At 54.5% G+C, this 65,901-nt stretch overlaps 6 protein-coding genes, 3 long non-coding RNA genes and 3 other non-coding genes across 26 annotated transcripts in view; 5 read left to right on the top strand and 7 right to left on the bottom strand.

Annotated features, from left to right (window-relative positions):
* Positions 1-1,037: 1,037 nt before the first annotated feature.
* LOC110346077 (uncharacterized) lies at positions 1,038-13,361 on the bottom strand. Of its 8 annotated transcripts, none has more exons than XR_015447161.1 (7): positions 12,622-13,358; positions 11,774-11,817; positions 10,056-10,091; positions 2,317-9,854; positions 2,050-2,215; positions 1,386-1,521; positions 1,098-1,227 (listed from the first exon to the last, which is right to left on the bottom strand). It is a non-coding gene; the product is annotated as an uncharacterized LOC110346077 (long non-coding RNA). The 8 variants fall into 8 exon arrangements; XR_002389865.2 differs by lacking the exons at positions 1,098-1,227; positions 1,386-1,521 and having other exon boundaries at positions 2,317-3,133; positions 7,055-7,177; positions 8,175-9,854; positions 12,622-13,176; XR_015447160.1 differs by lacking the exon at positions 1,386-1,521 and having other exon boundaries at positions 1,038-1,227; positions 12,622-13,357.
* Positions 4,632-9,184, top strand: Acp4 (acid phosphatase 4). Of its 4 annotated transcripts, none has more exons than XM_087200649.1 (11): positions 4,632-4,749; positions 4,818-4,922; positions 5,000-5,086; positions 5,674-5,820; positions 6,099-6,197; positions 6,265-6,360; positions 6,622-7,018; positions 7,097-7,179; positions 7,507-7,637; positions 7,747-7,925; positions 8,763-9,184. In XM_087200649.1, exons 1-11 carry the CDS (start codon positions 4,648-4,650, stop codon positions 9,110-9,112), a joined length of 1,776 nt encoding a protein of 591 aa, XP_087056775.1. In that variant the 5' UTR covers positions 4,632-4,647; the 3' UTR covers positions 9,113-9,184. The 4 variants fall into 4 exon arrangements, with proteins under 4 accessions (XP_087056775.1, XP_021101586.2, XP_087056776.1 ...); XM_021245927.2 differs by having other exon boundaries at positions 6,886-7,018; XM_087200650.1 differs by lacking the exon at positions 8,763-9,184 and having other exon boundaries at positions 7,747-8,119.
* On the bottom strand, positions 9,931-9,996 carry LOC147821385 (small nucleolar RNA SNORD88). The gene has a single exon (XR_015447234.1). It is a non-coding gene; the product is annotated as a small nucleolar RNA SNORD88 (small nucleolar RNA).
* On the bottom strand, positions 10,180-10,268 carry LOC147821386 (small nucleolar RNA SNORD88). Its single transcript, XR_015447233.1, has one exon. It is a non-coding gene; the product is annotated as a small nucleolar RNA SNORD88 (small nucleolar RNA).
* LOC147821387 (small nucleolar RNA SNORD88) lies at positions 11,889-11,979 on the bottom strand. Its single transcript, XR_015447232.1, has one exon. It is a non-coding gene; the product is annotated as a small nucleolar RNA SNORD88 (small nucleolar RNA).
* Positions 13,362-17,239: 3,878 nt separating the features above from the next.
* LOC110346069 (uncharacterized) lies at positions 17,240-22,398 on the bottom strand. Its single transcript, XM_021245866.2, has 5 exons — positions 21,263-22,398; positions 20,714-20,988; positions 20,204-20,350; positions 17,762-17,893; positions 17,240-17,444 (listed from the first exon to the last, which is right to left on the bottom strand). The coding sequence occupies exons 1-5, from the start codon at positions 22,396-22,398 to the stop codon at positions 17,377-17,379; spliced, it is 1,758 nt and encodes a 585-aa protein (XP_021101525.2). The 3' UTR covers positions 17,240-17,376.
* A 149-nt stretch (positions 22,399-22,547) lies between these two features.
* LOC106007870 (uncharacterized) lies at positions 22,548-32,234 on the top strand. 5 transcript variants are annotated; one of them, XR_015447098.1, is made up of 6 exons: positions 22,548-22,693; positions 23,031-23,209; positions 30,159-30,359; positions 30,578-30,724; positions 31,213-31,346; positions 31,585-31,601. XR_015447098.1 is itself a non-coding variant. In XM_021245867.2 (6 exons), the coding sequence occupies exons 2-6, from the start codon at positions 23,035-23,037 to the stop codon at positions 31,666-31,668; spliced, it is 846 nt and encodes a 281-aa protein (XP_021101526.2). In that variant the 5' UTR covers positions 22,548-22,693; positions 23,031-23,034; the 3' UTR covers positions 31,669-32,234. The 5 variants fall into 5 exon arrangements, 3 of the variants coding, with proteins under 3 accessions (XP_021101526.2, XP_087056559.1, XP_021101528.2); XR_015447097.1 differs by lacking the exon at positions 31,585-31,601 and adding an exon at positions 31,475-31,491; XM_021245867.2 differs by having other exon boundaries at positions 31,218-31,346; positions 31,475-32,234.
* Positions 32,235-32,488: 254 nt separating this feature from the next.
* Klk1 (kallikrein 1) lies at positions 32,489-36,566 on the bottom strand. Its single transcript, XM_004866786.4, has 5 exons — positions 36,455-36,566; positions 34,666-34,825; positions 33,339-33,631; positions 33,094-33,230; positions 32,489-32,704 (listed from the first exon to the last, which is right to left on the bottom strand). Exons 1-5 carry the CDS (start codon positions 36,498-36,500, stop codon positions 32,549-32,551), a joined length of 792 nt encoding a protein of 263 aa, XP_004866843.1. The 5' UTR covers positions 36,501-36,566; the 3' UTR covers positions 32,489-32,548.
* On the top strand, positions 33,708-37,241 carry LOC147821388 (uncharacterized). The gene is made up of 2 exons (XR_015447099.1): positions 33,708-34,248; positions 34,576-37,241. It is a non-coding gene; the product is annotated as an uncharacterized LOC147821388 (long non-coding RNA).
* A 939-nt stretch (positions 37,242-38,180) lies between these two features.
* Positions 38,181-41,979, bottom strand: Klk15 (kallikrein related peptidase 15). Its single transcript, XM_087200595.1, has 5 exons — positions 41,883-41,979; positions 40,518-40,656; positions 39,637-39,920; positions 39,389-39,525; positions 38,181-38,808 (listed from the first exon to the last, which is right to left on the bottom strand). The coding sequence occupies exons 1-5, from the start codon at positions 41,977-41,979 to the stop codon at positions 38,656-38,658; spliced, it is 810 nt and encodes a 269-aa protein (XP_087056721.1). The 3' UTR covers positions 38,181-38,655.
* Positions 41,980-42,751: 772 nt separating this feature from the next.
* On the top strand, positions 42,752-49,070 carry LOC147821389 (uncharacterized). Its single transcript, XR_015447193.1, has 3 exons — positions 42,752-43,026; positions 44,204-44,310; positions 46,149-49,070. It is a non-coding gene; the product is annotated as an uncharacterized LOC147821389 (long non-coding RNA).
* A 10,726-nt stretch (positions 49,071-59,796) lies between these two features.
* Positions 59,797-65,901, top strand: part of LOC110346052 (uncharacterized) — a 6,107-nt gene continuing 2 nt past the window's right edge. The window contains exons 1-4 of the mRNA XM_021245724.2: positions 59,797-59,807; positions 62,116-62,234; positions 62,291-63,596; positions 65,226-65,901. The exon at positions 65,226-65,901 is cut by the window's right edge and continues 2 nt beyond it. Coding sequence (XP_021101383.2) covers positions 59,797-59,807; positions 62,116-62,234; positions 62,291-63,447 — 1,287 coding nt within the window. The 3' untranslated portion in view covers positions 63,448-63,596; positions 65,226-65,901. The remainder of the gene's footprint in view (positions 59,808-62,115; positions 62,235-62,290; positions 63,597-65,225) is intronic.

Consider the following 65,901-nt stretch of genomic DNA (forward strand, 5'->3'; position numbering starts at 1 on the left):
CACATGGGACTGGCCCGGTTGGGGCTGGGGGGACAGAGCCCCGTGGGCAGCAGTGGCCCCCACGTGTCCTGGACCCAGTAGGTGCCAACCCCACCTCGTTTCTTGCTCACAGTGAAAATCCGAAGGTTCTTTCTGTGCCTCCCCTGACTGGCCCTGGGAAGCCACCTTATTTTCCTTCTTTTACTTTAAAACTTCCAAATATTCCCCAGCTACCGGTGACCTGTGCTTCACATTTTTTTCTTTTTGTGGTACAGTGGGTAAACTGAGGGCCTGCCGGCTGGGCGACATCCTCAGCCCTTGTTATTATTTTGAGACAGGGTCTCCATGAATCGCCCAGTCTGGGCTTGTGATTTGTTTGCCTCAGCCCGCGCTAGCGCCGGCGTCAGGGCGGGAGCTGTCGGCGCGAGATGGAGATGGAGATCGAGACTGAGAGGCCCGCCAGGCCGGGCATTGCGGTCTGAGCGGCCCGGCTGGAGCTGGGCCCCCCAGGGTCCCCCCCTCCCGCTCCCGTGCGGACCCATCCAGCTGTGCGCCCGACTGCGGCTTACCCAAGGGAGAGGGGGTGCGCAGGCTGGGGGGGGCGACCTTCCAGGCAGGGGGTGTGGCTGATCCTTTTCGAGTTTCTTGTGGAGCGGTGAGGGGCCATGGGAAGCGGGTAGGATTAGAAAAACAAACCAGACTCATGCCTGAAATCCCAATACTCTGGGAGGCTGAGGCAGGAGGATCACAAGTCTGAGCCTAGCCTGAGCCATTTAGCGATTTGAGGAGACCCTGTCTCAAAATTTTATTTTTATTATTTATTTATTTGTGGTACCAGGGAGCGAACTCTGGTCCTTGCGCTTGCGAGGCAGGCAGCCGGACCACTTAGCTAAATCCCCAGCCCCTAAAATTTTAAAAATATATAAAAGGGCTGGGGATGTAGCTCCATTTGAAGGCCCTGGGTTCAACCCCCAAAACCGCAAAATAAAACAAAACAAAGGGCTGGGGCTGCAGGCCTGGGGCCCAGGGGTCCTTGTCCAGGGGGAGCGGGAGTGCGGCCTGCACGGTGGAGAAAGGGCCTTGAGGCCTGCGGGAGACGCATGGCCCCCCAGATCTTGCTGAGGTTTTGCAGAACCAGACTTCGGTTTCCAGAGCGCGACGCTGGCGCGGACGGACCTTGGTGGGGAAACAGTGCGACACCGCCCCCGTGTGCTGGCTCGTGGTTTTGCAACCAAGGACCCGTCAAATCTGGACATTTTGGAGAATTAAACAGGGCGCCGTTATCAAATCACTAGCTGGAAGTGTTTGTAATGCAAAAAATTATGTTCATCTGAGGGAAAATCATGCTTTCGCTATGAGTGTGCTCCTAATTGGAATTCCCAGGCCTCTTTTTCCTGGAAACTCACCTGGGTGTTCTGGGATGCAGATAGGGAGGGGAAGGGGGCAGCAATCGGGCTGCGGACGCACTGCCTATCTGGGGTTCTGGACGCTTCTCTAAGAAGGGGCATGGACAGCAGGTATTGAAGGTTGAATAAGAGTTTGCTAAGAGGAGAAAGGGGAAGCTGTGTTGCTAAATAAGATGAGGATGGGGTTAGGGATGTAGCTCAGTGGCACCGTGCTTGCCTGGCAAGCACAAGGTCCTGAGTTCCAGCCCCTGTACCAAAAAAAAAATAGTGATGGACGAGACATGATAATGACAGACTCAGCCACCCACAAAGCCCATTCACAATTCTGAAGTTACTTCATCCTTTGTGCTGTGGCCTTTGGGGGCCAAAAGGTCTGTCACTTCTGCCTGACAGAGAAGAAAACTAGGGGTTGGAGAGAAGCAGGGAGTGTGAAGTACAAAAGTGGGCTGCTTCAGTGCCAGGCAGTAACTTTGCTCCACCTTCTCCCCTTTCTATTCATGCAGTCAGGGCAGGAATGGTCTTCAGAGCCTGTGTGTTCCGGGGACTTCTGCTCAGCCCCACACTCGCTCATGGCCGGCCCTGGCTCCAACCTGAGGAGCTGAGTCTTTATCCTCCTCCCCCCTCAGTCCCGGGGTGCAGGCCCGGCCTCCTCCCTCAGACTCACAGCCTAGCCCTCAGTGGGCAGCAGGCTCAGTGACCCTGCTCAAGAGGGCACAAGGCGCGGTCTGTGCTGGTGCTGTTCCATTTATTTGGTCGCAGGGGGCCATGGTCATGGTGCCGGTGGCAGCGGCGGGCTCTGACAGGCGAGCTGGTGTCTGTCACTGCCGAGCCTGGGGGAGCACAGGAGGCCAAATCAGAGGTGCAGAGACCAGGCCGAAACCAGGGAGCAGGGGGCCAGGCTGGGTCCCCTCTGTGCCGGTCTTGCCCTCACCTTGTTGAAGAAGTAGATGGAGGCAATGATGGTGAAGGCGGCTATGGCCAGGGTCACATTCTGGGGGGGAGGTCAGAAGTCAGGCCCCGCCCCACCCCCGCCCTCCTCACTTCCTGGAAGTTCATGGCCATGGGTCCTCAGCTCTGGGCTCCCGGGACCTCGAGCTTTTCCCTGGCCTGTGAGCCAGGAAAGCCACCAGAACTGAGAGGGGTTGTCAGGGAGACCAGAATGGTGGCCGTGGTGACTGGGGCAAGGCATTCTGGGTAGGGGCCATTCCTGGGGGGGGGGGGTTGGGCCGAGGGAGACGCAGATGCAGAATGTTACACGGAGCTTCTGAGTTGTGCAGTTCTGGAGAGTTTGCCCAGGAGCTGGGCGCACAGGAATCAGCTCTGGGTGTCAGAAACGCCAGGACACAGCCCATCATGGCGGACTTTCTCGGAGCCCAGTGGACGGTGGTCCCGAGTGGGGTTCTGGATTGGACAGACAGCTGTGAAGGGTATTTGGAGGCAGTGCGGGTCAAGTGAACAGAGAGTGGGTGTCTTGAAAAAGAGGAGGGGAGGTGCTCCCTGAGCCAGGCAGGTTAGGGAAGTGCAGGGCTGGTCTGATGTCACGGGTAAGGAGTACTTGTATGAGCAGACGTGTTTGTGCCTCATGTGAACTGAGGTGGCGTCCGTGACCACATGACAGCAGGAAGCAGCAAGTGCAGCATCTAATGGAGCTGGGCGTGGTGGCATACGCCTGTGATCCCAGCACTCAGGAGGCTGAGGCAGGAGGATCGCTGAGTTTTTGAGGCCAGCCTGGACAGCATAGCGAGACCCTGCTTACAAAAACAGACAAAAACAAAAAAATGAAAGTAAAAGAGAGACAGAGATTGGATTGTAGAAACCAAAAGCCATGTGACAGTGGAGGGAAGGAGCCGCCCTGTAGGCAGTGGAAGGGCCAGGAAACACTTTCCTCAGAGCTGGTGGTGGGAGGGGGACCCAGGGACAACTTCGTTTCCACCCGTCGAGGCTGGTTTCAGACCCCTACCCTCAGGAGTCCCTAGGGTGCTGGAGATGCTCAGCAGCGGCTGGAAGTGGACACCCAGGCCTGACAGTGCTGAAGCTTCTCCGGCATCAGTGGAATCTGGTGTCTATTTAATTTTCCTCTGGTGGCTTTTTCTAACCTTCGGTAACTTCATGTTTCTCTTTGGCATTACTGTGGTTTTTTTTCTTTCATTTTTTGAGATGGTCTCGCCATATAGCCCAGGCTGGGCTTGAACTCGAGACAATTCTCCTTCCTCAGCCTCCAGAGTGCGGGGAATACAGGTGTGTGGAGCAACGCCCAGGTAATGTCACTCAAGCTCTCTCTGCGCACTGGAAATAGGGCCAGAGCTTCGGCAGCAGAGCAGCCAGAAGAAGCTGGCGTTTTGACAGAGAGGAGGGGTCGGGGTTTGACGGCAGAGGGAGGAGGCAGTGGCCTCTCAAAATTAAAAATAAAAAGGGCTAGGGATGTAGCTCAGTGAGAAGGCCCTGGCTTCTGTGCACAGCTCCAAATCAACAACAAAACGGTGCCACCCAAGACCACAGGTACGGGGGACTCTTGCCAGCTGAGTTGTCCAGGCAGAACTGGTCCTTCCAGCCCAGCCAGACCCCCAAGGCCTGCACCCTGTGAGGGACCTGACCCGACCCCCGGCACCTGCCAAGCCCTCGTGAGTGAAACACGAGTTTTAAGCCGGCAGGTTTAGGGCTCTTTGTCACACAGCAGTAAGTCGCTCGCCTTCTTAGTAATCATTCTCCACAGACCTCTGTGCTCGCGCTGTATGTGCTCATCTGATGCATTCTGGAAACCTGAGGCACAGGGAGGTGCTATAACTTGCTCAGTCACAAAGCTTGTCACTGTGAAGCTGGGAATTGAACCATCAGGCCCTGCTGGCTTTGACCAGTTGTGGGGTTGGGGGCACTGGAAGAAGGTAAAATCTCCAAGGAGCCCCAGTACTTCAGTGATGAGGAAGCAAGGTCAGAGGAGAGTGGGGAGCAGAGGGTGTAGACCGTGGGGCTGGGCAGGGGTCTCTCCCTGTGTCTGGTCCACGTTACATTGCCACTCACTGGGCCTCCCGTGCCTCAGTTTCCCCATCAGTACAGTGAGGATGGCAGTAACGGGTCCGCACCTCGATCGCTCGGCTGCAGTGAAGCCTAAAGGGGTTAACGGGCTGGTGGAGCGGCGAGGGGGGCGTGCCGGGGCCTGCGCTCGCTCGCTCCGGTGAGGGGCCGGGCCTGGCAGGGCTAATGAGCAGGTGAGGCCGTGCACAGCGCGCAGACGGGGCTGAGCTCAGCGTCTAGGCCGGTGGCGATGGCCGGGCCGGGGTGTGGGGCCCGCAGCGCTGCTCCTCTCCTGCTCCTGCTGCTCCTGCCCCGGGCCCTGCCGGACGGACCCCTGCTGTTTGTGGCTCTGGTGAGCGGCCCCCGCCCCGCCTGCCCCTGGTCCCGGCGGCCCGCCGCGCTGACCCGGTCCGTCCCCAGGTGTTCCGCCACGGCGACCGGGCCCCGCTGGCCTCCTACCCCACAGACCCGCACAAGGACGCCGCCCCCACCCTGTGGCCTCGAGGCCTGGGCCAGCTGACCGAGGTGAGGGGCGGGCGGCGGGCGGCAGGAGCGGGCGGCGGGCGGCGGGCGGGCGGCCCCTGAGCCGGCTCTGTCTCCAGGAGGGGGTCCAACAGCAGCTGGAGCTGGGCCGCTTCCTGCGGAGGCGCTACAAGGCCTACCTGAGCCCGGAGTACCGGCGCGAGGAGGTACCGACCCGGCTCTCCCGGCCTCCCGCCGCCCGCCCGTGCACCCCAACGATCCCGCGCTGCCCTCTCCCGACCCCTGACCTCAAGCCATTGGCGACCTTCCCCGCGGCCCCCCTTCGCCTCGGCTCCCGGCCCCGACCTCTGACCCCTAAGCGCCGCCCACTCGGCCCCTCCTTGCGCCGGCTCCCGGTCCTCAACCCCGACCTCCCCTCCGCTCTTTTCTGCGCCTGTCTTCCTGGCTAGGATCAGTTCTCCTGACCGCTGAGCCCAGATGCCTTCAGTGAACTTCCGCCCCTTTCCTTCCGCGGACCTCCATCCCCTGACTCTGGCCTTCCCCTCTAACCCTCGAGGACTCAGCTGACCCCCTCTGTCCAACTTCTGACTTCCAAATGCCCATTCCTGACGCTGACCTCTGCGCCACCCCCGCCTCCCACCCGGAGGAGCCGGCCACTGAACCCACCTCGAGTTTGACGCCCAGTGCCTGACCTCTGAGCCCCTCCATGACCTCTAACCTGCCCCACACGGCACCGCATCTGAAGCCTCTGCCCTACCGATCCCGCCCACCTGTCCCTGCCCTCCCCGCCCAGGTGTACATCCGCAGCACCGACTTCGACCGCACACTGGAGAGCGCTCAGGCCATCCTGGCCGGGCTCTTCCCGGAGGCGTCCCCGAGGAGCTCCGAGGCCGACTGGAGGCCGATCCCGGTGCACACGGTGCCCGTGGCTGAGGACAAGGTCAGGGGCTACCCGGGGTGAGAGAGGGACAGCGGCAGACGAGAAAGGGCACAGACAGAGGGGCACGCAGCGCCAGGCAGGGGGACTGAGCCTCAGGGAGCCCAGGGAGGCCCCGGCACTGCGACTGTCCCCGGGCTCAGCTGCCTGCTCAGGGAGCTCTGGCCCACACGGCTGTAGGGCCAGGAGGCTGGGACAGACAAGGGCCCCAGAACCCTGACTCCCCACCCAGCCGTGAGCCCTAGCACGCTGCTGTCCTCGCTGAGCCTCAGTTTCCCCAGCTGCTGAGGTTCCCCATGCGAAGCTGTCCCCGGTACCAGGAGCTGCTGCGGGAGTCCACGGAGGCGGCCGAGTACCAGGAAGCCCTGGAGGGCTGGACGGTGAGCAGACTGTGGGCTGGGGGTGGGCATCCCCCAGGCTCTGGGCTCACCCTGCCTGTGCCCCCAGGACTTCCTGAGTCGCCTGAGCAACTTCACAGGGCTGACGCTGGTGGGGGAGCCGCTCCGCAAGGCCTGGAAAGTTCTGGACACGCTGATCTGCCAGGTGAGCCCTGCACCTCCACAAGGGGCTCAAGTCCCCACCCTGCCACTTGCTGGCTGTTTCCTCAGGCAGCTGACCTAGCCCCTGTGCCTCAGTTTCCCCACTCTGGGGGTGTGGTGAATATTAAAACAGGCTGATCCCTGTGACAGGCTCCTGAGGGCCGGGGGGCAGCGAGGCGTCCTGTGCTGGACCCCCATTAGAGGCTCCTGGAACCAGAGCTCGCAGCAGGAAGGGATGCTTCTGCCTGCTTACTTCGCCCCTCAGGAGGGCTCCCTGTTAGAGAGGCTGGCTTGGCTCGCGCTGCCACTGCTGCCATCCAACTCTTCTAAAACCGAGCGTCTGAGACCTGAGGATCTCTGCTTTCAGGCCGGGCTTCTGGAGGGCATGGCAAGGTCACTTGTATCTTGGATTAATCATCACTATTTCAGCACTATGATTTCTGATGGGAACCAGCCAATGAGGGGCTCAGGTGCCAGGTGGGGGGACAGTGGGAGGGCGGCTGGGGACGTCCTGTCTCTGTCTCCCCAGCGAGCCCACGGCCTTGCCCTCCCACCCTGGGCCTCCCCAGATGTCCTGAGGACACTCGGCCAGATCTCGGCTTTGGATATCAGGGCCCATGTGGGCCCGCCCCGGGCGGCAGAGAAGGCCCAGCTGACTGGGGGTGAGGTGGGGTTCTGGGGGCTGGGGGGCCGGGTACCTTCCTCCAGGGGGTCCTGAGCCTCTGCTCCCATCCTCTCAGGGATTCTGCTGGATGCCATCCTTGCCAACTTCTCCCGGGTCCAGAGCCTGGGGCTGCCCCTCAAGATGGTCATGTACTCTGCTGTGAGTCGTTGGGAAAGAGGTGGTCCCGCATGCACAGGGGGCGGGGTGATGGCAATTCGGGTGCCAGTCAGTGGCCCCAGCCCACTGCCTTGCGTGACCCTGATCTCTAAAGCCCTGCTTGGACCCTCTCACTAGAGATCAACGCTGGAAGCAGGGAGGTGAGAGCATGAGGAAAGCACTTAGCTCCTCTGGAAGCATAGGTGTTTAACCCAGCACCTATGCAGTGGCTCTGGGTAACTGCCTCCAGGCGAGGGGGGAGCAGGAGCTTTGGCTCTCAGGGTCTGGGGGACGTCAGGAGAGGAACCGTCTGCTTGTGTCTGCCCCTAGCACGATAGCACCCTTCTGGCCTTGTACGGGGCCCTGGGCCTCTATGACGGGCACACCCCACCCTATGCTGCCTGCCTTGGCTTTGAGTTCCGGAGCTGCGCTGGGGACCCGGAGGAAGACGGAGCCAGAGGGTGAGGACCAGGCGAGCAGGAGTGGGACGGACTCCCACATGCCCCAGGCGAAGCTGCCCCCGTGTGGCTGGTCAGCGCCAGGACATGGCAGTCTCCTCTCTCCCTCCAGGAACATCACCGTCTCCCTCTTCTACCGCAACGACACCAACCGCCCGCCCCTGTCCCTCAGCGTCCCCGGGTGCCCAGCCCCCTGCCCGCTAGGGCGCTTCCGCCAGCTGACTGCTCCGGCCCGGCCTCCCGCCCGTGGGGCCGCCTGCCATGGCTCCCATAGGCCTGCCGCTGCCCCAGGTGACAGCCCTCTGCACTGGGGTGGGAACAAGGGGGCCCCCGGACCTGGGAGTCACGACCCCCGTGTTCTCACCGCAGCCACCACAGTGCCCCTGCTGGCCGGAGCTGTGGCCGTGCTGGCGGTGCTGAGCCTGGGCCTGGGCCTCCTGGCCTGGAGACCCGGCTGCCTGCGAGCCCTGGGGGGTGCAGTGTGAGCGGGAATGGGGCAGCCCCTCCCCCGCAGACGCTGGCCCCAACACGCGTGCTCACCTTCTGTGCTGGCTTGTCACTGTCTGTGCGCGTGCGGGGAGGGAGCTGGGCGGGAGCCCCGGCCGGTGCGCATGCGTGGGCCTTCGCAGATGTTTGCGTTCACAACTCTGGAGCCAGTATGTACACGTGTGTGTGATGTGCATTTCTGTACTACTGTGGGAGCCATGTCCCTAACGCAGCACCTTTAGCAGAGCTAAGCCTGTAACCCAGCAGGGAGCCAGGCAGGGACCAGGTGGTTGCTCAGGGGTGCCCGTGGGAGGAGCTGCCATTATGGGGTGGGGGGGAGAGCATGCACCTCCCCTTCGCTGGGCAGTCACTGACCAGTGACCATGCCTGCTGACAGACTGAAAGCCATGCAAGCTCAGGTCCCCTTGACAATGCTGGTGAGGACAGTATTGCAGTAGCTGCTTGTAAGCCAGGTCCTGCACTGAGCCTGCACCTGAGGGTGCAGGCAGTGGGGGCCGGGGCAGGCAGGCGGCCTAGCAGGATGCAGACTGGCCCCACAGGTGGCTGGGCTGGTCCCTGTGGCAGGCCCAGGGCTTGGCCTCTTGCCCGACTGGCTACCACAGGCCCACCCTTCCTCATCAGACTGCTGGAGAGCCGGGCCCCAAGGTGGGCCAGCCCGTGCACCCCGCCCTGGACCAGCGTCCCACCCGGACCACGCCACCCACCTCGGCTCAGGAAGGGCGCTGCACCTGCCACTTAATGGCGCCTGTGGCGGCAGAGTCCTCGGAACCCTGCCCATACGGATGCCCCTCAACCCAGACCCCAGGCGCTGGCCTGTGGCCATGGGGGCAGCCAAAGCCACCGGAGTACTTGGGAGGGATCAGTGGGCGCCCCCAGGCCAGCACACCGAAAAGCACACTCTGAGAGGGAGGGCAACTGCCCACAGGAAAAAGCCAGCCAGAAAGCCAGTCAGGGCCACGAGGGGGACATGACTGCTAAAACCAAAGTGTCACACACGCCTAAAACATTAAGTAAAAAGAATGCATTAAAAAACTTTTACAGTGAAAACTGAAGATGCCTTTGCCTTGTGGGCCATGGGGTCCCTGGCTTGGCCTGCTTTGGGGCCCATGTGGCAGAGGCAGGGACGTGGCTGACCCCCCCCCCCCGCCCCATAGACCCACAGCAAGCGGCCACTTTCATGGCTTACTCCCTCTCGGGCTTGGGGGAGTGCTGTACATGAAGTGGCCGGGATAAGGACGTACAGGCAAGGCCCCTGCCTCTCCTGCCATAGCCCAGGCCCTCCAAGGGCTAGCAGTGTCCTGCTGGGGGCTGCTCATCCACCCTCCCGGGGCACGCTGTGGCGAGCAGCCAGTCCATAAGGTCCATGTGCATGGGGCAGGGCCCAGCTTGAGCAGGCAGGCTGGTGTCCTGGGTATGCAGGAAGGGCTCCTAGCGCTGGTGCCAGGCCTTCAGCAGCCAGCAAAGCAGTGTCACGCAGCTGTGCTGCAGGCTCTTGCAGTGGTGGTTGAAGATGGCACTGTGGGTCAGGTCGCCCAGTAGTGCCAGCTCCCTAGAATCCAAGGGCAGGACCTGGCCCCCATTGTACATCCGTAGGACCCAGGTGACCATGGGCTCAGTGGATGTGCAGCACTGGTCTCTCCGGGCCGCCTGGGTTGCAGTCAAGCCTGCCCAGAGGCAAGGACCTCAAGAGGGTGGGAAGCGCTGCTGCAGGCGCTGTGGGGATGAGAGGTGACACTGGGAGGCAGAAAGGGCGATCCCCACCCAACAGCGCCCTAGAGCGGGGGCCGTCAGACCCCCGGGGGGCACCATGTCCTCACAGATGGGCAGAGCCCAGTGCTGGGCATCACAGGGGTCTCCCAAGTGCACTGCCCACCCTGGTGCCATCATCACAGCCCTCAGAGCCCCTGTTCTTACCTGGAGAGGTGGGGCCCACGGCTTCAAGGGGAACAGCTGTGGGGAAGGAGCAGCAGGGCGCGGGGAAGAGGTTAGTGGGGTGCAGGGAAACCGCGCCATCCCATCTGTCCCCTCCTCAGAGCCAGGGCCCCTCAGACCCCCGGGTGTCAAAGGGCCCGGGGGGCACCATGTCCTCAGATGGTCAGAGCCCAGTGCTGGGCATCATGGGGTCCCTGCTGCTCATCCGTCCCCTGGGTCCCAGGGCCACCTGCAGTCCCAAGGGCATAGCACAAGCAATGCTCGGAGATCAAGAAGAAAGTGACTGACACCCAGCCTGAGGGCACCAGGGCCCCGTCCAGGTCCACCCAGGGTGTTGGCTGTATGACCTTCAGCACTGGGAGGGCCTGGTGAGGCAGAAGCTGTTTCCAACTTCCTTTCTGCTCAGGCCTAGAGTTTGGATCTCCCTGGTCCTAGGGAACTCACCCCCCAAACTGCTGCCCACAGCCTAGGTCTGCTTTTCCTCACCCCACCATTTCACTGTGTCAGGGCCTCCTGTGACAACTGGGAAAGGGCACCTGCCTTTCACCAGAGCCCCGGGAGGACTTGGTGAGTCTGTGCTCAGCAAGTGCTTGCTACTCGTGAGCAACCATGAACACCTGAATCTATTTTGTGTAGAAACGTGCTGCTTGAAGAGGCAGCCGCTATTTATAAGTATAACAAAAACCCACGGCTCACACAACCCAACTGCACCTTCTCCAGAGGATCCTGGGTAACCCCCAAAGGGCCCAGAGCAAACACTTCCAAGTCTACTTCCTGGAGGCCACTGTCCTCTCCGGACACCCAAGCAACAGAGGAAACTCCGCCCAGAGCTGAGAACCCTCTTTTCTTTTTTTCTTGGTTCAAGGGATGGATCTCAGGACCTTGTGCTTGCAAGGCACTCAGTGGTGCCACTGAGCTACATCCCTGGCCCAAGGCTCCTTTCTTTCTGCTAACATAAGTAACTATCTTCTAATCTAACTCTTTGAAACACTAGCAAAACCCTATTATTTTAATAATAGTCATTAGGTTTCCTTTAACGAGTTTATGTTCAAATGATTCACAAGAACCCAACTAAGCCTCACTTTAGGTACGCTGTGTATTCAGTGCACAAAAGCCACCAAGTGCCAGGTGACAGCGCTGAAAGCAACTGTTTCCTTCTGTTATTGCCCCCATGCAGCTCTGAGTTTGAAAACTGGGTTCTGATGACACCTTTTCCCTAAGACCCAGGTACTTTTTCCTCCCCCACCCCACATCTTATTCAATTCTTCCCGCCCCCCCTTTTTGGTACTGGGGCTCAAACTCGGGACCTTGCAATTGCGAGGCAGGCGCTGGAACCACTGAGCTAATCCCTGGCCCTCAATCCTTCCCTTTGGAGGGGAGGAAACGTCACTGTCCGCACCCAACTATCTCAGAAGGATCTGGGCATGTGCTCCTGAAGCACTGCTCTACAGAGACAGCCACTGGGGCTTAGGAGATCACCTCCCAATACCTCCAAGCCTCCACAAGGCAGAGCTGGGATCTGGATCCAGGTCTAGCTGACTGGGTGTCCACAGCCTTGGGATGGTTTTTATATGCAAATACCAAGTCCATTATTGGCACATAAAACCAGGATCCGGAGACATCTGACATTAATTCTCCCCAGATGGGGGTGAAGTATTTTTAGATGTGGGTGGGCCAGGAATGGAAGCAAGGGTTCTTACCACAATGGGGTGATGGCAGGTGGCCCCTGGGCTTCAAGATACACCTGTAACACAGAAGTACTTGGTCAGGGTGTGTGTAGGTGCAGTCCATGGGCTCAGGAGGACACCAATACTGGGGCCCCTCAGACCCCCAGGTGTCAAAGGTCCTGGGGCGCACTGTATCCTCATGGATGATCAGAGCCCAGTGCTGAACATCACGGCGGCCTCAGCCCCTCCTGAAACCAGACGCACTTACCTTCAAGGACAGATGCCAAGCTAACAGAGAATATGGACAAACCCCCAGAAGACCCCCAACTTCTCCGGCGTCAAAGGGGAGTCCCCATGGGTTGGGGCTCCACACCCATTACAGGAAGAGGACCCTGAAACAGTGAAGGCTAACTCCCTCCAAAGAACCTAGCAGGAGGAATGAGGAGAAACGGGGCTGTTCTAGGAAGGTGATAAAAGCGCTGACTGCACACACTTGTTTGAGCCAGGCTTGAAGTCTGCTGTGAAGGACACCTGGAGACTTAGGAACAAACTACCAAGATGGGAGTAGAAGCAGGATGAAGGAATCATTCTCAGTAAGAGCGACAATGCCACTGTTACAAGGAGAAAGTCTGTTTTAGAGGCAGAGGTGTTACTATACAGGACGAAACGTGGTTGCAAAGGGAGAAAACTCAAATGGAGACTCTTGCTGGAGGAAGAAAATCAGCTAGCTCTTTCCAGGCTGGGCCTCCTAGGCAGGGGAATGGCGTCCTTAATGATTTTAAGCCCCAAAACTCGATAAAAAACTCTGATACTAAATAATCACTGTCAGGATTCTTACATAAAAGACTCTTTTAAAAGTTTTCTCGTAAGTCTGCTCCTACCTGGTTCGCAGAAACAATCCCATAAATTCACTTGGAGACTCGCTTCTTCCTTAGCTTTGTATTTTCTCGGTCCCTACAGGAAAACGCCCACACCCGCTCCTTTCCATCCCTTACGGTGTTTGTTCCAGCAAGGACAAGAAAGCTACTTCCCACAGTCAGAGGGGAAAAAAAGAGCGATTTTCCTAAAGATCTGAGAACCGGTGGCTAACACAGGAACGGAAATCTTCTAGGAGAATTCACGACCAATCACGGCCCTGCCTTCACCCTCGCCCCAAAGCGGACAAGATGGCGGAGGCCCGAGACGTGGGCAGCAGACGGAAGAGAGGACCCCGTTTACCACGGCGCGGGCGGGGAGCCTCGGCCGCACCCTCCCGCGAGGGACCGCGTCCACACAACATGGCTGCTCCCGCCGAAGCCCCAGCTCCTCACACGTGCGTCCCAGGCCGCAAAGCCTCGCCGCAACCACTGAGAAGCCCTAACACTGCTAAGATGCTCCGAGACCTCCGCAAAGACTGAACACCCGGCAGGGAATCCCAATTTATACCACACGCTGCTGGCGGGTTCGGCCCCAGGCCCCAGACTCCAGTGTAGTCTCCGCCCTTAGACATCCAATAGTAGCGCCTGCTAAAGGAGCCACGTTTTGGTATTGGAGAAAGTAATAAGACCTGTTCCCGCCAGAATATCCCTCAATAAGGGAGAATATATTATCTCTGGAGATGGAAAGAAAGGAATAAGGATGTATTTGGGACAGCTGCATGTCCCGTGTGTCAGGCAATTTTGAAGTCAGCATAAAAGAAAGAGCCATGGAAGAAAGACCCCAAGGGGGCGGGGCCAGAGGCGGAAACCACTGGAACGGGTGGTGCGGCTTCAGAGGCGGGGCAGCGCTGAAAGGCTAGACCTACCCTAAATCCGACCCTTGGGCGGGAGGCGGGACTAGAGAGCGACCGGAGAGGGAGCGCGAGGTGGTGGGAGATCGCCAGCCCCGAGCAGAGTTAGGGGCGGAGCCGTAGGAGGCAGAGTCGAGGCCGTGACTCGGGGCCGGAAACCAGGATTCTGGGTTTGAGGGACGCGCTGGGGCCCGGACCCCCGGGTCTGAGGGGAGACTGGGTTTGTGGCTCACCCCTGGTTTTGTTGGCCTGAGGCCTGGAGTCCTGGATTCTTGCTGCGATGTGACATCTGAGGGGTGTCAACTGACAGGATTGTAAAAACATTTTTTTTTTTTTTTTTGTAAAAACATTTTTTGAAAATGAAAAGTGAAACATTTCTATTCCCAGTCATTCACCAGAGGTGGCCGCTCTGAGCAGTTTGATGTGGACATTATACTTCACGGACACGCACACTCACGCACGGGGAAAATGGTCTTCACGTCAGTATGTCGTCGCAGGAGTAGTCTCCCCGCATCAGCACATGTGGTATTGTCACCCTTACGTGAGCAGAGCATAGTTTACTTTGCTGGTCCCTGGTCATTTGGGTAGTTTTCTTCTAATGAGTGAGGAAATTCCATGTATGAACCTGAAAACCTGAATTCCTACCTTAAGAAAGTAGCAGACATTTCTACCCCGGGCTCCTGCGTCCAGAGGAAGAGCAAAACTCACCGTGGCCCACGGGATGCTGGTCATCTCCCCTCTGTTTCCTCTCTGGTTTCATCTCTGCTTCTCCCTCGGCCTCTCTGGTGTTCCTGGTACTGGAGACCCCTGCAGTTAGGTTCCAGTCCCCTGCCCAGTATATGATGCAGGCCTGAGAAATCAAACTAAAAGACAGAACCAGGAGAGAAAGCGGGGCGCCAGGACGACCAATGCCGGTGCAACTGACAAAGGCGCTGGCCAGTCCCGGGCCCTGACATTTGTTGGCCATCCATTGGGGTAGAGGTGAGCTATGTGCAGTTTCTATGGAAATTAATGTAAACAGGACTCATAAAGGACAAGAGTTCTCTGCTAGATAAAATGGCCCCGACACCCCTGCGTCCTAAAATGGCCCCTGCCTACAGGCAAAGAGTCATTCCAGAGAGAACAAAGACCTGCTTTTTCCCACCTCGCCCCCAGTTGTAGCCAATCGTCTTCCTCCACCACACTCCCCCAGCCCCTATAAACCTCACCCAGCCAGCCCCTGGTTGCTGCTCTCGCCATTGTTCGAGACAGCCTGGCAGCTCTGTCCTTTAATAAATCCCTCGCCATGGGTGTTCGTGTTTCGGCTCATTTTATTTCTCTCATTCTCCAATTAGGAACAGAATAGACAAAATACAGGGTGGTAATTAGAGCATTGTTCTTCTAGTCAGAAGGTCTTAATTGTGGGAATGGAATTTGGGTGCAAGTTACTCTGACCTGGGCATGTAGGCTTCAGCCAGTCTCACTTCTCAAAACAAGCCAATTGTGAGGTTAACTCTTCACAGATTATGCTTTGGGCATAATCAGTATTACAGTCCTCTGCACCTGGGACCCTCAGGACCTTTGCATCTAGTGTCCTTCTGCCTGGAACTCTCCCCTGATCCATGTGGCTCTCTCCTTTTCAGTCCTGTCTCGGTTCAGATGTTATTTTAGCCTATAGATTCCCACCCTCACCTGCACTCCAGGCAGGCTCCCTCCTTCCCAGCGCTATCTCTGTTGCCCTCTTACTTTTCCTCATAGAACTTATCCCATAATACAGTATCTATCTGTTTGCTTATGGCATATTTTTGTTTGTTTGTTTGTTTTTTGGTTTTTTTGGGTATTTTTTTGGTACTGCGGATCGAACTCAGATCCTTGTGCTTGCGCAGCAGGTGGCGAAACCACTGAGCTAAATCCCCAGCCCTACTTATGGCATAATTTTTGCCTCTCTGTTGAAATATCAGTTCCACAAGGATAAGGATCTGCATCTAGCTTGGCCACTCCTCTTAACTCAGTGTTTGGCACAATTGCAGCTTCGTCTGTTTTAAAACAAATTTGGAGCTGTTTTATAGGAGACAAGAGGGAAGGTTATTGTGATAACGCTGAAGAGTACATACTGAGGTGCAGGCATTTATGTTAAATTCTGCATTAAAATATGATCATTACTCCCACTTTAAAGACAAGCAAACTGAGACTAGATGCGGTCAACACCATAGGCCTAAGAGCTAGCAAATGGCAGAAACTAGACCCCAAATCTGACAGCTTAACCACTGTGTGAGAATTTAATAGAGGAGACTTGACAGATTAAAAAAAAAGACAAAAAACTTTTTTTAAATTTTACTTTTTTTTTTTGGTAACGGGGCTCAAACTTGGATCCTTCCACTTGCATGGCAGGCGGCGGAACCACTGAGCTAAATCCCTGGCCCCTTAAATTTTACTTTTAAAAAAAGCCTACAGGGCCGGGGATTTAGCTCAGTGGTTCCATCACCTGCCTTGAAAGCACAAGGTCCTGAGTTCGATCCCCAGTACCTCCCCCTCCCCTCCAAAAAGCCTACAACTTCAAAACAAAAGCTACTCAAAAGTTCCCTCTAGGAAACTAAAAAACATTTCTAAAGGTCCTTTTACAATACACTTGTAAATCCAGGCTTTACCCTGTCCCTGTCACCTGTAAATTGTGCTTCCTCCATCCTCAAAAAGCAACAATAATGTGGACAACATATTTCAACTTCAAACACAAGTAGATGCCTTATATTTTAACCTGACTGTAAAAATACACATCCTAGATCAAGCATCTTGAAGACATTCCCTTAAATGTACCCAGCTCCAGCTCAACCTGTCTCATCTCTCTGACCACCTGCATTCCTCTCTTGAATGCATCCTCATATACCCTTCTCCTGTCTCTTTTACTGATATGTCCTGAAAATTCTTTTTCTGCAGTGGGAGTCAGCAGCCTGAAAACTTTTTTTTGGTACCAGGGATCAAACTTGGGACCTTGTACTTTCGAGGCAGGCAGTAGCACCACTGAGCTAAGTCTCTGGCCCTTGAAAACTTATTTTTAAAAGGTGGGATAGATTCCTTATTTCAACCTTGGGGACCTCTTAGGCCCAGCCTGGTGACAAACCTACAAACCAAGGCCCGGTAGGGATGCCTGGGAATGACATTATTTTCCAGTGTTTTTTTTTTTTTGAGTACCGGTAATGGAACTCAGGCCCTTGTGCTTGTGAGGCAGGTGTGGCACCACTGAGCTAAATCCCAGGCCCATCTAGTGGGGTTTTGACTCTATGCTGCTTAATGGATGATGGTCTGTTAGCCCCAAACCTTCCTTAAAAGGCTGCTACACAGAATAGCCTTCTGTTGAGAGCCTTTGGGGAGAGGAAAGATGCCGTGGTAAAGGGGGAGGTGAAATGTGGGTGGAGGTAAGATTTTCCTCAGGAAGGATAAAGTATTGGTGTTTGTAAAAGGAAGGACTGAAAGCAAGGGAAATGGGAGAGAACCAGCTCTTCAACAAACATTGAACGCTATCTGTATGCCAGGGACCTATGTTCTTGTACCTTGGTTCTTTACCTCAGAGTCCCTTGCTGACTTCGTACCTCACACGGTGGCCCCTCACCTCAGGATTCCTTGCCTCCCCTTCCCGTCCCTCTTTCCTAGATGGCCCAAAGATAGCCAGAAGAGAGGGGTGGCCTTTTCACAAAATGCTTCCAAGGCGCAAAGCTAAATAAAGGAATATTCTAGGCAGAAAATACAGATTATTTAAAAAATCATTTATTATCTGGAATGAGGGGTATCAAGGGGGCTGAAAAAGTACAAGACTCTTGGAGGGGATGGCTCTGGAGTGGGTGCTTGACGAGGAGCCATGCCTGTAGGTCACTGGTGAGACCATTCCTGCGTCCTAAGTCCAGACAGCCTGGAGTGCCAGGATAGACCAGAAATTCATGTAATTCAGATAGGAGAAGAAGCCTGTTTGAGGAAGAGCGCACAGTTGGCGAGACAGAGTTCACTAGCCCAACCCCACCACACCCTGTGCTGCCTAACCCCATCCCCAAACCCGCCTCCCTCACCTAGCCCCAAACCCAAACTCACCTCCATTGCTTACATCACCTCCAGTCTGCTTTCAAATTCAAGCCCAACCCCATCCCCACATCCAGCCCCAACCCTGTCTCCCACCGCACACCTTATCCCTGTCTGCAACCCCACCCCACCCCAAATTCTAGTCCACATAATTCCTAGCTGCATCCCTGAAGCTGTGCCCAAATCCAACCCCTTCCGGCCCAGACCAGTCATCAGGAACAGGAAGATGCCGATCCATGCCAGGTAGAAGCTGATCCCGAGCCTGTAGGTCATGCCTTCTTGCAGGTACCTGTCAGCCTGCCACAGGTAGAACAGGACACCCAGTGCGATGCTAGTCCCTGTGTGAGCACAGATGTTAGGCAGCCAGGAATCAGGTGTCTGAGGAACCCTGCTTGTAGTTGTGTGGCTGGCTGGTTTTTGCTCCTTATTTCCCCACTCTCTTTAACCTTCCCAATCCCATACGTCTGCTACAGGCAGAAAAATGGGCTCCTGACAACGCCATGCTAGAACACACTGGAAGTGCAAGCCTTGGTCTAAAATGGGGTAACGACAGTGTCTAAAAGCATAGGCTTTGGGACTCACAGACCAGGCCTCATCTTGTCTCTGCCCCTCCCCTTAGGAAGCCACGTCATCTCTCTGAACCTCAGTCTCCTCGTCTGTAGAGTGGACATACTCCTAGGACTGTCTCAGGGGGCCGTCATGTAGAGGTATTGAAATCAGTGCACTTCCTGCACATGGCCCTCAATAATTGAGATAGATTATCATTATATTGGGTCCTTAATATTTGGCTTCTGAAGCAATGGACAAAGAGCCCAATTATTCCAGATATTTTGAAATTACATGAATTAAAGACGACTTAGGTAAAGGAAAATCCTTTTTTTTTTCTTTTTCAGACTGTGGAGTTCTTTGTCTTGTGTTATTGAAAAATAACACAGGTGATTTCTGTTTACATAAAACAAGGAATGGACATAAATGGATTCTTAGAGAAGAATGACCTGGTTTAAATGGTGCTTTCTATCCTTTGCACATTATATTTAAACAAATAGGAACACCTGTTAGACCAATTAGATAAATACCAGGAAACAGGAATTTGACTGTTCTTTATTCTAGGCCACACTATCACTCTCCAAAATTGTTTTACTGATGCAACTGAAAGTTGTTATCAATTACTACAAGAGATAGAAAATCCCTCCTTTCTAAATTAAAGCCTCCCTCTCCTTTTGGAGTGTTGGCAGGGAAGTGCAAAACTAGATTATTCTAATCAACACATTGATTTTGTGTTAGGTGGAGTTAAGAGGGTTATCATGGTAAAGATTTGTGCAAGATTTAGTAGCTAACCTCAAGTACTGACATCTTTCTCTTTTTTGAAAGGCAGTCTGGCACCTGCAGTGCCTCATTTGATATGTCTTCAGTCTTGGAAGTTTGGCTAACTCATGTTGTCCTACACATGCTGCCTGAGAGTTCTACCAGGGGAGTGCATTACTCATACACTTTTTTTTCCTCATACACTTTTGACTGGAGAACGATTCTTAGAACAGAGTGTGCAGCTTTAGGAGGGACATACATGGATCAGTGAGGGAGGCAGGGGACATTCACCTAACTGGCAAGATTAGCCAAATCAACCCTGGTGATCAATGGGGTGCTAGGTGTTGTAGCCACATCACCCTCATGTCCAAGTACTGGCATTTTCTTTCCTCCTTTTCAGTAAGAAGGAAAGATTGAATACAGGGCCTCACTCATGGTAGGCAAGTGTTCTGACCCTGAGCTACACTCCACCCCTTTTTATATTTTATTTTATGGCCAAGTCTAGCAAAATCACCCAGGCTGGCCTTGAACTTTTGATCCTCCTGTCTCACCCTCCTGAGTAGTTGGGATTAAAGACATGTTTTACCACATGCAGCCCAAGTACTGACATTTTCTAATTCAATCTTCATTACACCTCCACCTGGTAGGAAATTTTATCTGCATCCCATAGATGGGAGCACTGGCTCAGAAAGATGAAGTAGCTTACACAAAATAACACACCAGCTGTGGTGGTGGGACAGGATCGGGGAGGTTACTGAGTAGAGGCTGGGAATGGGGATGGGTGAGGGTGCCAATGGGTTGTGTAAGGGAAGAGGATGGATTGGATATGGGTAAGAGGAAGGAGATGGGAATGGGTTGGGTTGATTTCAAGAACGAGGTTCACAGGTGATGGGTTGGAGATTGGGATCAAGGTGAAGATGAGGCCAGGGATGGACTGGGGTTGAGTGTGAAATGGAAACTCTCGGGATAGGGTTGCATTGAATTCGAAATAAGTGTTTAACCCTCGAGGTTACATGGGATGTTGAGATTTGTGAAGGAGCTGGGGATGGTAATGGGGTTTGTTTGAAAAGAAGATAGAATCCAGTGGACATTGGGGAAGGGAACGTGGATGAGTTGGAGGTTTGTTGGCAATGGGGATGGAGTCAGAGTTGAGGTTGGTACTGGGCCTGGAGGCGGGGCTAGGGTGGAGGTTGATATTTTTTATTGGAATGGGTTGAGCATGGGAAAGGAGAGAGGACTGGGGCTGGGGCTGCAGGTAGGGTGGGGATGGGGCTGTGTTTCATAATTGGCACTGGCGGGGTACTCATTGTCTTGGTTCCTGAGGAAAAGCCTTAATGCTGTGCCTGTAACGATGCTGCCGATAAAGAGGAAGAAGTCCAGCCAGGGCAGTTTGGAACTGGAGAAGAAGATGAGGAGTCCTAGGGCCACACAGAGGCAGAAGCTGGTGATGCTGGAGATGAAGAAGAAGGCCCAGGCAAGGTCCAGCAAGTCTGTAGAAGGAAGAGAATCAGGAGCACCACGACTGCATTTTCTGGCTCTGAGATTTGGGAAGAGGGTCACCAGCGAAGCTGGCAATCTTCTCCAACTCCCTCCCACAAAAGTTACTCTCATGCTACGAAAGTTGAAATTGGGCTATAAAGAAGTAGCACTGAAGCTGATCCCTCCAGTGTACGCATCTGGGGCGGTGAGGTTGGGTTCCTTGGCAGTGGGAAATCGGGTGGGTGGTGATCATCGTCTTGGAGCTGTGAGGACCATCCCGGAGGAAGAATAAACCATTCCAGGACAGAAGAGAGGGACTCTGGGACAAAGAGGAGGCGGGTTCCCAGGAGTGGTGAGGGTAGAACAGGCCTTACAAGCATACTGGTCATACTCCTTCAGGCAGGAGATGTCAGAACACGCCACAAAGAGGATGGTGTTGATGGGCACGGTCGGAGAGCCAGCAGGGTGCCCAGGGGGCGTCAGTGGGACCTGGAAGTGCATCCAGGGCTGGCCCAGAGAGATGAGACCGATGATTACCAGGCCGGCCAGGTTCAGGACCAGGCTCAGCTGGCGGCTGATCTTCCGGGCCTCATGCAGCAGGCGCCAGCATATGGGCAGCCGTACCTGACGGCTACGGCTTTTCTGAAACCTGCATCAGATCACATGCCGCCATGTCAGCTCTGCATCCAGCCATCCTTCCAAGCCACTGTCTGCTCCGCATCCATCCACCATGCCCTATGCCTCCCAGGTCTTGCCTTGTGCTGTTCCCACCCTCGGGCCAGCCTTGAGGTACAGCTTCCAAGCCCCATCATACCTCCATTCTGATACACCAGCCATGTTGCTGGGCACTGACCTTTGACTGCTGCCCTTCCCCCAGTATCGTAGCCCAGAACTGGGTCTCCTGCCAGGGTCCCTGCCCTCACCTGTGAGAATCGATGCCAGAATCGATGCCCGTGGTGCTGCCTGACAAGAAGTTGAGTGCATCATCAGGACTGGTCTGGTTGAGTTGGGAGCTGAGCTCACTTTCTTTGGGAATCGCCTGGGAGTTCCAGTTAACTGATTCAATGCTGTCAATACTGGCTGTGGGGCTCTGGGTAATGGATGGGGGGACATGGACACTGGGCCGGGTTTGTTTGTTTGTGAAGCTGGGAGTCTGAGTCGATGTCAGGCAGATATTGGATTGGCTGATGTGGCAAACTGAATGAGTATTGTTCAGGGGAGGAGATTCTTGGAGACTGAGCTTGTGACTGTGGTCAGTTAGTGGAGATTCTTGGATATTGGGCTGGTGACTGTGGGTAGTTGGTAGAAGCTCTTGGACAGTGAGCCGGCAACTGTGGATATCAGGTGGAGATTCTTGGATACTGAGCTGATGACTAAGGACAGTTGGTGGAGGCCTTTGGACACTGAGCCGGTGACTGTGAGCAGTTGGTGGATGCCCTTGGATACTGACCCTGCGACCATGGGTAGTAGGTAGAGGCTCTCGGATACTGACCCGGCGACTATGGGTAGTAGATAGAGGCTCTTCGATACTGACCCTGCGACCATGGGTAGCAGGTGGAGGCTCGTGGATGCTGACCTGGTTACCGAGGGTAGCAGGTGGAGGCTCTTGGATACTGACCCTGTGACTACGGGTAGCAGGTGGAGGCTCTTGGATACTGACCCTGCGACCATGGGTAGTAGGTGAAGGTTCTTCAATGCTGACCTGGCTACTGTGGATATCTGGTGGAGGCTCTTGGATACTGACCCGGGGACTGTGGACAGTTGGAGATTCTTCGATTCTGGGCTGGTAGCTGTGGACAGTTGATGAAGGGTCTTGGAGATGGATGGGCTGAGTGCTGACAGCTGGTGGAAGCGTTTGGACACTGATCTGGTGATTGCTGGGGGCCAGTGGAGACTTTTGGGTACTCACTGGTTGGCTCTGGACAATGGGTAGAGGGTGTAATAGGGTGCTGAATTGGGGGCGGTAGGTAATTGGCAGAGAGCCATCAAGCTCATCTTGAGTGTTGCTGGGAGCTAATGGCTGAGCGCTCTGCAGGTTAGATTGAGCCTCCTCAGACATGTGGAGGTGCAGGAAAGGGCCAGGCTCTCAGTCTGCTAACAGCCTCAGTTCTTCCTTCTAGACACCTCCACACCCCCTGGAAGATCTGTGGTTTCCCTCTTGGCTTTAAGCTCGATCCTTCGGCATTTTTGTCACTCTTTGTCTTTATGTTTCCTGGTCTCTCTTGCTGTTGAAGGGCACAGCTCAGGGATTCAACCTGGCCTTCAGCTGGGGCCAGGAGGAGGTTCTATGACAGTTGGAGGGGTTCTAGGAGGTTGGGAGGCTGGCCATGGCCTCAGACTACATCCTACCCTTTGTGAGTGATGTGGGGGCGAGGCCTGGGGCAGAGTAGACTCATGCGGGGTCTGGGCAGAGTCAAGATTGGGTCAAGAAGGGTTCTGCTGGGTCAGCGAGAGGGCAGGCCAGGACCAGGGTGGGGTCCAGGTGGGGGCAGCTGGGTCAGAGTGGGACCAGGCTGTGGGGAGGGCTGCGTAGGGCCAAGTCAAGGCTGGGTCAATACACATCTGAGATGAATCCTAGGTTTCTAGAGGGCCTGAGATGTGACCTTATGATTCGCTCTTCCTACCCGCTGTTTTCCTCACCCCTCCTAGGGCCTCTTCTGAATCAATTTCGTCCTTTTTTCCCTTCTCTAGCTCCATGTCTCTTCTTATTTCCTTTCTTCCTCCTCCCTCTCTGTCCCCATTCACCTCCCCTGGGCCTCAGAGAAGACTGGACCGCTCCTTGCTCTCAAAGATCACCAACTCCAGGTGGGAAGAGGAGGAAGAGCCAGCCACAGCTCGACAAGTGATGGACAGAGGTCTGCAACGTACAGGTGCCCAGCTGTGTGTGTCACCTCTCCTGTGGGGAGGAGTGGGGACTCCCAGATCACTGTGCCCTTTGTGTTCCTTTAGCTTTTGTAGTGACTCGGCAAGAAACCAACTCCAAGCTGGGTGCGGTGGTGCACGCCTGTAATCCCAGCACTTGGGAGGCTGAGGCAGGAGGAGCGCCATGAGTTGGAGGCCAGCCTGGGCTACATTGTGAGTTCAAGGCCAGCCTGAACTATACAGCGAGACCCTATCTCAGAAAAAAAAGAAAACAACTCCACAAACTTTTGTACAACTTAAATTTATATGCATTTTGACATTATTAGATTTAAAAATATTTTTATGACTTCCTATTTCCAAAATATTGGGTTTCCATGTGATATTTGCATACACACATATAACACATTTCGATCATATCCCCCTTTACCCTTCCTTATGCTCTTCTCTCCCTGCGCTTACTTCCCTTTCTCTTATCCCTGCTACTTTCATGCCATCTTTTTATTAAAATTAGATTACAGGGCCAGAAATTTAGCTCAGTGCTTTCACTGGCTGCCTTGCAAGAGCAAGGTCCCGAGTTTGAGCCCCAGTGCCAAAAAAAAAAAAAATAAAAAATTAGAGTACATATGTTAGGGAAAACTGACACTTGATACTTGTCTTTCTGAGTCTGGCTTATTTCAATTAACATGATGATCTCTAGGTCCATCCATTCTCCTGTGAGTGAAATAATTTTATTCTTCTTTATGGCTGAATAATACTCCATGATATAAATCATTTTCTTTATCTATTCATCCACTGATCGGGACCTGAACTTGTGCTGTATCTTGGCTATTGTGAATTGTGCCACAATAAACATGGGTGTGCAGGTACACTCTAACGTGGTGACTTTTGGTTAAATACCAAGGAGCGGTAGAGCTGGTTCCTATGCTAGTTCTCTTTTCAGGTTTCTGAGGAACCTCCATACTGATTTCCATCTTGGGTGTACTAGTTTGCATTCCTACCAGTAGTGTCGAAGGGCTTCTTTTCCCTCATATCCTTGATAACGCCAGGTTTTGTTTTTGCTGTTGGTAGTATTAGGGATTGGACTCAGGGCCTGCACACTGAGCTGCACCCCAGGTCTTTCCCTTTTTTCACTTGAGATTCGAGTCTCACTAAGTGACTGAACTGACCAGGCGGGCCTTGAACTGGCAATCCTTCTGCCTCAGCCTCCCAGAGTGCTGGAATTACAGGCTGGAGCCACCACACCCAGCTGGTGTTTTGTATTCTTGATGAGAGCCCTTCTGACTGAGGTGAGAGGAAATGTCAATCCAGTTTGTTTTTTGAAGTTCCAACAGCTTTATTTGAATTGAAGTTGGTTCTCACTGCATTTGGATTATTTCTCTCCTCTCAGTTTTCATTACTGAAAACTGCCTGAGGCCAGTCCTCCCTCACATCAAGTCTTTGGCTTTGTTTCTCTTGGTATATTAACAAAACAGAATAGTTTAACTCCTATTTTTTTCCTTGTAGTCATTGCACAGAGGCAAATATGGTTATGTCTACTGGTTTTTTTTTTTAAAAGATCTGTTTTAATAGGTCACATTTTGGAGTAACTTTTATTTTATTTACTTATTATTATTATTATTTTTGTTTTTTTGAGGCAGGCTCTTGTCATATAGTCCAGGCTGGCCTGGAACTTACATGATACTCCTGCCTCAGCCTCCCGAGTGCTAGGATTACAGGCATGTACCACCACACCTGGCTGACTACTGGTTTTGTGTTGTTGTTGTTGTTTTTGTTTTTTTGTTTTGTTTTGTTTTGTTTTTTCGGTACCGGGGATGGAACTTGGGACCTTGTGCTTGTGAGGCAGGCAGCAGAACCACTGAGCTAAATCCTGGCCCTGTCTACTGATTTTTTTGCATGATTTTTCTAATAGAGTTTTAAAAAGCCTCTTGTGTCCTATAATTTGCATCAAAATATCAAACACAAACCAATTCATTGGCAGATCAATTTAAATTGACTTAGCCCATTGGAAGACACATAGAAATCCATAGTTCCTCGACTATATTCTTGGGGCTAAACAACCGAAATTAATCTGTAGTTGTCAAGTACCAAGGGGTGGTCAGTCCCGAAAGGCCACTGAAGATCATCACAGGCATTGAACTTAGAGAATTAACCAGGCTTCCATCCTGACAAGAAGGGATGTGGCAGGTGTGTTCAGGAAGATTACTCAGTGACAAGCCTGGAGGTCAGACAGTCACTTACAGCTCGTGTCTTTCCGTGTGAACTGATGTTTGGAGTCAGGTGAAGGGCCACATAGTGACTTATCAGCATCCAGCCCGAAAGGCTTCTCCTCTTGCCATTTGAAATCCAGCAACTTGTAAACTTGAACACGTTGAGTCTCTCATGGTCTCATCTCTCATTATGGTGGCTTTTGTTGTTCTTTCAGGCTGATAATGGCTGTCACACATAAGGAAAAGCGAGAGCCTTTCTCAGTCCCCAAACACACTGGCAAGACAGTGATTAAGCTTTGCTCTTGACAGATTGTGGTCTAGTCACAGGGAGGTGACTTCCAACCTGTTACATGTCAGACGTGCTAAGTTTGTGTCTCCTGACACTGAAGAATGGACTGGAGGCCATAAGAGGTTAAGAGTAGGAAAGGTTTATTGAGAGAAAGCTGGGCCGGGGATCTAGCTCAGTGGTTTCACCGCCTACCTTGCAAGCGGAAGGACCTGAGTTCGATCCCCGGTACCAAAAAAATTAAAAAAAAAAAGAAAGAAAGTAAGAGAGAAAGCTGCTGAGGGACAGCAGGGGCCCCAAAAGTGGGCTGCTACCGAGGCTCTTTGTCCACGGAGATTTTATAGAGCAAAACCACAACTTGGGTAGCTATGGGTCAAACTACAATCTGTAGGATTACAAGCATAGTCACTTAGCTAACATTGATCCAATAGGGAGGGAGGCACGTAGCAAGGGTACATGGTGGAATATCCAGTTACCCTAGCACGATTACTAAAAAGGCTGTCTTCTCCAACATATGTTCTTGGCTCCTTTGTCAAGAATCAGATGGCTATGGTTGTACAAGTTTGTTTCTGTGTCTTCTATTCCATTGGACAACATATCCATCCTTGCGCCAATGCTATTTTGTTTTTGTTACTGTGGCTTTGTAGTATAATTTGTTTCCTTTTTCTTTTCTTTTTTTTTTTTGGAGCCAGGGTCTCACTATGTAGTTCAGCCTGGCTTTGAATTCACTATGTAGCCCAGGCTGGCCTTGAACTCGTGGTGCTCCTCCTGCCTCAGCCTCAGGAGCACTGGGATTACAGGTGTGAGCCACCACACCCAGCCTTTGTAGTATAATTTGAAATTGGGTATGGTGATGCCTTCAGCATTGCTCTTTTTGCTTAGGACTGCTTTGGCTAATCTGGATCATTTATGTTTCCATATAAATTTCAGTATAGTTCTGTGAAGGACGTCATGCGAATTTGGATAGGAATTGCATTCAATCTGTAAATTTATTTCTTTTTGTTTTTTTGAGACAGGGTCTTACTTTGTAGTTCTGGCTGCCCCTGAACTCACTGTGTAGCCCAGGGTGGCCTTGAACTCATGGCAATCCTTCTGCCTCTGCCTCCCAAGTGCTGGGATTACAGGTGTGCACCACCATGCCTGGCCAATCTGTAGATTAATATGGTTGTTTAACAATGTTCTGCTGATCCATGAATATGGGAAGCCTTTCCATCTTCTAATGTCTTCTTGAGTTTTCCATAACATTCATTGTAGAGTTTTTTGGTTTTTTTTTGGTACCGGGCATCAAACTTGGGACCTTGCACTTGTGAGGCAGACAGCAGAATCACTGAGCTAAATCTTCACCTTTTTTTGTTATTGTTGTTTTGGTACTGGGGATTGAACTCAGGACCTTGCGCTTGCGAAGCAGGTGGCAGAACCACTGAGCTAAATTCCCAGCCCATCCCCTGCTTTTTGCTTTTTTTTTTTTTTACCTCCTTGGTTAGGGTGATTCCTACATATTTTCTTTATTAAGGTTGTCCTGAGTGGAATTGTTCTCCTGACTTCTTTCTCAGATAGTTCATTATTGGTATATAGAAAAGGTATTTATTTTTTTTTTAGCGATTGATTTTTTTTTTTTTTTTTGGTACTGGGGATCGAACTCGGGTCCTTGCGCTTGCGAAGCAGGTGGCAGAACCACTGAGCTAAATCCCTGGCCCAGTGATTGATTTTTAAATGTTGATTTTACCCCCTTCTACTTTGCTGAATTTATTAGCGCTAAAATTTTTTTGTGTGTGGAGTCTTTAGGGTTTAGAAATACAGAATTATGTTGCCTGAAGATAAAGATAATTTGACGTCTTCCTTTCCTTTTTTTTTTTTTGTACTGGGGATCAAACTCAGGACCTTGTGCTTTCGAGGCAGGCACAGTGCCACTGAGTTGTTACATCACTGGCACGTCTTTTCCTACTTTTATTCCATTTACTTCTTTCTCTTGTTTGATTGCTTGAGCTAAAGTTTCAAGTACTGTATTGAGTAGGAGTGGTGAGAGTGGATACCCTTGTGTCCTGACTTATTTATTTATTTATTGTTTTTTGAGACAGAGTCTCACCATATCGTTCAGACTGGCCTTGAACTAACTATGTAGCCCAGGCTGGCCTCAAACTCACAGTGATCCTTCTGTCTCAGCCTCCCAAGTGCTGGTATTACAGGTGTGCATCACCACTACTGGCCAGGTGCTACTCTCTATAGACATTTTAATGTTTGTCTTTTTTTTGAGAGAGGGTCTGGCTGAGACCCTCTCTGAGAGAGAGTTCAGGCTGGCCTTGAACTCACGACATAGCTCAAGTTGGCATTGAACTTACAGTGATCCTCCTGCCTCAGCCTCTCCAATGCTGGGATTACAGCTGTGCACCACTATGCCCAGCTTGTAGTTCCATTCTTGTTATTTTCATAGGGTAACTTATTAGAAAACAGGGCTACACAGAACACATTTTCAAAAGACGGTATTGATGTTTACTGTCAAAGAATCTAGGACACATAGGTAATTCTAGTATGTGATTTTCTTTGTATAACAAGGAAAACTAATGAATGGACTTCATCTAGAAAAAGCAAAAATAGGATTTGTACAGGAGAGGAGAGGGAAAATCTGCAAGATCTGCAGATATGTCTATGTCTCTATATCTCACTGTATCCATCCATCCAGCCAGCCACCCATCCACTGATCTATCACATATGTGTGTGCACACACACATGCACTTACAGCGTGAATTCTGTCTCCTTTTCCTTGGGTGCACAGCTGATGAGCCAGCCGCAGTCAGGGTTTTGTGCCCTGAGAGTTCTGGACATTGTGCTATGTCACGTACCTGCTGTATGCCCCAGTTTCCCCAAGTGAAGGTGGGAATCATAATAACAGTGTTGCTAGCACCTCCATCTCAGCTATGCCAAGTCTGCACTTTCTTTTTCCTATCAGTTTCTTGCCACCAAACTGCCCTGTCAGAACATTAAATCCATTTATGTAACGTCCAGGGGTGCCGGTTACACTGCCCTCCTCAGCAGGGGCATTTTCAGCTGCTTTGCTCCATGCTATTCTAAGGTGTAAATTACTACTTCTCTTTTGTTTGTTTGCATTGCTTTGATGAGATTGGCCATCTTTTCACATTGGGATGGACTTTGAACAGCCTATTCTTCCCCTTCATCCCTTCCCTCCTTGAGCATTTGTCTCTTCTGTGCGCTGTTCATGCAGTAAGGGTGTGTGAAAGGCAGTGTGGTTTCCAGCGGTTATCTGAGGCTAGGTTGGAATCATGGCTCTGCCCTTGCCAGCTGTGTGCGACCTTGAGCACACCATTTAACCGCTCTGTTAAATTTTTTAATCACTGGAGATGATAACCATTCAGAGGGTTGCTGGGAGGGCGAATAACACATACAGGCTCTTAGATCCCCTGTGTAATAAAGACCTGCTGAGTTTTACACTTCACAGCTGCTGGCATCAACTCTACAGTTTGTTTCCATCCATCCTCTTTCCTAAATTCCAGGCCCATATGCCCAGCTTTCTCTGAAACCCACCTTGACTGCATCACAGAGGATGAGAAAGAAATTATTATTATTGGGCACCATTCATGTAGTCACTCACTCACTCATTCATTCAGTACTCCTTTTACTTAACAAAGGTCAGAGGCTCTGTACCAGGCAATGCGAGTATGGCAGAAAATGAAATAGATTTGTTTCCTACCCTCCTGGAAGTGTGTTGTGGAGGAAAATTAGTAGCCAAGAAATGAGGCAAGTACTTAATCCCAAGGTCGTGGTATGCCAGTGCAGGAGAAAGGCCTTGCACTGTGGAGTGTGTAATCGGCTGCCAGAGCAGGAACTGAGTGTGGGGGATCAGGATTCAGGGATGGAGGTGTGGGGGAAGGGGACCCTGGAGTTGAAGCCTTAGGGGAGGCCAGGGTGGGTTGGGCAGTGCGTGCTCTGGAGAGAGGTAGCAGCCAGAACTGCATGAAGGCCTGAGGTAGCGAGAGCCCGGGAAGCCTGGTGTGGCTGGAGGTAAGTGGTAGTGGGGAGAGGGATGGGGACGACAGTGGGGAGACTGACGGGGTACAGGCACTTGTGTCCCTGCTTCGAACCCCAAGGTTCGTGCCCTCATGAGCAGACGTGTGTCACAGTCATCTGCCTTGGACTGAGATGTGGGGTATGGACGGTGAAGATGTTAAGAGCAGAGACAGAGCTGGGTTTGGGGGACAGGGACCAGAGGATGGGACTGAAAACAAAGCAGGTAGTCTGAGCTCAGGATGGGGTTAGGGTTGGCACTGGGGATGGGCGAGGGGCTGTATTTGGGGCTCAGGAGGGGGAGAATGAGGTGAGGTAAAGTTGGGGATGGGACGGGGTCAGTGGGGACAGGGACGAGCTGTGGTTGGGATTGGGCAGGGATGGGGATGTGGCTGCAACTGGGAATGGAGAAAGATCCAGTCCCCCAACTCTGTTCTTTCCCAGTGCACATGGTCTTGTCCTGGGAGGAGGACCGCAAGATCGTGCTTCGGATCTGGTCTCTGGGCTTCAGCATCCTCGCGACCCTCATGTTGTTTAGCACGGTAGATGGGCGGATGGCCTACGTGCAGGGCTCCTATACTGGCTACGTGGGCTTCTGGACTGACTGCAGGAGCCACAAGTGTGCCAGCCTAGGTCACGTTACTGGTGCGTGGGCTCTGGAGGCGCCTGTGGTGGGCATCTCCTTCCAGTCCCCCTGGGCAAGGAGCTTAGGGGCTCTGGGTGCGGGAGGGTTGTCTAGAGATTCTCTCCTATGCCTGAGGCTGCCTTTGCCGGAGTGGTTTCTGCGAAGTGGCGTGGTTGACAGGAGTGGGGGATTCTGGAGTCTCTGTGATGACCGTGGATGTTTTTCACCCTCCTCCCAGTTCTCATCCACATGAGCCAGGGCTTCATGATTCTGGCCCTGGCCCTGTGCCTATTCCTCCTCCCCTGCATGGGCCTCTCCTTCTGGTCAGTGTTCCACCGCCTGAACAAGATCGACTCCGTCTTCAGTTTCCTCGGCATCAGCATTGGTAAGTGTTGGCTCGGGCCAGGGGTGCCACTGGCCCCCAGACCCCCTTCCGGCTTTGAGGTGGTACATCCAGCTCCTCCCTCCTGCAGTCTGCCTGTCAGGCCTGCAATGTCTCTTGCTGTGTATCTCAGTCTCTGTCTCTGTCCCTGTCTCTGTCTCTCTCTTTTTTTGTTGTTGTTGTTTGTTTTTGGTACTGGGGATGGAACTCTGGACCTAGCGCTTGCAAGGCAGTCGCAGGAACCACTGAGCTAAATCCCAGGTCTGTCTATCTGTCTGTCTCTCCACCCCGCCCCCCCAAGGGTGTGTGAATGGGGTCTCCTTCCCACATCCTGTTTATTTCCCTTCTCTCTAGGTATCTTTCAGTCCGTCACCTGTGTGCCTGCGTGTGTTTTTCTCCGCTTGCCGTGGAGGGTGGGAGAGGCTGTCTTCTCTTACTGGGCTTCCAGGGGTCACTGTCCAGCCTCCTGTCCGTCTCTGGCCCCACCCCAGTGCAGGGCTCCTGATTCTTCTCAGCTTGACACTCTTTATAGTCAACTGTAAGATGATACAACCGAGGCCCCAGATATTTTACCAGGAGACCTTCTACTCGTGCTGGTGCGCCTGCGGCTTGATGCTGTGCGCTGGTGAGGGCGGGGCCTGGGCAGGGTAGGGGCGGAGTCGGGGAGGGGAAGAGGAGGGGACAACCTCACGGACGGGGAGGGGCTAGGCTGGGGCCTAGAGTCCAGAGCCTGCCAACACCCCCCCCCCCCAGGAACAGTGTCCTACTTAAACCAAGCGGGCATGTGGAGCACAGGGGAGTGCACCACCGAGTGGCGAATGAGCTATCGCCGGTGGACTTTACACCACAGCGCTCTGTTGCAGGGATCCCAACAGAAGGGCACAGACGAGACCCTTGGGCACACTCGGGTCCTGCCCAGTCCTGGCACTAGCCAGGGCGAGTCCTAAGCCCCTCCAAGGAGTAACACTCTAGCTCCTCAGGACACTGACTGGTAACCACGACCAGATGCCACCCCACCACTCTCAGCGCCACCACATCCGGTGGTTAGGGCCCCCTTGAGGCCACACCCTCTGAACATAGCTGGCCATCTCTGCCCCACGAGCCCTGACCCCGCCCACTGGGTCTTCATCGTGCTCCACCCCGGAAGTGCCATACGCTCTCCTCCCAGCTGACACCCTCGGACCTTCCAGTCGACCTTCCGGTCCCTGAGCCTAGGCCTAATGGCTGGTTTCTGTGGCCCCATCCGGGTGCCCAGCCCACGCTCCTAAGCAACTCTCTGTCCTGTCGGCCGGAGGATACGCATCAGAACTTCTCTCGTGGAGATCCAGTCCCACCCCAGCTGTTCACACCTGTCCCAGGTGGACACGCGGCTGTCTAGTATTGGGTGTATCCCGCCCTTCTCCGGAACAGGCTCCTCCCCATTTAGGGTGTGGCTTGTGAAAACGTCCCTCCACCCCCTTCCTGACTTCCCCTCCACAATAAAAGGCAGGCACCGTCCAACCTCTTGAGCTGAGACCCTCCGTCTCCCTCACCTTCCTTGAGAGCAGGGTTGGGGGCAATGTGGCGAACTGGCCTGCATCCCTGACTTGCCCTGTGGGCTGTGAGCCTTTTCCTCCCCTCTTTATTATGTCTAGTCCCCTTCCCTTCCTCACCTTCTTGGGACTGCACAACTGGGAGCCACGAGTGCTGTCTAGCCTCAGCCCAGAGCGTCCCAAGTGGAGGTAGGTGCCCAGTGTGTGGAGGGCCAGATAATGCCAGAACTTGACGTTCATTTGAAGCATATTGGGTTTTATTGGGAGCAGGGGAGTAAGGGGCAGCGTAGGGCGTTCAGGGATTTTTTGCCATGATTTCATTTATCCACTCTAGGTGCTGTTTGATATTGGTGTAGATGCCAGGTGTCCCGGGGATTCCGCATGGGTTGTAGCCCCATGATGTGATTCCGTGCAGCACTCTATCACAGACCAGTGGGCCCCCCGAGTCACCCTGGGGACCAGAGAGGGGGAGGAGTTAGAGGTCTGCGGCCGTGTTCCAGCTGCAAGCTCAGCTTTGGACCTGGGGACACAGGAGCCCACTCCCAAAAGACCGGCGTGGACTCTGACACAGGGACAGAGTCCTGGCATCCAGGAGAAGGTCCAGCGGACAGGACATTGTGCAGACAGGGCAGCCCGAAGGACCCTCAGCCCGGGCTCCTCTCGGGCGCCCTGGTCCCAGAGGCTTTCTCTGTGCAGACAGCACACAGCAATGAGGCAGGGACAGGTGACATGTAGCAGGTGTAGGATGGGGGCGTGGAAAGGGAAGGGGGGCGGGCAGCAGAGGCCAGCTTAGCGCTCAGACCCCAGGCCAGAAGCTGAATCACGGAGGGGCTGGCTCACCACACAGGTGTCTTTGCCACCTTCCGGGTGCCCCGCACACAGCATGCTGTCTGTCACCTTCACCACGTGGGCATTTGCGCAGTCCTCATTGGGCAGGATTTTGAGGTCCACACACTGCAGGTTGTCTGGGTACACAGCTGCAGGCCAGGGCCAGAAAGGGTTTTGTCCAGAACCAGCAGGTCCTGCTCCCCTCCTCCGCTGGACCCAGGTGTTGCCTCAGGCCACGTGGTCTGGCCCTGACTTACCATGGTCGGCATCCGGGTTTATGCTGCCCCAGCCCGAGGCCAGGCACTTGGCTGCCACCGCTGCTGCTTCCGAGGGCAGCGCCAGGACCTGCACGCTCTCTGTGATCCGCGCGGGCTCCTTCAGGCGGAGCAGCATCAGGTCGTGGCTGTAGTCGTCCTCTGGGTTGCTGGGATGCGGCTCCAGGAGGCTCATGTTGAACAGTGGGTGAGGGAAGCTCTGGCTGACGGTGACGTGCTGAGCTGTGTCTTCATCATCAAACAGGCTGTGGCGACCCAGCCAGACCTGGTAGTCGCTGGGGTAACCGGGGTGGGGGCAATGAGGGCAGAGGAGTAGACAGGGACATGGGGGCACAGGGGAGAGGGGGTCCCGGAAGAGGGAGAGGGAGAATGAGAACCCCAGAGGGAGGGAGAGAGGGAGGGGAGAGATGCAGACGGGGAGAAGCAGACAGCGGGGAGAGGACAAGGGGAGGTGAGGAGAGAGAAGCAGGAAGACCACAGAGAGGAGAAGGAGGTGTCCGGGGTGCAGGGACGGGGGCGGAGGAGGGCAGTGAGCCTCGGGAAGGGGAAGCAGGAAGGACACAGGAGGAGACGCGGAGGAGCCGGAGACCCCGGGAGAGGCGGCAGGAGGACGGACCGAGGACCAGAGAGGGCGAGGAGGGGAGGCCGGGGGTAAAGAGAGCAGAGGCAGAGAGGCGGGGGGGGGGGGGGGGAGGCCTGAGCGGCCGAGCTGCAGCTGGGGCAGAGCTGAGGGCTCCCAGCGGGCGGCCTGGACCCCAGCCCAAGGTCAGCGCCGCCCGCCCCCACCTGCCCGCCTCCTGCCCTCCCCTGCGCTGTCCCCTCCAGCCCAGCTTAGCGGCCCTTTCCCGAGTCTCCCGAGTGGACGGACGGTCCCGCAGCGAGGGCCGGGCCGGTGAGGGGCAGCGCACAGGCTGGGCTGCATCCACTCCTCCCTCTGGGGTCCCCGGGCCCGTCCTGGCAGTGCGGTCAGCAGAGTCGGGGAGGGGACTGATGTGGAGACCAGAGAGACAGAGGCTTGGGTGGGGGGGGGACACAGCGACAGAGAGGGCTGCAGAGACGCCCGGACATGGACAGAGATGGGAGCCACAGAGACGCTGGGACAGAGGGACAGGGAGAGGGAGGCACTGCGGGGAGCTCGGCAGCCCTGGGCGGGAGGTCAGGCCCCAGCTCTGCCTCTGTCCTTGCACCCCTTGACTGGCTGCTCCTCTCTCTCCCTCAGTGCCCAGCCTTGCCCGAGGCCACCCCAGAACGGTGCTGGCTGCTGGTCCTTGGGCAGCTGTGCTCTCTTCCCCAGCCCTGCCCCACTCACTTGCTGATGCAGTGGGCGGCCGTGAGCACCCACTGAGGGTCCACCAGGACGGCCCCGCACTGGATGTTGCTGAAGTGGTACAAAGCCGCCTGCCAGGGCTGGGAAGCCTTCGGACAGCTCTGGCCTCCTACGATTCGGGACTGGATGGTTGGCGCCGCACCTGTGGGCAGGGTTGGCAGCAGTGTGGTTGGCAGGAGGGCTGAGGGCTGGGCTTGGAGGAAGGCCATGCAGTGTGTGACTGGACACAGAGGCCGAGGGCCATGGCGGGGGGTCGGGGGGCAGGGCAAGCTGTGGGGTAGCGACCTGAGCTCAGGCGCTGTCCTGAGATTGTGAGTTAGTGGCGCCTCCTGGGTGGGGAGATTTAAGCTTTGGAGCAGAGCTGAGCCCGGGAACCAGGGGAGAAACAGTGGACAGCAAGCAGGCATCAGGTTGGGGGTCAGGTCTTTCAGGGTCTCGGGCCAAGGGCTGAGAGGTGGGGTGTTTGCAGAGAAGGGGATCCAGAAGCCAGGGTACGGGCCCTGTGGGAGAAGATCAGAGCTGAGAGAGGGGGAATTTGGAGTGTTTGGGGGCTAGGGAAATAGGGCCTGGATGGGACTTTTGGATTTCAGGAAAGGATGCTTTTGAGAGAATAAGCTTATCTGGGCAGAGGAATTTGGGGTCCCTGGATTGCGCTGGATGGGTGAGCTGCACTGAGAGAGAAGTCAGGGTTTCTAGGTTAAAGGGTAAGGGAAGGAGCAGGGTTAAGGCTAGGAGTGGGCTCCTGTGCGGCTTTCGGGTCCTTCCTGTGTCTTGTGGGGGGAGGTGGCACGTGGGGGAGGGGAGGAGGCCCTGAGAGGAGGGCTGTGGCCAGGACTGGGACAGGGCTCTGAGGGGAGGGCTTGGCCACAGTCACTCCGGTCAGGGTGAGGGACCAGCTGTCCTGCTCTCCAGGATGGGGTTACATGGTCTGAGGGCGCTGGAGGGGTTTGGGGTCCTCTGGGAGGCAGTCCCAGGACAGGTATGGAGAAAGGGTGAAAGCAGGCCAGGTCACCATGGAGATGCGGCAGAAGACGCACCTGACATGGGGTGTTAGGGTCACATATTGTGGTCTTGGGGGAGCGCAGGGAAGAATGACATGGCTGGAAAGTGTCTGAGATCTGGGGATCGAGTCTCAGAAAACCAGAGCTGTTCAGAGGGGTTCAGGTGGGGAAGGGATGGAGCTTGGGGAGGGATGGGATTCTATGCAGAAAGGACCCTGTGGCTGGTGGGAAGGCTGGCTTTGCTGCATGGGGTTCTGGGTAGCGACCCCCATACCAAGATGGGGGACCTATCTGGTGTCACATGCCACTTTGTTTGGGAAGCAGGGTTGTCTGGTGGTATTTGGGGGACTTGGGAGGATGGGGACTGGATGTCAGCATCTGGAGGACACAGCTGAGAGCTGACAGCTGGACAGAGGACAGCCACTGGGTACAGTGGGATTTGGGGTATCAGGAGTCAGGCCGTTGGGCTTGAGAAACAGGGAGTTAGAGGGGACGATCAGCGTCCCAGGGTCTGAGAGACCCAGATGGCCCAGGACTGTTCCCTTTGGTACTGGCTAGGGAAGAGGAGGAAGCAGCACCCTAGGGCTGGAAGGAGGACCAAGAGGGACTTGGCCATGTGGATGGGCTGGGAGAGCCCAGCACCCTGGTCTGGGTATACTGAGGGCTGGAAGGAGGAAGCTGGTGCTGGGCAGAAGGGAAGGACTCATGGGAGTGAGGGCAGCACGAGAGTCAGGGTCTCCACAACCTCCCAATTCCCCCCACACTCTCACCAGTCTCCCCCAGGAACAGGGTGAGGCCCAGAATCAGGAACCACATGGCAACAGAGGTGTCCAGGGCCAGGCAGTGAGCTGCTTGGTGGGGAACTCCTTGGGGAGCCTTTAAAAACCCTATCCCCCAGAGCCCCGCCCCTGCCCTGCTGGCAGCTAGATGCTCGCCAAAGCCCCACCCCTAGTGGCGGGGCCTCCAGAGCCGCTGAAGCAGGGAGGCCCTGCACCTGGTGTCCCTCCAGCTCTAGGGCAGGCTGGGTGCCTTCCCAGGGCTGAGGCCAGGTGGAGCAGGGCCTGCACCTCCTGGGGCCTCACTGTGGGGGACAGGGCCAGTGAGGCAAGGTGGAGAGGAAGATTAATTGACCTCCTGCTACAAAGCCCTTAGACCTAAGCTCCAAGCAAGACCCTGTTTGGAACAATTCTACATAATTTTGGGGAAAAATCATTTCACAATTAAATTATGATTAGGCCTAGTTTTCCTGCCTACAGGCTGGCTATGGCAGGTCAAGATGTAACTTCATTTTCACCTCTGGTCACAGCTAAAACCTCAGTGGTTGGATAATGATGTGATGTCCCAGGGCAGGATAACATCAGCTGAAGACATCCTGGGGAGGAACAAAATCTTCATCTGCATAAGTTCCTCCTTGTCCTAGGATTATCACTGCAGCCCTCTGAGTCGTCTGTTACTCCCGATGTACCAAATAAAGATGTGGCAAGCTCGGGTCTTTCATCTTTGCTGTCCAGAGCAGCACTGATCAGGCCCAAAGCTCAGCTTCTCCTCTAAGTCTCATTTTCTGTCTTACTTCACTAATTCACCTTATGCTGTCATGGCTCACAGGAGACCAGGACTCTCTGCAGTGGTCCTAGCAGCATTCCCTTTCCCTGTTCCCGTTTAGACCCCATACATAAGGACCCAGTGTGCCCTCAGATACCAGCTCTGAGGACTCTTAATTCCTTACACCACTCCGCTTTTCAGCTGCCACCCGCCCCCACCCCCGCCCCAAAATCTAACCCTTGGTTTTCATAATGCCCTGATTTTTGCACCCCCAGACCCAGTACCCGGTGCCCACATTTATTGTCCTGTTCACAATATGTTTTGGGGAATACATTACCACAGTCCTGGGACTCTCAGATCCAGGAAATGAAATGTCAGGGTCTCACAAAGTAAGTTCTCTAGCATTTCAAAATCCAATGCCTCCCCCAACAATGGAGAGGTCACAATGACTCTCCTGCTCCTTGTTCCCAGATGTGGGCACTCAAGGCCATCTCACATTCCCAGAAATCTAGGCCAACTGCCATCCTAGATAGTGATTCTCACCACAAATCCTAATTATCACCCTGACTAGGCCTCTATAATATTTAGATCTCAAGAACTGTACTTTGGTATACACACCAGGTTCTTGTGCTTCAATACTCAGCAACCTTGAAAATTGCACTTTGGGGTCTCTGAGGAGAATCAGGAACAGATTCCTGAAATCTCAAGCCCACAGGCTTCCAGTACATTATCTCAACTCTGGTAAAACTGAATGAGCTCACAGAGCCCCAGCTTCTGCTATATGTCAGGAGTCTGGCTGAGGAAAAGAGGGTATTTGCCTTCCTGCATGGCTATCCGGAAGCCTAGCGTAAATCCTGAAGGTGGAGAAGTCATTCCTGGTAATGTGATGTGTGAGGTTCTCTCCCTGAGCAGTGACAGGATATTTATCCAGTGTCAGACACTGTTCAGTTCACAAATTAGTTCATTTAATCCTCACATCAGCTGTAGGAGGCAAGAGAGAAGACCAGCCGATTTTACAGATGGGAAAACCAAGGATGTGTGCACTTGGGCTCCCTATTCAAGATCATACAGCTGGTCATCTGTGCTGAAAGAAGCCATCTCCCCTCCCCTAGGGGTTGTGGCAGTGGGTGAAATGGATCAGCCCACCCTGTCCTTCAGTCCCCACCCAGCCGCTGACTCCTGTTTCCCTTCATCTCCACAAGAAAATCACAGAATCTCCTACAGAAACACTTGGATCAGTGCCATTATCTTGGTGTTAAACAGACGACCTTAAACACCAACTTTGGCTTTCGGTGCCACAAGTTGTTGGCTAACACTGGAGACTTGGATGGGAGCTGGGGGAGGGGCCCAGTTCTATCCTCCGTTGCGATGGGGCTGCTGACCAGCCATGGGGACTTCTGCTTGGTCAGGGACACAGGTGTTAGGTCAGTTAGTTCCTCTTCATGGTTTCCCTGATCCACTGCAAGTAGCGGCATACTTTGGTGTAGACACCAGCCTTGGTGGTAGTGTCACAAGGTACGTCGCCCCAGGACACAATGCCCTGCAGGGCACCCCCACAGACCATGGGTCCCCCGGAGTCACCCTGTGGGAAGAAGGGGGGATTTCAAGTTGAGTGGGAACTTCCTGAACTCAGTAGTGTCCCCTTCCCCATCCTAATCATCATTTGTGATGTCAATCAAAACCCAGTACAACCCCAACTCAACCCAAACCCATCCAACCGGATAGGACTCACCCTAGCCGTGTCCAGCCCTGCCCTCATGTAATCCCAATCCAATTTAACTAAGCTAAATCCGACTCAGCCCAGACCCATGCCCGTCCTCACATCCAGTCTACCTGATACCCATCTTCACATCTTCTGCATCCTCTCAAAGATCCACTCATTCTACTTCACATTTCCCATTCAAAATCAAACTCCTTCCCATTCTCAACCCCAGGCTATGCTGTCCCAAGGCCACTGCCACACTGCCCACCCCAAACAATCCCAACTCTATCTCCGTCTCTAACCCTACCTCCAACCACCATGCCAAGCGCTCGACTTAGTCCATCTCCAAACCTAACTCCACCACCTTCTCTAGCCCAAAGCAAGTGAAACCAAGCCCATCCCAACTCCAGGACCTGTTCCTGTCCCCCTTCTTCCACCTGATGGCCCTCTTGGCTCTGACCTCACAGGAGTCCGTGCCTCTGCCCTCCACTGTGGCGCACACCATGGTGTCCATCAGGTACCCTGGGTAGTCCTTGTTACAAGACGCTTGGGAGATAACGCTGATGTTGGCACAGTGCAGGGTATCTGGGAGGGTCACTGGGGAAGAGAGTGGACATGGAGCACATCCATACACTTTGGCTCTAGTGGCCTTCGTCAGGAGCCTGGGGGACAGGGTTCCTCAGGCGTGGTATCTATCCCCTCACGTACCTTGTGACTCAGAGCTTCCTGTGGTCTCTGGCTTGTTGTCTGACACCAGGCCCCAGCCGGACACCACGCAGGGCTCACCAGGTTGCGGGCAACGCGTGGGCAGAGGCACTGGTCGCACCTGGCGGGTCAGACGTGCGGGCCGAGCTAACTGGAGCAGCATGACGTCATGGCGGTGGCTTCGCGCTTTGTAGCCCGGATGTGGGATGATGCGCGAAACAAGACGCAGCTGCTCAGGGCCATCGCGCTTGCGCAGGTTGTGCTCACCCAGGCGCACTGTCATGAAGCTGTGGGGCGAGTAGTTACCCACAAGTGGGGTGGCAAGGAGTAGACAGAAGGACTCAAGCGGGCAACCTGGCGCCCTTCGACCCTTTGGGAATCTCGAGGTCTCATTACCCTTTCCAGAAATCCTGAAGTCAGTGATTTCAGACTTTCCCCTCAGGGACCCAGGAGTCCCAAGTCTTTTTTTTTTTTTGGTACCGAAGATCGAACTCGGGACCTTGGGAGCTTGCGCTTGCGAGGCAGGGGGAGGAACCACTGAGCTAAATCCCCGGCCCCAGGAGTCCCAAGTCTTGAAGCCACCCACAACTTAACCTGCTGGCTTGGACGGTGCCTTCCTCAGAAGCTAGACTTCTCAAATTCCTAGGCCCTTGCGCCATCAGGGGCTCAGAAATGGGCCTTACGGGTCTTCTCTTCCTTCTGGTAGGGACTGGGGAGTCCAGAACCCACGCCCTTGCTCACGCAGGGCCTGGGCTTCCAGCGTCCACCTCCTCCAGAACCCGGGGTTCAGACTCCGCAGTGCAGGCACTGGTGCCTGCCTCTCCCGCTCCTGGCAGTTCCCACCCCCAGCCATGCCCTCCCGGCCCCAGGCCCTGCCTGCATACCGGGTCTGGCAGTGGGCAGCAGTCAGCACCCAGCGCGGGGAGATGAGGGAAGCCCCGCAGTTGAAGCGTCCACGCCCGAAGAGGGCCACTTGCCACGGCTGGGAGTGGGGCGCACACTCTTCATCACTGTCCTGGGCTGCTGGGAGAAGGAGCGGAGCACCGCTGAGAACAGGCGCCTTTCAGTGTGCTGTGCCCCTCCCTCACACCCTCTCCTCCTTGTGCTTTTCATTTATGTCCTCTCTCCTTTTGGAAGGGGGGCAGTACTGGGGATTGAACCCAGGGCCTTCACACTCAGCTACATCCCCAGCTCTTCTAAACATATTTTATTTTGAAACAAGGGCTTGCTAAGTTACTAAGTTGCCCAGGCTGGGGTTGAACTTGTGATTCTCCTGCCTCAGCCTCCCGGAGTGCTGGGATTACAGATGTGTGCAACAACATCCAGCTCCCTGTTTCTTTCTTAAGAAGTTTTTCCTGTTTATTCTGAAGCCCATTCCTGGCTGACTTTTGCAGCTGCTGCCTGCTTGCCGTAGGGACCTGGGAGAGAGAGAGGAGGAGGAGAAGACCAAAGAGGGCAAGATGTTCTCTGTGGCTGGGGGTGGGGGCAAGGACACTGGGGACGGTTTCAGCCAGGCAGGCGGTCACTTGGAACCAGTCACTCAAAATGACCAAACCGTCATGGCTATCCAATGGATGTGGCCACTCAGAATACAGGACGCACAGTCTTGGTTCCAGAGACCATATCTCAGCCAAATGCAGTGTACCATGCAAGATTCCCAGGTGGCTGCCCAAGGTCACCGACACACGCACATGCACAAGCGGGCTTGCAACGGAGGCAGCCAGGGGCAGAAAGCTCAAGTCCACTTGCAGGCACGGGGGCTACACTTCTAGAAGCACAGCAGAGATGTCCATGGGTGTCCGTGAACATGGGCAGCCCAGACATGGGCATGTACGAGCAGGGACGAAATACTGCACATGCAGGCATGCAATCTGTGCACACGCACAGAACACTGGCCGTGACTCGGACCTGAGCTCACAGGCTCCAGTGTGGGTCTTGATGTGCACACCTGCACCCAGGGTCTGGACAGAGAGGTGGGGCCCTCACCCTGGGTTCAAATCTACTATCTGTGAGACTCTGAGCAAATTATTTGATCTCTCTGGACCTCAGTCTCATGATCTATAAAATGGGATGCCATTTAAAAAGATATATGGCTTTATTTATGGGAACACATGTGGATGTTCACATTTTGGACACACTTATGGCCAGCGTAAGGCAGCATCTACACAGACCCAGATACAATAGCTGAGGTCAAAACTGTGATTCATCCATCAGCCATTGTGTAGAGAGTCAAGGTCACAGCCACCTACCCACAGGGCTCAGCTGTGGACCCAGACATAGGCCTGGGCACTTGGGGAAGGACACAGCTGGAGACACAGGTGGCTGGGCCAGCACATATTTATCCATTCTACATCAGCTCCTGAGCTGGACCCGTGATGTTCAAGATCAATCATCAAGTTTCACATATGGGTTCATGCACACGGGCAGGAGGACCCGGCATGCCCACCACACACACCTACACCTACACACACATATGCGCACACGCGTGCACACACACGCGCGCACACACACGCGTGCACACTTCCACAGGATGGAGTCATGCACGTGGATACAAGCAAGGACATTTTTGGGTCACAGGACCACAACCCCTACCCTGGGCAATGTGGCTGTGCCCCGCAAGGAGACAGTCGTGCCTACAGATGCCCACATGGGCTGGATTGGCACAGCCGGACACAATGCCACCCCCTGCCCACCAAGGTGAGGAACTGGACCCAAGGTGCTGGCAAGGTTGGAGAATGCGGATGTGGTGGATGGGAGGCTTAACAAAGGAGGGCCAAGGTTGTCTTAGAGCAGGGTGAGGGTGCTGGCTGAACAGCTGGGCACCGGGCCGCACCTGGCCAGTCGGAGCTGGAAGAGGGCGGAGGCTGCAGCTGGGTGCAGCAGGCAGGTGGGAGGCAGAGGGGAAAGGGCACAGGGAGAGCCCCAGGGAAGAGTGGCAGCACGGGGGAGACCAGGGCAGCCTGGAGTCATGGGGGGCAGAATGGTTAATGAACATTCAGGTTACAGGTTCTTCAGGGCAGAGGCATCAGGTTACATTCATTTCTCCCATGGGTGGTGGTGCAGCCCGGTCCGGCGTTCACCTGCCACCCCACTCCCTCCCACGTCAAAGGAGGGCCGAGGCGCCCCCACATAAGGATGTTGCGTGTGAATGCCGAGCGCTGCACCGGCACATGCTAGGTGCCTGGCAAGGCTCACTCACCTCCCGGGTACCCCATGAGGTTGGAAACCCCATGAGGTTGTCGAACCCGAATCACACAGACATTACAGAACCAGAAAGTGGCAGAGGTGGGATTTGAACTCAGAACCTGTGCTCTTGCCTCCTCAATCCTTGGCGAGTGCTTATGATATGCGTTACCTCCATTACATCATTGAGCCACTGCGTTATTGCCACAGGTAGGTGGTGTCTTATACGGCAGGCACCTGAGCCCAGAGAAGTCTTTACTTCATTGCTTTCAGTGTTCTCAAAGTCACACCGCAAGGTCGGGGAAGCGGCGGGATTCAAACTCAGGTTTGTTTGTCACCGGGGCTGGGCTTGCTGTCAGGGTAGGGAGAAGCCCCAGGCTCTCAGGGCGGCAGGTAACTCAGTTGGGCCAAGGGTGGGGCTATTAGGTGGCCTCTGAGTGAGGTAGGGGCTGGAGGGTCCCGGGGGAAGGGGACGCAGCACTCCCACGGAGCCCGCCGCCCCTCACCTGCAGACATCAGCAGGAAGGAGAAGGTGAGCAGGAGCCACATTGCGGAGGAGGGGTGGGCTCGGCTGGAGTCTGTGGTGGGGAAGCGCGAAGATGGCTCAGGCTGGGCCCCTCCGCCCCCACTAGGATGTCCCGGCCTCTGCTGCTGAAGACCTGCCGGGCCCTCGTTGCCTGCTGCTCCGGCCGCCATCTCTGTCTCTTGAGGCTTCACTGTTCTTCCAGACACTGGGACAGCCCCAGGCGCCCCCACAGCCCGTCAGACCCCAGCACCCCACCAACAGCCCCGGTGCTTTGGCCCAGGACCCCGTCCCAGCCTCCTGTCTGGCCTCTTGCACGCCCCCAGCCCAGCTCGCTCTCAGCCTGTCCCCAGGGCCCCACGGTCTTTCTGCATCCAGGCCTGTGGCCCCAGGATAAAGCCCCAGCCCCTCAGCCTCACTTTGGAGGATGAGCGATTCTTGCCTTCCAGCCTGCCTGGCTCGTCTCCCACAATCTTTTCTAACCTCCAACTCTGAGGGGTGCCCGCCTCTCCCATCACACTGGGAGCTCCCTGTGAGCAGACCCGGACCCGGTCTGAGGATTCTACATTCCCAGGACTGCCTCATGCAGGGTCTGGCCCAGGGGAGGCCTCGGCTAGCTTTGGGAGTGAATTAAAGTCCTTGCCCTTGTCTTCTAAGTTACAGTTTGTCCTGTGAGGCTTGGCTGTCTCCTTTCCTGGGAGGCCCCGGTACCTAACAGGTGTCTTCTGGACCCCACAGTGCCAATCTTGGCCCCATTGCCACACAGATGCCCACAGATGCTTCGGTGTGGCCTAGCCCTCCACCTCCCGCCCCATCTGGGGGTCCTGAAGGGGGGCTCAGGTTAGATCCTCTCTGTGTCCCCAGCACTGCCCAGCCTGGAGCCTGGCGCTTGGGAGCGCTGGGGAAGCTGCTCTGAACTGGCTGGAACCGTGTGCCCTGAGCTTGTCCTGGCTCTGGGACAAGTGCTTGAGGTATGTCCTCCTGATCCACTCCATTACCCCCACTCCTTCTAGTGGCTCCAGGATACTTTCTTGCTTCAGGTTCAACTCGGAGCCACAGAAAAGGGCATGTGGACCTCGCCAGTGCCCTTGACACTTGGAGGGTGGTCAGGGTCTCCCCCAGGACCAGGGCACTATTTCCCTCACTGCCCCCTTCCCAAGCTCTCTCAAAGATCTCACCCCTTCCAGATCCTCCAGCAGCATCTAGGGCAGCTTGGATGCCAGAAGAAGCGGACCAGAGACCAGAATGCCTGAATTTATAAGCTTCCAGCCCCACCTGGGTCTAGGGGTGCAGTAAGGTGGGGTGAGTGAGGTTGGGTGGGGTAACAGGTGGCTGGGAGATTTACAGGCAGGGACGCCTTGGTGGCCAGTGGGGTGGGGGACCAGGTCTAATGAGCATTTATTAGGCTGAAGCTATTGTCTGAGTCTGTAAGAAGGCATTCTCCTCCAGGGCAGTTCCTCCAGGGGAAAGAGACAGGAGTACAGAGCAGAAAATTGGAGGACATCAAAATACAGATCTCGGAATTCGGGGTCTTGAGTATGGGGACTGGATTCTGGAGTCACACGTCTTGTGCCTGGGATAGGGTTCTGGATCTTGGATTCTGGATTTGGTGTTCAGATTCTAAACCTGGCTCTTGAGATCTGGATTTTGAGTCTTAAATTTGGCATTCGTGACCCGAAGTCTGGAGTGTGGATTGTCTGAGTCGTGGGCTCTGGAACCAGACCTTGGAGTCAGGTCTGGGAGTGGCCTATGAGGTCTTGGGCTTGGATTCTGGATCCTGGACACTTGAATCTAGAATCCACATGAGGAGTTTGGAGTTGGTGTTTGGAATCTGGGCTTGAGGTTAAAATCTTTTGCATTTGCCATGTGAAGTCTCGGTCCTGGAGTACAATGGGTGGTCTTTGGATTTTGGTGTCTTGATTCTAGAGTCTGGGTCTAGACTGATATTTGGAGTGTGAAGCATGGAGTTTCAAATCTTCCTTAGACATTTAAGAGGCTGCGCTGGGAGATGGGCCTGGCTTCCCTGATTCTGAGATTGTCAGAGTCTTGAGTCCAGGGTATGAATTTTGAGATTGGGAGCCTGGGGTCTTCATTCTGGATCCTGTAGTCATAATCCTGTGTTCTGGAGCTTGAAATCTGGATTCTGTATTTCGGAAGCCAGACATCAACACTGAGGTGATCCAAGGCTTTAGGTATTTGAAGTTGGCTTCTGGTGCCTCAGAAGCCTAGAGGGCCCTGAGCAATTGTCTGGAGTCTAACCAGCAGGTCCAGAGAGCAGGAGGGACCTACTTTACGTCATCCGGCAAAGAATGGGACCCATTATACGCATAGTCCCTCCCTATGTCTGGAAAGCCATCACTTTACGGGAAGCAGCTGCACGATTGGGGCTCAGCTTCTGTAGTACAAGCCTTCAAAATTTCTGGAATATCATATTCTAGATTCTAGGACCACAGGCCCCGAGACATTCCAGCAGTCTAGGACCTTAGGCTGGAGGGTAAGATTTAGAATTGTGTAGACCCACAGAGTTCTGGACACCCGGCAGCCCTGGGGCAGGCATCCCATGCCCCCGAGGCCCAGACAGGCAGGCATTGTAGAAATTCAGGTTTCCAGACACTGTACAAGACCAGACTGGCAGACATTCTGGACCCCCAGGCCGGAAGCTATGCTAGGGCTCCTTTGTCCCTTTGTTGCCCCATAATTTCATTCTGCATGTCTTGAAGCTTCAAGCTGGGCCTCAGCTTCAGTGGAGCAGTCCATTTATGGGGTGCCAAGGGCTGCCCTGGCATTACCTCACGTATCCTCCCAACAGCACGAGGAGGTTGATATAGAGGAAACTGAGGCCCACAGAGAGGCGACACAGGCAATGGTCATGCGGAAGTCAAGAGGCCAAGGGGAGAAGAATCCAGGGTTCTGACCCCAGGAACATCCGGCCAATGCGGCCCCGCCCCCAGCCATCTGCAGGAGGAGCTCCCTGGCACAGCGGGGACCTTGAAAGCCCTCCCACCCAGCAAAGCCGAGTGAGAGGGCTCACAACTACTGAACCCCGCCCACGCGGCTACGTCATGCCCACGCGGCTACGTCATACCCTCCGCCCCGCCCACACGATGACGTCACCCCGCCCGGCCCGCTCCCGCGTCGGGAGCCCCATCCCACACCCGATGTCCCCACGGCCGTTTCTCACTCACGGTGCTCTAACTCCTTGTCCTCCCGGACCCTTCCTAGGCCAGCCTACCGTATGGGCAGACCCTCCACCCCGGAACCGTCCTCGCCCCTTCCTCTCCTCCTCCCTGCACCTCCTTGGTCCCCAGCCCTTTCCTTCTGCCCCTGCCTCTCTCTGCCCTGTCGCCTCCTCCCTGCTCCTTGGTCTGGCTCAGTCTGGAGAGCAGGGCCCTTTGGGCACTGCTTACTAATTTGGGAGACCCTGGGTCTTAGTGTCTCATCCCTTAAACCTGATCTCCCCAGGAGGACCGAGTTAGTTCCTGCAGGGAGCTGAGCTCGCATGAAAACGCCTTGTTTTACACATGAGCGGTGTGGTTTGAGGTCACCCAGGCTGCAGAAGCCAGGAGCCAAGAGGCTGGTTCCAGGGGTCCTGTCGCCCCTTGGAGGAGAGGACCGCCTGCCCTTGGCTGGGTTCCATCGGAGAGGGAGCTCGGGTTGGGCGGGGTCTGGCTGGGGTTGAATGACGTGAGACCCTCGGAGCAGCTGTGTCAGTCATAAAGTCAGGTTGAGGCCCGAAAGACCGGACCAGTGAGGTGGACTGAATCTCGTCTCGGCCACACACACAGTGTCTTGTGCCCTCGGGCACGACACTCAGCCTCTCTGTCTTGATCGCCCTGTCCATAAAGTGGGAACAGTAATGCTTCTGCTTCTTCGGGAGGAGTGTTTCCAGACTCGAGACCCACGCCCAGCGTGCAGCACTCGCTGAGTAATCCTGAGCAGCCACCACCGCCACCATTGGCATCATTGTCTTTGTTTTTTGGGGGTTTTTTTTGGTGTCGGGGATTGAACTCAGGTCCTTGCGCTTGTGCAGCAGGTGGCAAAACCACTGAGCTAAATCCCTGGCCTCCATTGTCATCATTGATGTTGTCATCATTTGTCCTGGGTCCCCTGCAGTCAGAACCTGGGCAGCAAATGGGCTCCAGGCTGGAGAAAGCCGGGTTCCCTGATCTTGCAGGTGTCGCACTTTCTCAGAATCACTGAAACACATTTTATTCTTAAAGCTTATTTTAGTTTATCTGCGGTACTGCAGATGGAACCCAGGACCTCCACTCTGCACTGCTCCCCAGCCTTTATACCTTGTGAGAGCTTGTTTGGAGCTTCTAGCAGGGGAGCGCAGCTACCTGACGAAGGAAACCGCCCTCCTCTCTTCCTCTTCAGCCAAGCTTGCAGCTTCCAGAGGCACACGCATGGAGCAGTGAGGGAGGAAGGGGGCAGCTGCCTAGCCAGCCGGATCAGCCGGGCCCTCCTGTCTCGGCCTCCCAGAGTGCTGGGATTACGGGCATGTGCCGATGAAGCCCTTTTATCAAGACCCCTGTTTTACAGATGGGCAAACGGAGGCCCAGGGAGAGGAAATGGATGTGTGAGAGAGGATGCGAAGTGGGGAGAACACCACATGTGGAGCCTAGCTTTTCTCTTACACTTTGTATCTTGGTCTGTGCTGAGGGAGGCTGAAGGGAAGGAGGCAGAAACCTGCTTTTCTTAACAAATGCTGGCGGGGCTGTGGGGAGAAAGGAGCCCTTCTCCATTGTTGGTGGGAGTGCAGACTGGTGCAACCACTGTGGAAATCAGTATGGAGAAACCTCAAAGAACTAGGATTAGAGGTCCCATTTGACCCAGCTATTCCCCTGCTGGGTATCTTCCCCAAAGAATTAAAAGAATCATACCACAGCAATATATGTGCACCCATGTTAATAGCAGCACAATTTGTAATAGCTAAAACTTGGAAGCAGCCCAAGTGCCCATCAACTGGAGACTGGATAAAGAAAATGTGGTTTTAAAAAAATAAAATGGAGTACTAGTCAGCCATAAAAAATGAGAAATTAGAGACATTTATAACTAAATGGATGCACATTGAGGCCATACTCTTAAGTGAAATAATAGGACACACGTGTAAATACCGAATAGTTTCTCTAGTATGAGAAACTGAAAGTGTAAATAAGGACTAAAAGGTGTAATAGATAATGTGAAATAGGAAGAAAAGGGGCAAAGGGGAAGGGGAAGTGGGAGGGGTAGGGGAAGGGAAAGAAAGGAATGGAATTACTATGAGATAAAGGAAAGATGGAAACAAGGTCTTTTTTTTTTTTTTGTACCGGGGATTGAACTCAGGACCTTGCACTTGCAAGGCAGGCAGGGGACCCACTGAGCTAAATCCTGGGCCCTGGAAACAAAGTCTTTGTAAGTGGGGAGGGATGGAGAAGTTGAAGGGAGGGCAGGGGAATGGGGAAAACATAAGAACCAAGAGACATTATGTAAAGGTGAAAATTCCCAGTGATGAGTGTCATTATACTGTACACCTAAAATGTACTGATAAAAGTTAATTTTTTAAAAACCCTGCTTTTCGGGGCCGGGGATTTAGCTCAGTGGTTTTGATGCCTGCTTCGCAAGAGCAAGGACCCAAGTTCCATCCCAGGTACCAAAAAAACCCTCACAAACCTCCCCCCCCACCCCCCCATCCCCGCTTTTCTTGGTGTCCTGAAGACTGCTACAAACGTGGCACAGACGTGTTTGTCCTTCGGAGGTTTGTTCCTCTGAGGAAGGAGGGGCTAAGCTGGGGCCCGGTCTGAGGGAGGAGGCTGGGCCTGGACCCAGGGGTCTGAGGGAGGAAGGTGTAGGGATTCCATGCTTATCACTGGACATGGATTTTTAAAATGTAGTCATTACGGAACCAATTCAGAAACCACACAACTAGTTTGAAAGCTCATCCTTAAGATTCTGTTTTGGTAGAATCACACTTGGTTGTCAAATGTGTATCAAGGTTCTTCAGAGAAACAGAAAACGTAAGAACTACATATACATATATATCTACACAGCTATATCTATCTACACAGTCACACACACACTCATACCGGGGGAGGTCGAGTCAGAGACAGATGAGTTATCAGGATCTGGCCCATGTGACCATGGGCGAGAAAGCCCCCAAGCCTTAGGGCAGGACAGCAGGCTAGGAGTGCAGGCAGGATATACCGTATATGTATGTCACAGTTTGAGGGAGGATTTCTCTCCTTCCCATCTCATTTGATTGCTCTTAAAGCAGAGGAGTCTCACCCACGTTATGAAGGGTAGTCTCTTCTACTTAAAGCGAGTGGATTGTAAGTAGGAACACATCGGCAAATACCTTCACATCAACGTGTGGACTGGGCACCACAGCCCAGCCACGCCGAATGAATCTTCACAGGTGAAAACGTGCTGAGGTGCACAAGCCAGGCTGGATCTTAAAGTGTATCGGGGGTGGGGGTGGGGGTGGTGGAAGGAGGGTAGGGGAGAGGGGAAGGGGGTCGAGGGAGACAGACAGGACAGAGACAGGGCAGATCTGAGGGCCCGCCCGAGTGTAACTGGGAACTCACACACAGACCTACAGCTCTCTGACCCTAGGTCTCGGGCAGCCACGCCGAGGTTTCTCGCCATCTCCTTCTCAGTGTCTGGGGCTCTGCGGTCTCCAGCACTCTGCACTGTGTGTCTCTGAGTCTCACTCAGAACGGGTCTTTCCCTGACTCGTTTCTGCCCAGGTGCTTAGGGCCCTGTCCCGCTCACCGCAGGACAAGACAGGAAACCCCCTGTGGTCCTGGGTTCCTACTCCTGCAGCCGTAGGCCACGCCCACCAGAGGGCACGGGACTCAAAGGTTCGCGGGGCGGGGCTTGTCAACTTGGGATGACGTCACGGCGCAGGCCTGCTCTTTTCGGTTTGGATGCCAGTGGATGCCCGTGGCGGGTCGCGGCGGCTCCGGTCCCTGAGCCGGGGCTGGTTCTCTGGCTTGGAGCTGCGTGTGCGAGTGGTTCTCTGCTGGGACTGAGGGACAGATGGAGTCTGAAGCCTGGGCTCCACCCAGCCTTTGGGGAACTGGGCAGCCTGTTCCCCTCGCCTAAGACTGATGCCAAGGCTGGGGATTTAGCTCAGTGGTTCCGGCACCTGCCTCTCAAGTGCAAGGTCTGGAGTTCGATCCCCGGTACAAAAAAAAAAAAAAAAAGACTGCCGCCAGCTGGGGTCTTTCAAGGACCCAGGTGTCCCCCGCATGTCCTGGTACCTGGCCTGCAGGCTCCAGCCCTCCTGCCTTTGCACAAGCGACCCTCGGCCCGCTAGACCGTTCTCACAGAGGACTTCAGGAAACGGGACACTGGCAGTACCTTTATTTCCCTCCAGGACCTACGAGCTCAGCCCTCTACTTTTCTACCCCCAGGGGCTAGGCGAGAGCACCTCTCTTTCAGGACCAGAAGTCTGGGACCCCTCCGCCACCACAACCACCTCCCAGACTGCAGGTTCTGCCTCCCCCACGACTCCGGCTTTCTGATTCCCCACCACACACCCGGGACCTTGGGTCCTGACGTGGCTGGCACTCAGCCAACCCCACCGAGCCACCACAGCTATGGAGTCCACGCTCAGAGCAGGCCACTGGCCTCGCCAGAAGTGGGTACACACCGCTCACCATGCCACACCTGGTGTCTGCTGAGCCCTGGGAGAGGGAATAAAGGATCCCAGAGGACTGGGCCCTTTCCTAGCCCCTGCTCCTTCCTCGCCCCTCTTTGGCCTGCAGGTTCAAACATGTGGTTCATCAGAAGGGGACATTCATGGCGGCCGATCTGTTAGTGTGAAATAGTAAGCAAAAAAAATACGTTCTATATGCGTGTCTCTGCTGCCAGTCCCTTGGAATTTCCTGGATGATGGGAACATCTTGTGTCCTAATGATGTGTCTCTCAGCTCCTGGATGGGATCTGGCCACCAGAAGACCAATCCATGATTACAAGAGTGAAGCTTTTAGTGCCACCTCCCATTCTCCAGAGTGAATAGTTAATGAAGGCTTTGGAACAATCCCTGAACTCTGGGGTTTGGGGACCGCTCAGGTTTACGAAAACAATTGTGTGCCAGGAGGGTGGTGAATCCCTACTTCCCCACACTCGGGAACTTGCCCTGTGTACCTCTCCATCTCTTCTTTCATCTGCATCCTACATTATATCTGTTATTAATAAGCTGGTGACGATCACGAAGGGATTTTCCTGAGTTCAGTGATCTGCTAAGGCAAATCAGTGAACCATGAGAAGGCAGAGAAGGGTGTCATAGGGACTCGGTATGGCCAGTGGGAGGCCCAGCTCACACCTGGGGCTTGTGATTGACATCCAAAGTGTGTGGGGGCTCCTATGGGACTAAGGGCTTGATCTGTGAGTCTGATGGCAACTCCAGGTAGACACCATTCTAACACCATCTGGCAGAGGACTGCCTGGTGTGTGGGGAAACAGTGCCCCACATGTCATGGTGTCAGAGTGCTGTGCTGAGTGATATAAGAGAAGGAGAAGCATTTTGGTCTTCCTTGTCTCTTTTAATCATGAACATCGATCAGATGTGACACTCAGGTGACACACAGTCTTAGCCTCAGGGTCTGGACAGCTCAGCCAAGCTCAGGGACATAAATAGAACAACACAAGGTCATAGACACAGGGCACAGTCAGGCCCTCAAGCTTACATGCTGACAGGGACAACACTTGAAGCTGAAACTCACTCGCAAGGACCTGTGTTGCAGGTTCAACACAGCAGGGATGTTTGTATGTCCATGAATATGGGCAGTGAGGACAGGGGCACGCGTGTGCATGCACACACACACGGATGCTGAAATTCACACTGTAACCCTTTTGGGGTCTCACTTGCCGTTTCAAGAAAGCCTGTTTACTAAGCAGCCTGGAAAATAGCACCTCTCTCAGAGCAGGTTTGTTTATTACCTGGAATAAAACAATAAGGTATTGTTGCAGAATTTAAGAGACAGGAGACATCACGGGTGAAACAGGAAGATTTATTCCAGGATTATAGGTGCACATTGGCCTAGCAGAGTCGCATCCAAAGGCTGAGCCCACCAAGGCTGAGCACAGATCAAAGGAAAGGCTCTAGTTTTATACACGTTGTTGAGGGGCTTGGTCTACCTAGCGGCGTGTGACTTGGGGTTGGGCAAGCAGCACAAACGCAGTTTGTCAAGCTGTGACAGTTTTGCAACTTAACATATACCAGCAGCCTCGGTCTTGTAAAAACAGGATGTTATGAGAACGGGAGGTTATAAAAGTTTACTTACAGGGACAAAGTCACTGATTTTATCTGTATTAGAATAAAGACCAACAGCCATACTGCGTCAGCTGATGGAAACTTGTTTCTCCTTTTTTTTAAGCCCTGCTTCAGCACTCTCCAGAACAGGTTAGTTTATTGTCCTTGGTAGCAAAGACGAGGGCTCCAGAATGATTCATTCACTATCTAGAACAGTGCATGTAACACATCACTCCAGAGCAGTTCTTTCTCCTCCTGCCACAGGGATGATCTTCTGACTCGGGGACAGGAATGGCGGGCTTGCCAGCATAGCCGTGCAGGATTGTGGGTTTCCAGGCTCAGGCTCACCTGCAGCAGCACTGTGTGCCCAGTGTCCACCGGGACTGTTCTGATGACCCCCATGGGATCTGGGGTCAAGGTGAAGCTCACAGCCTCTGCTGTGCTGTGAATAACAAGGCCCTTTGTCTCGGGCGGAGGAGTCTGGTGCATTCTGCCTGTGCTGTAAACCTGTGGCAGCTCCTTGTCTGCAGATTGGGAAACCTCAGATCCTCTGCTGCTGTCAATCAGCTGGGCCCCGAGGCTGCCAGGGCCAGAGGCGGGCAGCTCCCACTGGGTTCAGAAGCAAGGTGAGGCAGGGAGGGGAGGGCACAGAGAGCCCGAAGAAGCTGGCTGCCTGGGGAGGCCTGGGAGAACCCCGAGGCCAGAGCTGGGGAGGATTCCTGTGAGTTTATCCCCACGCTTTCCAGGGCAGGAACGTGAGGTCGCAATGAACTTTTCTGCCAGTGGGGACTGCGGGAAAGTCGTGGTCGCTGAGTCGGCTGTGTCCAGAACGAACAGACCCAGCAGCCTCAGCCCTTCCTGCCTCGCCTGGGGCCTGTCAGTGCCCGCTCTGCAGCACAGCTGGCCCACCCGTGCTTGGCTGTTTCTTCTGCTTCTCTCTGGCCGCTGTGGCTTGCCTGGCTGTTGGGGCTTCTGTCTTCCAGCGTCTGCATTTTGCACCCTCTGTCATTCTCTGAATGTAGCCCCTCTCCTTCTCCACGTCTTGCCAGCTCTCTGAAACTCTGCTCACTCTACTTTTTTTTTTTTGATACCAGGGATTGAACTCAGGTCCTTGCACTTGAGCAGCAGGCGGTGAAACCACTGAGCTAAATCCCTGGCCTTTGCTGTACTTTTTTGGTTCTCCAAATTATTGGTTTTTCTCCTTCCTGTGTTTTTGGCTTCTTTGTTGCTCCTTTCCTACTTACTCTGCTGCTCTCTTTCTAGTGTCTTGACTTGAAAACTTGACTTGTTTATTCTTACAATATTTCACTTTGCTCTAGGAACCATTTTCTGCCCACACATTTTTGTGTGAGTGGTTTATTGTCATTTACAGAGGCAGAGTGTTTCCAAAGATGGCGCCAACAATCCTTCCCATCCTCTATGCCCCTTGCATTTCTTCCATCAAGAAGTGGAGTTGAGAGCCAGATGTGGTGACACACATCTGTAATTTCAGGATTTAGGGAGGCTGAGGCAGGAGGGTCACAAGCTAGGGTCCAGCCTGGCAACTCAGCAATTCAGCAATACCCTGGCTGTCTCAAAACATGGGGATGGGGATTGGGGGGGCGTGGCCCAATGCAAAGATTCTGGGCTCAGCCGTCTTTGGAATCCGGGCCCATCCTGTGCCTTCTTTCGACCAAAACAACATGGCCACAGGTGACATCAAAGATCAGCCTTATGGCTCCCCTTTCCATCCTTCAGATCCCTGAGGCTCCACAGGCCAGAAAATCCTGTGAAAGAATCAACCAGTGTAGGTGGAGGGCGCTGTGAGACCAAACAAAAAGCCTGATGGATCCAGGACAGCATGGGGCGGGCGCAGTGTGCCGGGGATCTTCTGAGGGGTGTGGCCGAAGGCAGCAACCACATAGGTGGTCCCCCATGACTTGGCTCTTGTGGTGGTCGTGTCAAAAGTGACTTTTGCTCAAGCTGGGCTGAAGCTGGTGTATCCAGAGCTGACATCAGCTGTGGGGCGCACTCCTGGTGGTGAAGCCCCACGTGCCACTCGAAGGGTTTTGTCTGTTTATAGCATGGTGGGAAAACGTGAGAGGGAAACAGGGTCACACAAGGGCAGTCATGGTGCTTGGGCCTCCAGAGGACTGTGGTCCAACCAAGCTGGATCCCTACCTCTGTAAAACAGAGCTCAGCTTCCTGCTCAGCCCCCTTCCGATGCAGGGGGTAGGGGGCATGCCTGTGAAGAGGCCAGGTTGTCGCACAGCTGAGGGGCAGGTGTGTGAAGGAGGCTGTCTAGGACCTGCTGGATCACTGCTCTGCCTAGACCAGACAGGGAACACATGAAGAACAAGATGGGCTGTCCCAGTTGAACCCTGTTGGCTGACCCAACTGATCCTGGCACACAACATAACTACTGTTTTAATCCATTAAGTTTGAGGGGTGTTTATTACTGCATTGCAAAAGAAGAACAAAGTGTAGCTTTCAGATTAAGTATTTCAGCAATTCTCTTTTGATTTACTAATTATCCAGGTGTTACTTTGTAGTCGGTTTTAATTATTGAGAGATTTTCTTTTACTTCTTTTTTTTTTTTTTTTTTTGAGACAGGGTCTTGCTATGTAGTTCAGGCTGGCCTCAAACTTGCAATCTCCTGTCTCAGCCTCCAGAATGCTGGGATTACAGGTGTGTAGAATCACACCCAGCTGGACAGAAGATATTTTCAAAAAGCTCTTATTTTGTCACTTATTGATGCTCAATTTTTATGATACTTTGGTGAAAGAACACAGTCTGCATAATGGTTAATCACGGCAATTTATTGAGCCTTTCTTCGTGGATGATGGCGTGTTGTATTTTTGTTAAAAAAAAAAAAAAAGGCTGTATGCACATTTTAGGAAAGAGAGCGCAAGAGAGGAAGTGTTGGGAAAATATCCCTGTTAATGCGGCCGTGCACAGTGTCTGCCACCAGGGGGCGCCATGCAGTGTCTGTTCGGAGAAGCTGGTGGGGGCGCGGTCTGGACCCCTGAATCTGTCCGAGGACAGGCTTGGGTCTGGCTCTTGGGTCTGAGGAGGGAAGAACTCTGGTGTGTGGTGCACTGCTCTGTGTGTGTGTGTGTGTGTGTGTGTGTGTGTGTGTGTGCGCGCGCGCGCTCGCACATATGTGTGTTAGTGTGTAGGGAGGGGCGGATCAGACTCCTTGGTCGTGGGCTTGCACTTTCCTGGCTGCATGGCCGTTTGCATCCAGTCAGTGAAGTGGCAGCCTTTGCCATAGGTGCTCTGAATGCTGGGGTCCCCACAGGGGTCTTTGCCGAGGGTGTGAGAACCTGCAGAGCTGCAGGGCTCCCGTGAGGAATGAATAGCGCTGAGGGATAGTGCAGAAGTCCAGGACAGGGAAAGGGTGGCGCAGGACGGAGAGGGACAAAGGAGGACAGCAGAGCCGGGAACTTGTTTCCTGCCCTGGGACAGCCCACTCTGCACACAGTTCCGGTGCACCTGGGGCCTCTGTCCTTGTGCCGGGCTTCCCTTGTGATCCGGGGGCCTGTGGCTCTGTGCCCCAAGGTGTCAACTTCTCCCTGTGTTTCGCTTCCCATTGCTGAATTTCTTCCTGGCCTTCCTTTCTGGATCTGAGGATCACCTCCTCCCTCCCTCGCCCTCTCTCAGTCTGTCCCTCCGCACGCACTCATGCTCTCAACCCCCAAATTCCCCGCCACTTCCCAGGTCTGGCAGTGCAGGCCTCCTGTCCCAGCCACTCGGATCTCCACCAGTGCAGAGCGAGCGGGAGGCTATGGCACCGTGCAGTCGGCCCGGCAGGTGTCCTCCTCCATCGCTTGGATGTTTTCACGAGGGAGACCGGCCTTGGATACAGGACAGGGTGTCAGAAAGTAACCAGAGAGGCGGAGGCCGAGAGGACTCACCGTTCAGCAGCCCAGCCCAGCTGGACACGGGGGACTTGGTGTTGATGCTGGTGCGGGGTGGAGGGTGCTGGCCTCACCTCTGTCGTCATCCTCCACCCCAGTCTCATCTGCAACTTTTCCACGGAGAGAAAAAGGTGATCAGGAGAAGTCACTTATCTCGACTATATTGCTACCCCAAAGCCTGAGCTTGGACTTGAACCCAGGCCTTTTGGAGTCGCTACTGGGAGACTGTGCCCCCCTGGCACTTTCTCACCTGAGGCACAGACCACGCCGCCTAGCAGAACTGCTAGAGCTGGGTTCACAGCACTCAGTAGAAACAGCTTCTCATTTCAGACCCTGCCCGCTGGCATGAAGCCACGCCCCAGACCCGCCCCTCACCGGACTCCCAGCTCCTGGGCTCAAGCAGTGTGCAGCTGAGGGCACCTCCTGCAGATGCACCAGGGCGTCCTTGCGAAGTGAGAAGTCCTCACAGAAGGCGTCCACCTGCCAGCGCAGGGCTTGTGGGCTCCACTCTTCCCCATTTCCGGCAGTTGTCCATGGCACCTTACACTCACACACCCCTGCCATCCTTGAGTCCGCCGGCTGGCACTGCACAATTCCCTGGACATTTCCCACAGATGTCCCTGTTCATCAAGATGCCTGCCAGGAGCGCACGAACACATAGAGTCACGCACACAGCTGGGGATCGTGACCCTTGCTGTTAGTGACACAGTCACAGGCTCCAAAGGACAACAGCAGGTTGACTCAGCACGGTCCATGTCTCAGGGACACACAGACAAGCTGGCAGCATGCCCAGCATCAGGCACAGCCCCGAGCACAAGTGTGTGGCCAACACGCATGAGGAATCCCACACATACGGGCACACAAAACCCCAGCAATGTTTCGTGTGATCTGCACACTGTCTGGCTGACCAGGGCCTTCATGTCCAGGGATTTAGTGGAGTTCACCCACACAGCGGTGGTTGCTGACCTTCATGGCTGACCCTGAGCACCAGCCCCTCTGGCAGTCTAGCTGATCCGTGTGGCCCAAAGCCCTTCCCATGAGTCACATTGTTAAGACTGTTTGATGTGGCCCAATGGCCCAGGTAAACAAAGGCACCCTAATCAGGCAGGATATGGCCAAAGGCTTAGAGACAACCTCTCAGGAGCTGGGACACAAGGCTGACCTCTGTGGACAAGGTTGACCCCAACTGGACTCTTCCCTTCATAGCGTCACCAGGAGAATCAAAGGGTCGTGTGCAGGAGGCCCGGTAAGTATGTGGCAGCACTGCTGAGCACCCAATGTGTGTTGGGCGTAACCCCCAGCGCGTACAGACACTCATGTAATTCTCACGCCGTCTCTCTGGGAGGGCACTGCTGGCCTCATGTAATAGAGGAAGGGGATTGGAACTCATGCTCTCCAGGTCTAGATCATTCTGGACACGGGGGACAGGATCAGCCACCACCTGCAGAGAAGTGAATTGTGACCCAATGTCTCTACCCTGGAGAGGATGGAGGCAGACTTCTAATAACTCCCCACCCTGACCCTTGCTTCTGGGCCTCTCTCAAACACCCATGACAACAGCATCTGATCATTTTTTGTTCCACTGTTTGTGGCACCAAAGATTGAACCCAGGGCCATTGCACTGAGCTACATCCCCAACCCATTTCTTTTGGAGACAGGAGCTTGCTAGGTAGTTCAGGTGGGACTTGAACTTGCAATCTTCCTGTTTTAGTCTCCCGAAGTGCAAGGACTAGAGGTGTGCACCCTCATGCCCAGCCCCTGGGACTTTTTGCACTGTTTCCCTTTCCTGCTTTCCACCTGCCCACTGCCCCCAGCTAGGGTCTTTGCCTGCTGCCCTTGCAGGTGGAGCCTGTGTGTCCAATTCTTTGTCAAGTACTTTGAAGGTTCTGAAATGTTATTAATTTGCAAAGAAGTAAGTTAGCCTGCTTCTGTTCCACAGATGTTGGTGGAGCACAGGAGGCTCCTGGGTTGAAGGACTTGAATACCCACAATGCAGAAGGTGGTGTGAGCTTCAGGTTTACATCCATTCACTTTGCCACAAACCTTATGGTGCCACCAGGTGTATTGTGCACACTAATGAGGAGTTTGTACCATTGGGGCAGGTCCTGGGATTAAGAATCCCCACTCTTATAAGAAGGCTACTTACAAAAAAAAAAAAAAAAAAAAAAAAAAAGAAGGCTACTTACAGACCTGCCAGGCCCTTGTCTCTGATTGCAGATATTGACTTTATTATCATAGGCTGAAGACAGACCTACTGGAAACTGACATTACATTTGTTATCCTAAACAGTAAACAAATATGTAGTAAGAGAGATGGTAAACAAATCCGATCTGGGGGAGATACTTCCTGACATGCAAACGTCCTTGAAAAGGTAGTTATTTCTGGGCATGGTGGTGCACACCTGCATTCTAGGGGAGGCAGAAGGATGGTGAGTCCAAGACCAGACTGAGAGACCCAGTGAGACCCTGCCTTTTAAAAAAGTCCTAATGCTTTGGTTTCTAACACAGAAGTGTGAGGGAATCATGGAGAACTGTCTCCCTAATGCTATCCAGACTGTGCCTTCTACCCTTGTGTGCAGGGCAACCTCAACAGACCGTGGTCAAACACTGTATCCACCACATCTGGCTTCTCCAGCTTAACCATGGTTTCAGCCTAATCATAGTTCTGCTGACCATATCGGGCAGCAGCTCCACTGGCAAACCCTGAATGAGGGCAGGGCAACAAGGGGGCAAAGGTGGAGAGCTGGCTCAGACTTCTGAGCTCTGAAACAGGAGCTGGAGCTCGGGCCTGTGGGTTTTGAACTCTCAGTCCCTGAGGGGTGGGACTGGCAAGGTCTGACCTCCTGCGGTACAGATGTGGGAATGGTGCAGGAATCCAAGAATCTTGGCCGCAAGAAGGAACAGGGTCGAGTTCCAGGTGTGTGAGGCTTGATATTTCTTGGTCCCCGGGGGGTGGGGCCTGGAGCCATTGGCACTGGGGTGAAGGTAATGTGAACTCCAGATTCCCAAAGGGATGGAGGACCACCCAATGCTGTCTCTCCATTTTTCACCTCCTATGCAAGCGTGGCACCTGGCCTGCCGATATGCGCATGTGCGTTGTCGCAGGGGCCTGTGGGTTGCATTACGCGTCATCCAGCAACCTCGAGGGGAGGAGCGCAACGGCCGCCGCGACACCATTTGCTGCGGCTAACCGGCTAACCGGCACGCTCCTCTCCAGCTGCGTAGTTTGAGCCGCTCACATCTCCCCCAGAAGCGCTTATCTTGCGTGCTGTTGGGCTGGACCCCCGTGTTAAATAAGGAAGCCTTTGACCAAAGGGAACCATGGCGGATAGGTGCTTGAGCACGGTCAGTGTTGCCAGTGATGGAATCTCAAGCGTTTACTCCCAGTCCCCTCTCCTCCCTGGTGACTCCCCGATACGGCTCACTGTGCCAACGCCAGCATTGTCTCAGCCGTACCTGAACAAACGCGAGCCAGAGCGTGTGCAGGCTGGGGGGCGGAAGCAGGGACTCCCATGAGGTCAGAGCCGAGTGGGAACAATGCAGAAGGGTGTGGGCAGGTTGGAGAGTTAGAGTGACGTAGTTTGGGGTCCTTTGGCCGGTGTGGTGTGTTCAAACAAAATATGTTCGAGGAGAGAGAATGAGGATCAGTTGGAATGGGGCGTCTTGTGGGAGTTGGGTTAGAGATTTGACCGGGTTGGGGTCTGATGAGGTCAGGGTGTTTTGGGGTGGCCTGGGTTCCGGTTGGCAATGAATTTGTTTTGATGTTGGGCGGGAAATATGTCGGGATCGAATGGGGGTTGAGAGTAAGCTTAGTTTCGGAGGTGGAGGACAGAGGTGAGCATTGGGTCATGCTGGATGTGAGTACGGGGTGAGTGTGACTTGATTTGAAATGGGGCTCTGAAGATGTGTCAGACTGAGTTAGGGTTAGCTGGGTTGGAGTTGTGTGTGATGCGCTTGGATTGGGTTCAACTGGCTTGGGTCAGGATTGGTTGAAGTTTGGATGGGCATTGGGATGTGCTTGGCAAAGCTGGATCCGGGAGGACCTCACTGAGATGGAGGCAAAGTTCTTTCCCAGGATGATTCCAGGGAAGCTTTAATACACCTGCGCACGCATGCGCGCGAGTGTGTGTGTGTGTGTGTGTGTGTGTGTGTGTGTGTGTATGTGTACTGCCTGAGTATACCTCTCTACCCCAGTCCCAGTCTCTGTGGTCTTAAATTTTAATTACCTGGGTGCCAGTTCTATGTCTCTTGCTGTACTTTGAGTTTACTTGTCTATAAGGACTGTGGGAAGATTTTATCAAGTTCCTTAGATGCAGCTGAGGCTGGATCCACATGAGCTGCTTTGGTTTTACAGAACAGCTGAGATAACCAACGTGCTGTTAATCTAGAAAATCTTACACTTAACAGAGGAGTTGGCAATGCTCTTGCTCCTAGTTCTCTTTTGTGACCCCCAAGTCTGATTTTTTAAATGCCACGTACTGGTGAAGAGCATAAATCTGGTTTGTAAAAAGAAAAGAGAAACAAAAATAAACCTGGCTCTTGAGGTCTGTTTTTTTGAGGGGAGGATGTCAGGCACAGATCTGAAGAGTGGGGAGTAGGGTTGCAGGGACCCTACATCATTTGCAGGACCCTGGAATTTGAAATGCGTGGGAACTCGATTTGGAGACTCGTATTTCTGGATGGGAGAGTGTGGGGCAGGAGAATCTGCAGGCCCACAAAGCTTTATTGTGAGAGAGGAACAGACTTAGGGAACTAGATTGGGGTGTGGGGGCAAGAATCAGAGTTTTGAATGCAAGGGTTTCTATTCAGGAGATGTTAGAGGGTCAGCGCTTTGGTCCAGAGCAGCACAGGGACCAGGGAGTTTCGTAGCCCCATGGTACTGGTATGTCAGGGGATACTGGGTCTTGGGGTACAAAGAACTTTTCTTGGGTCTTAGGGATAGTATTGTGGGCCAGTCCCACCCTTGTTTCTCCTCATTTTGGGCCTCTCTTTTCTGGCTCTGTCTTAGATCAAGTCTCCAGGAGCTTCAGGCCCTGCCTCCATCAGGCCTTGGGCCCTGGGAATGCATCCAAGGTGATCTAGTATCTTCAGAACAACAAATGCTGGGTCCTCCTCCCCTTCCACGGCTCTCAGTGTGGAAGAAGGTGAACAGTTCTTAGGAACAGGGCTGGTCTTGGCCAGTATGTGGGTGCCGGAGCAGGGGCAGGAACAGGGTCCTGGGGCATCAAAGGCTTTGTAAGGCTCCTCAGGGAGGTTCTTCAGTCCCCAGCTCAGCGGTGGAAGACCCTGGATTCAGTCTCGTTCCGTCTCAGTGAGAGGTCTGCCCGCAAAGATGAGGAGGCCAGGGGTCTGGGAGGGGCATCTGCTCCACAGGAGAAAGAGTGGGTGTGGCCTTGGATGCCTCCTGTGGGTGGGCACTGAGGGAGAGGAGGAAGGTGCCCACCCCAGAGGCCTGAGAGCAGCTGGGGCCTGACCTCCCGCCCAGGGCTGCTGAGCTCCCCGCAGTGCCTCCCTCTCCCTGTCCCTCTGTCCCAGCTTCTCTGTGGCTCCCATCTCTGTCCATGTCCGGGCGTCTCTGCAGCCCTCTCTGTCGCTGTGTCCCCCCCACCCAAGCCTCTGTCTCTCTGGTCTCCACATCAGTCCCCTCCCCGACTCTGCTGACCGCACTGCCAGGACGGGCCCGGGGACCCCAGAGGGAGGAGTGGATGCAGCCCAGCCTGTGCGCTGCCCCTCACCGGCCCGGCCCTCGCTGCGGGACCGTCCGTCCACTCGGGAGACTCGGGAAAGGGCCGCTGAGCTGGGCTGGAGGGGACAGCGCAGGGGAGGGCAGGAGGCGGGCAGGTGGGGGCGGGCGGCGCTGACCTTGGGCTGGGGTCCAGGCCGCCCGCTGGGAGCCCTCAGCTCTGCCCCAGCTGCAGCTCGGCCGCTCAGGCCTCCCCCCCCACCCCCCCGCCTCTCTGCCTCTGCTCTCTTTACCCCCTGCCTCCCCTCCTCGCCCTCTCTGGTCCTCGGTCCGTCCTCCTGCCGCCTCTCCCGGGGTCTCCGGCTCCTCCGCGTCTCCTCCTGTGTCCTTCCTGCTTCCCCTTCCCGAGGCTCACTGTCCTCCTCCGCCCCTCATCCCTGCACCCCGGGACACCTCCTTCTCCTCTCTGTGGTCTTCCTGCTTCTCTCTCCTCACCTCCCCTTGTCCTCTCCCCGCTGTCTGCTTCTCCCCGTCTGCATCTCTCCCCTCCCTCTCTCCCTCCCTCTGGGGTTCTCATTCTCCCTCTCCCTCTTCCGGGACCCCCTCTCCCCTGTGCCCCATGTCCCTGTCTACTCCTCTGCCCTCATTGCCCCCACCCCGGTTACCCCAGCGACTACCAGGTCTGGCTGGGTCGCCACAGCCTGTTTGATGATGAAGACACAGCTCAGCACGTCACCGTCAGCCAGAGCTTCCCTCACCCACTGTTCAACATGAGCCTCCTGGAGCCGCATCCCAGCAACCCAGAGGACGACTACAGCCACGACCTGATGCTGCTCCGCCTGAAGGAGCCCGCGCGGATCACAGAGAGCGTGCAGGTCCTGGCGCTGCCCTCGGAACAACCCGAAACGGGGAGCACATGTGGTCTCAAGTGGGGCAGCACAGTACCAGGACCAAAAAAGGGTGTGTCGGGAACAGATCCTGCAGCCCGGGAGGATACCCAAGTCTGTGGTAGGAGGAGCCGAGGCCCTGCCTGGTGTGGACACAGCCCTGTCCTCCCTGGCCTGCTCCTGAGTTTCCAGACAGTCTCCTGTGGGGACTTCAAACTCCTGCCTAAGGGTGAATTGGACAAAGCTTTCATCAAGAAGGTGACCGAGGGCTGGGGATTTAGCTCAGTGATTTCGCCACCTGCTGCGCAAGCTGAAGGACCCGAGTTCGATCCCCGGTACCAAAAAAAAAAAAAAAAAAAAAAAAAGGTGACCGGCACAGAGCTTCTGTACCCAGGAAGATAGCGCTGAGCAGAGTCAGCCCCTCACAGGGAGCCGCGCTGGGGGGGGGGGGAGCGAGCGGAGACAGGAAATGAGCGCGGAGCAATGGGAAGGTCAGCAGGGCGCAGCTGTGCGTGGGGCAGGGAGGGGAGATGGAGCGGCCCGTGTGTGAGGTGAGCGCCTGGTGGAGAGCGCCTGGAGGCGGTGGGCAGAGGGCTGTGTCTGCAGGAGGGGTGAGGGGACAGGGTTGGGCAGAGGGTCCCGTCCCGCAGGGCCTCAGGGGAGCTGGGAGCCCGGGCTGATGCTGGGTACACGCAGGGCGGGGCTGACTCCGTGCTCCCGTCCGCCCTCTCGTGGCCATCCGCGCTCAGACTTTGCGGTGCCTGGGCCGCAGGGAGTGTGATGGGCTGAGGGGCGGGGAGCGGGTCCTGCAGCTGCTCCTCCTGACCGGTGGGAGGCGCTGTGCTCCCGGCCCCGCCCTCTGTGGGGAGTGGGCTCTGCCCTGCCTTCCCCTTGGCCAGGACACCACCCGCTGTCCCCCGCAGGGGCCCTGCCTGCCTTCCGGGCGGGGCTCTGTAGTCCCCAAGTAGGAGAGCTGGGCATGCGGAATGAACCCCGGATTCTTCTCTTGGGGTCCTGGCTCCACCAATCAGCTGAGAGTACTTTTGCTCGACGCAGATAGCAGCCATGAACTGGCAAAGTGCAGCTCTGCTAGCAATGTCGGCCCTCAGCGTTAGTTCAAATTCCAGTCTGCCAATTTGTCCAAATTTGGGCCTGTGATTGGTCCAAATTTGGGCCTGTTGATTGGTCCAAATTGGTCCACATTCAAGTCATTGTATGAGCACATTGATTGGTCCTAATTCAATTTTACTGCTCAGTTTAATTTCAAGTCTAAGGTGATCAGAGTGGATACGTCCTGCAGCCGGTGCAGGTATCCACTCTCACTGCAGCTGTCCTAGCGGCAGTTCAGGATTACATCATGGGCAGATGCTGCTGCTTGATTGCCACCTGTCATGTCTTTAACAAAAGTGGCTGGGCCAATGCTGTGCAGTATTCAGGAGGGCTAGCTGTGTGATCTCCACTTCCTGGGGACCGGGAATAATGGGGCTGAGCCCTCCCTGATCCCTTCTACACTGGAGGTGGTTTTCTGGCCACTTCTTCAGAGGTGGCAGCGGCATCTGGAGTGGTGGGAGTGGCAGAGTGGCGCTGCGGGTGACAACCAAGCTGCACGTCCTGTCAGGGTGGCCCAGAGAGCAGCTAGGAGGTAACCTTAGCGATGCCGGGTTGGACTGAGGCAGGCTGTCTCAGTCTGCCCTCAGGGGACCAAGGGGGAGCAAAAGGAAATGAGGGGAGCGGCAAGGCAGCTGTTGGCCACACCCTCCCCTGGCCCCCACCGGAAGAAGGGCTTCTCTTTCATCTGACTTGCTCTCTGCTCCACACTGGGCACCGTGATAATAAGCCATCTCCGTCTGTCCTGGTGTGGTTGGGGTCCTGTTTGGAATCAGGGGCCTGGCTTGTGTAATATAGAACAGGGGCCACAGTGCAGGGCTTGGATCCGAAGCCTTCCACTCTTGGCTTGTGCACTGGACTCCAGAGCCTGGAGTCTGTGTGGGATCAGGGGGCTGGAGGCAGCTCGAGGAGTCCAGACCACAGGTCAGCAGACTGACTGCAGAGGTCCACAGGCAATTATGGTGGGTTTGTGGGCCAGACGCTGTCGCTGCGTTTACTCGTTTCTGCTGCCTCGGCATGAAGACAGCCAAATGAGAGCGTGTGACTGCGCTTCATCAAAATGTTATTTACAGAGAGCAGCTGGTTCTGGCCTGGGAGCGGAGTCAGCTTCCCCGACCCAACTGCAACTGGGACCATGGAGTCCAGGAGCAGAGGGCAGAGTCCGGAGACCATGGACAGCTCTGCAGCAGCTGGAGCTCTCCGGAAATATGCAGGCTTGAAGTCTGGAGTCAGAACTGGACAGCTGAGGTCAGGACACTGGAGATATCCTTTGTCGGTGGACACCAGGGTCTTGGTCACACCGCCGTGGCAGTGAGTGTCACTCTTCGAGACAGAGGACAGTTAGGAGAAGTCGTGTGGGATGGCTGCTGTTGGGTGTGACGCGTCGCCAGGAGTCCCCGTGCTGGAGGCCTGGCGACCTTAGGAGGTGGTGGGATCTTGAAATGGTAAAACCCAGTGGAAGGTGACTGGGGACACTGCCCTGGGGAGACCTCAGCTAGCCAGCCTGAGAGTGGGCTCTGCTGGGTGTGAAGGCACACACCTATAATTACAGCACTCTGGGAGGCTGAGGCAGGAAGATTGAAAGCTGGATCCTAGCCTGGGCAATTTAGTGACTTACCAAGAACCTATCTCAAAATAAAAAATTTAAAAAGGGGGGATGTAACTCACTGTGAAAACCCTGGGTCCAAAACCCCACCCATACCACAAACAAAACAAACAAAACAAAACAAAATAAATCAAAGCAAAACA

This window comes from Heterocephalus glaber, unplaced genomic scaffold (genome assembly GCF_053883595.1).
Source record: "Heterocephalus glaber isolate CG9 unplaced genomic scaffold, H.glaber_assembly_v1.0 deba00001744, whole genome shotgun sequence".
NCBI lineage: Eukaryota > Metazoa > Chordata > Mammalia > Rodentia > Bathyergidae > Heterocephalus > Heterocephalus glaber.

Excerpts from the sequence above, each read along its gene's own strand:
- Klk15 (XM_087200595.1), bottom strand. The coding sequence starts at position 41,979 with ATGGATAAATATGTGCTGGCCCAGCCACCTGTGTCTCCAGCTGTGTCC. Across the intron at positions 40,657-41,882 it reads TCCACAGCTGAGCCCTGTGG|CAGCCCAGGACAGTGATGAA; the intron begins GTAGGTGGCTGT and ends TCCTTCTCCCAG. Across the intron at positions 38,809-39,388 it reads GAGGCACGGACTCCTGTGAG|GGTGACTCCGGGGGACCCAT; the intron begins GTCAGAGCCAAG and ends TTCTTCCCACAG.
- Acp4 (XM_087200649.1), top strand. The coding sequence starts at position 4,648 with ATGGCCGGGCCGGGGTGTGGGGCCCGCAGCGCTGCTCCTCTCCTGCTC. Across the intron at positions 6,361-6,621 it reads TGGACACGCTGATCTGCCAG|GAGGGCTCCCTGTTAGAGAG; the intron begins GTGAGCCCTGCA and ends TTCGCCCCTCAG. Across the intron at positions 7,180-7,506 it reads AGATGGTCATGTACTCTGCT|CACGATAGCACCCTTCTGGC; the intron begins GTGAGTCGTTGG and ends GTCTGCCCCTAG.
- LOC110346069 (XM_021245866.2), bottom strand. The coding sequence starts at position 22,398 with ATGTCTGAGGAGGCTCAATCTAACCTGCAGAGCGCTCAGCCATTAGCT. Across the intron at positions 20,351-20,713 it reads GGAGTATGACCAGTATGCTT|ACTTGCTGGACCTTGCCTGG; the intron begins GTAAGGCCTGTT and ends TTCCTTCTACAG. Across the intron at positions 17,445-17,761 it reads CTTCCTGTTCCTGATGACTG|GCTTCTTCTCCTATCTGAAT; the intron begins GTCTGGGCCGGA and ends TTCCTCAAACAG.
- LOC106007870 (XM_021245867.2), top strand. The coding sequence starts at position 23,035 with ATGTCTCTTCTTATTTCCTTTCTTCCTCCTCCCTCTCTGTCCCCATTC. Across the intron at positions 30,725-31,217 it reads TTTCCTCGGCATCAGCATTG|GGCTCCTGATTCTTCTCAGC; the intron begins GTAAGTGTTGGC and ends ACCCCAGTGCAG. Across the intron at positions 31,347-31,474 it reads CGGCTTGATGCTGTGCGCTG|GAACAGTGTCCTACTTAAAC; the intron begins GTGAGGGCGGGG and ends CCCCCCCCCCAG.
- Klk1 (XM_004866786.4), bottom strand. The coding sequence starts at position 36,500 with ATGTGGTTCCTGATTCTGGGCCTCACCCTGTTCCTGGGGGAGACTG. Across the intron at positions 34,826-36,454 it reads CCTGTTCCTGGGGGAGACTG|GTGCGGCGCCAACCATCCAG; the intron begins GTGAGAGTGTGG and ends CCCTGCCCACAG. Across the intron at positions 33,632-34,665 it reads GCCGCCCACTGCATCAGCAA|CGACTACCAGGTCTGGCTGG; the intron begins GTGAGTGGGGCA and ends CGGTTACCCCAG.